At 46.8% G+C, this 71,756-nt stretch overlaps 2 protein-coding genes, 2 long non-coding RNA genes and 1 pseudogene across 10 annotated transcripts; 2 read left to right on the plus strand and 3 right to left on the minus strand.

Moving 5' to 3' along the window:
• Nucleotides 1-20,394: 20,394 nt before the first annotated feature.
• LOC123110374 (uncharacterized) lies at nucleotides 20,395-25,120 on the minus strand. 7 transcript variants are annotated; one of them, XR_006453341.1, is made up of 9 exons: nucleotides 24,879-25,120; nucleotides 24,510-24,764; nucleotides 23,848-24,249; nucleotides 22,381-23,739; nucleotides 21,971-22,257; nucleotides 21,712-21,851; nucleotides 21,010-21,069; nucleotides 20,755-20,856; nucleotides 20,395-20,675 (listed from the first exon to the last, which is right to left on the minus strand). It is a non-coding gene; the product is annotated as an uncharacterized lncRNA (long non-coding RNA). The 7 variants fall into 7 exon arrangements; XR_006453336.1 differs by lacking the exon at nucleotides 21,712-21,851 and having other exon boundaries at nucleotides 21,010-21,711; XR_006453337.1 differs by having other exon boundaries at nucleotides 21,010-21,851.
• A 4,491-nt stretch (nucleotides 25,121-29,611) lies between these two features.
• Nucleotides 29,612-31,668, plus strand: LOC123110377 (ribosomal protein S19, mitochondrial). The gene is made up of 4 exons (XM_044530871.1): nucleotides 29,612-29,855; nucleotides 29,981-30,039; nucleotides 30,130-30,430; nucleotides 31,329-31,668. Exons 1-3 carry the CDS (start codon nucleotides 29,775-29,777, stop codon nucleotides 30,416-30,418), a joined length of 429 nt encoding a protein of 142 aa, XP_044386806.1. The 5' UTR covers nucleotides 29,612-29,774; the 3' UTR covers nucleotides 30,419-30,430; nucleotides 31,329-31,668.
• Nucleotides 31,669-32,502: 834 nt separating this feature from the next.
• LOC123110376 (uncharacterized) lies at nucleotides 32,503-34,969 on the minus strand. The gene is made up of 2 exons (XM_044530869.1): nucleotides 34,811-34,969; nucleotides 32,503-33,301 (listed from the first exon to the last, which is right to left on the minus strand). The coding sequence occupies exon 2, from the start codon at nucleotides 33,285-33,287 to the stop codon at nucleotides 32,739-32,741; it is 549 nt and encodes a 182-aa protein (XP_044386804.1). The 5' UTR covers nucleotides 33,288-33,301; nucleotides 34,811-34,969; the 3' UTR covers nucleotides 32,503-32,738.
• A 2,000-nt stretch (nucleotides 34,970-36,969) lies between these two features.
• Nucleotides 36,970-37,805, minus strand: LOC123115664 (uncharacterized). Its single transcript, XR_006456689.1, has 2 exons — nucleotides 37,573-37,805; nucleotides 36,970-37,359 (listed from the first exon to the last, which is right to left on the minus strand). It is a non-coding gene; the product is annotated as an uncharacterized lncRNA (long non-coding RNA).
• A 9,479-nt stretch (nucleotides 37,806-47,284) lies between these two features.
• Nucleotides 47,285-47,374, plus strand: LOC123118042 (uncharacterized; annotated as a pseudogene).
• Nucleotides 47,375-71,756: the final 24,382 nt, after the last annotated feature.

Below are 71,756 nucleotides of genomic sequence, written 5' to 3' on the forward strand. Positions count from 1 at the left end.
GACTAAACCTCTCTCGCGTGCAAAACATGATCAACACCAGAACTCTATGGGTGTTCGATTCATCACAATGTAACTAGATTAGTGACTCTAGTGCAAGTGGGAGACTGTTGGAAATATGCCCTAGAGGCAATAATAAAAGTATTATTATATTTCATTGTTCATGATAATTGTCTTTTATTCATGCTATAAATGTATTATCCGGAAATCGTAATACACGTGTGAATACTTAGACCACACAATGTCCCTGGTAAGCCTCTAGTTGACCAGCTCGTTGTGATCAACAGATAGTCATGGTTTCCTGACTATGGACATTGGATGTCGTTGATAACGGGATCACATCATTAGGAGAATGATGTGATGGACAAGACCCAATCCTAAGCATAGCATAAAAGATCGTGTAGTTCGTTTTGCTAGAGCTTTGCAAGTGTCAAGTATCTCTTCCTTCGACCATGAGATCGTGTAACTCCCGGATACCGTAAGAGTGCCTTGGGTATACCAAACGTCACAACGTAACTGGGTGACTATAAAGGTGCATTACAGGTATCTCCGAAAGTAGCTGTTGGGTTGACACGGATCGAGACTGGGATTTGTCACTCCGTATGACGGAGAGGTATCTCTGGGCCCACTCGGTAATGCATCATCATATTGAGCTCAATGTGACCAAGGTGTTGGACACGGGATCATGCATTACGGTACGAGTAAAGTGACTTGCCGGAAACGAGACTGAACAAGGTATTGGGATACCGACGATCGAGTCTCGGGCAAGTAACGTACCGATTGACAAAGGGAATTGCATACAGGGTTTGATCGAATCCTCGACATAGTGGTTCATCCGATGACAACATCGAGGAGCATGTGGGAGCCATCATGGGTATCCAGATCCCGCTGATGGTTATTGACTAAGAGAGTCTCGGTCATGTCTGCATGTCTCCCGAACCCGTAGGGTCTACACACTTAAGGTTCAGTTACGCTAGGGTTATAGGGATATGTATATGCAGTAACCCGAATGTTGTTCGGAGTCCCGGATGAGATCCCGGACGTCACGAGGAGTTCCGGAATGGTCTGGAGGTAAAGATTTATATATGGGAAGTCCTGTTTCGGGCATCGGGACAAGTTTCGGGGTTATCGGTATTGTACCGGGACCACCGGAAGGGTCCCGGGGGTCCACCGGGTGGGTCCACCTGTCCCGGGGGGCCACATGGGCTGTAAGGGGGTGCGCCTTGGCCTAATGGGCCAAGGGCACCAGCCCCACATAGGCCCATGCGCCTAGGGTTCAAGGGGGCAAGAGTCCTAGGAGGGTAAGGCACCTCCTAGGTGCCTTGGGGGGAGGGAAAACCCCCCTTGGCCGCCGCACCCCCTAGGAGATTTGATCTCCTAGGGCCGGCCACCCCCCCTTGGCACCCCTATATATAGTGGGGGAGAGGAGGGACTTCATACCTGAACGCCCTGGCCTTTGGTTGCCTCCTTCTCCCTCCCCAACACCTCCTCCACCTCCATAGTGCTTAGCGAAGCTCTGCCGGAGTACTGCAGCTCCACCAACACCACGCCGTCGTGCTGCTGCTGGTGCCATCTCCCTCAACCTCTCCTCCCTTCCTTGCTGGATCAAGAAGGAGGAGACGTGGCTGTTCCGTACGTGTGTTGAACGCGGAGGTGCCGTCCGTTCGGCGCAGGTCATCGGTGATTTGGATCACGTCGAGTACGACTACGTCATCACCTTGCAAGCTTCCGCACGCGATCTACAAGTGGTATGTAGATGCAAACTCTCTCCCTAGACTCGTTGCTTAGATGAACTCATAGATGGATCTTGGTGAAACCGTAGGAAAAATTTTAATTTTCTGCAACGTTCCCCAACAAAAGTGACGTTCATTCGCATTAAGATTTTGTGCATCCAACCCTAAAAGAGGATGACAACCTCTGCTTCCCTCTGCGAAGGGCCTATCTTTTACTTTATGTCTTTTACTTTACGCAAGAGTCAAGGTGATCTTCACCTTTCCCTTTTTCATTTTATCCTTTGGCAAGCACTTTGTGTTGGGGTGATCCTGATATATATATATCCAATTGGATGTAAGTTAGCATGAACTATTATTGTTGACATCACCAAAAGGTGAATACGTTGGGAGGCAACACTATAAGCCCCTATCTTTCTCAGTGTTCGATTGAAACTCCATAACCATTAGTATTGCGTGAGTGTTAGCAATTATAGAAGACTATATGATAGTTGAGTATGTGGAGTTTGTTATTCCTGAAAATAAGATGAATTGCAATTGTTTGATGACTGAGAATGAAGTTTGCTAGTTTTCAAGAAAGTTTATGGTCTATGCTTTGACATGTGAATTGCTTGTTACTTTATCGTGAGAAGTTTTATGAGATGAACTACTATTATGACATATTATCATGCTAGAAAAGGTGATTGAAATTATCATTGATCAAACTTGTGCACCTTCTAGCATTCACACTTCATAAATTCTTTCTTTTATCATTTACCTACTCGAGGACGAATAGGAATTAAGCTTGGGGATGCTGATACGTCTCCAACGTATCTATAATTTATGAAGCATTCATGCTATTTTATTATCTGTTTTGAATGATTACGGGATTTATTATACACTTTTATATTACTTTTGGGACTAACCTATTAATAGGAGGTCCAGCCCATATTGCTGTTTTATTGCCTGTTTCAGTATTTTGAAGAAAAGGAATATCAAACGGACTCCAAACGGAATGAAACCTTCGGCAGCGTGATTTTTTGGAAGAATATGGTCCTGGAGACTTGGAGTTCATGTCAGAAGATCCTCGAGGAGGCCAGGAGATAGGCCCCCCCTACTGGGCGCGCCCCCTGTCTCGTGGGCCCCTCGAGCACCCCCCGACCGACTTCTTTTGCCTATATAGTCCCACGTACCCTAAAAACATCCACGAAGAAGATAGATCGGGAGTTTCGCCGCCGGAAGCCTCTATAGCCACCAAAAACCTCTTGGGAGTCTGTTCCGGCACCCTGCCAGAGGGGGAACCCATCACCAGTGGCCATCTTCATCATCCCGGCACTATCCATGACGAGGAGGGAGTAGTTCACCCTCAGGGCTGAGGGTATGCACCAGTAGCTATGTGTTTGATCTCCCTCTCTCTCGTGTTCTCTCTATGGCACGATCTTGATGTATCGTGAGCTTTGCTATTATAGTTGGATCTTATGATGTTTCTCCCTCTCTACTCTCTTGTGATGAATTGAGTTTCCCTCTTGAAGTTATCTTATCGGATTGAGTCTTTAATTTGAGAACACTTGATGTATGTCTTGTCGTGTTTATCTGTGGTGACAATGGGATATCACATGCCACTTGATGTATGTTTTGGTGACCAACTTGCGGGTTCCACCCATGAACCTATGCATAGGGGTTGGCACACGTTTTCTTGACTCTCCGGTAGAACTTTGGGGCACACTTTGAAGTACTTTGTGTTGGTTGGATGAATCTGAGATTGTGTGATGCATATCGTATAATCATGCCCACGGATACTTGAGGTGACAATGGAGTATCTAGGTGACATTAGGGTTTTGGTTGTCTTAAGGTGTTATTCTAGTATGAACTCTATGATGGATTGAGCGGAAAGAATAGCTTTATGTTATTTTACTACGAACTCTTGAATAGATAGAACAGAAAGGATAACTTTGAGGTGGTTTCGTACCCTACCATAATCTCTACGTTTGTTCTCCGCTATTAGTGGCTTTGGAGTGACTCTTTGTTGCATGTTGAGGGATTGTTATATGATCTATCTATGTTATTATTGTTGAGAGAACTTGCACTAGTGAAAGTATGAACCCTATGCCTTGTTTCCTATCATTGCAATACCGTTTACGCTCACTTTTATCATTAGTTACCTTGCTGTTTTTATAATTTCAGATTACAAATATCCATATATACTATCCATATTGCACTTGTATCACAATCTCTTCGCCGAACTAGTGCACCTATAGAATTTACCATTGTATTGGGTGTGTTGGGGACACAAGAGACTTTTTGTTATTTGGTTGCAGGGTTGCTTGAGAGGGACCATCTTCATCCTACGCCTCCCATGGATTGATAAACCTTAGGTCATTCACTTGAGGGAAATTTGCTACTGTCCTACAAACATGTGCACTTGCAGGCCCAACAACGTCTACAAGAAGAAGGTTGTGTAGTAGACATAAGGGTCTGACGACACAGACCTCCTTGAAAGTGAGATCTGTGTTCGGCTCCATAGCCGCTGAGTGTGCAGCCTTCGTGGCGGGGTCCATCCACCCGTCCTCGGATGGCACGATCTACTCCGGATTTAAAGCCTGGGCAGCTGTAGGTGTGATCTCCTGAACAGTGTCTGATGGCAGATCTAAGTCATGCTCATCGCGACTGTTGGGCGCACCTGTCATGGGCTCGAATCCGTCGAAGATCAAGTCTCCGCGGATGTCGGCAGTGTAGTTCACCAAATCTGACCTGATGGCCAGGGGCGTAGCTATCGATCTGCTCCAGATGGCAAGTGAGTTGGCCCGCAGTGCGAAGCCGCCGAATACGAAGATCTGTCCGGGGAGTAAAACCTCACCCTGGACCGCATCGCTATAGGCGATTGAAGGAGCCATCGACACAGTGGAACTCTCAGTGAAAGCACCAATGTCGGTGTCAGAACCGGCGGATCTTGGGTAGGGGGTCCCGAATTGTGCGTCTAAGGCTAATGGTAACAGGAGGGGGGGACACAATGTTTACGCAGGTTCGGGCCCTCTCTATGGAGGTAAACCCTACTTCCTGCTTGATTGATCTTGATGATATGAGTATTACAAGAGTTGATCTACCACGAGATCGTAGAGGCTAAACCCTAGAAGCTAGCCTATGATTCTGATTGTTGTTGTCCTACGGACTAAACCCTCCGGTTTATATAGACATCGGAGGGGGCTAGGGTTACACGGAGTCTATTACAGAGAAGGGAATCAACATATCTGAATTGCCAAGCTTTCCTTCCACGCAAAGGAGAGTCCCACCTGGACACGGGACAAAGTCTTCAATCTTGTATCTTCATAGTCCAATAGTTCGGCATAAGTATATAGTCCAGCTGTCCGTGGACCCCCTAATCGAGGACTCCCTCAGTAGCCCCTGAACCAGTCTTCAATGACGATAATCATGCATCAACCCTTCATGCTCCTTTTTTATTTCTACCTCCGCGGCCTTTAGCATTGTGAAGAGCTCGGGAATAGTCTTTTCCATCCCTTGCATATTATAGTTCATCACGAAGCCTTTGTAGCTTGGTGGCAGTGATTGAAGAACTCTGTCAATGACACAATCATCTAAAAGATTAACTCCCAGCTGAGTCAAGTGATTATAGTACCCAGACATTCTGAGTATGTGCTCACTAACAGAACTGTTCTCCTTCATCTTGTAGCTATAGAACTTGTTGGAGACTTCATATCTCTCAACTCGGGCATTTTCTTGAAATATTAACTTCAACTCCTGGAACATCTCATATGGTCCATGACGTTCAAAGCGTCTTTGAAGTTCCGATTCTAAGCCGTAAAGCATGGCATACTAAACTAACGAGTAGTCATCAACACGCGACTGCCAGGCATTCACAATGTCTGCAGTTGCTGGGGTAGGTGGTACACCTAGCGGTGCATTAAGGACATAATTATTCTATGCAGCAATGAGGATAATCCTCAAGTTATGGACCCAGTCCATGTAGTTGCTACCATCATCTTTCAACTTAGCTTTCTCTAGGAACGCATTAAAATTCAAGGGAACGGTAGCACAACACATTGATCTACAACATAGATATGAAAAAACTATCAGGACTAAGTTCATGATAAATTAGGTTAAATTAATCATATTACTTAAGAACTCCCACTTAGATAGACATCCCTCTATTCATCTAAATGATATGTGATCCAAATCAACTAAACCATGTCCGACCATCACGTGAGATGGAGTAGTCATCAATGGTGAACATCTCTATGTTGATCATATCTACTATATGATTCACGTTCGACCTTTCGGTCTCTAGTGTTCCGAGGCCATATCTGTATATGCTAGGCTCGTCAAGTTTAACCCGAGTATTCCGCATGTGCAAAACTGGCTTGCACCCGTTGTATTTGAACGTAGAGATTGTCACACCCGATCATCACGTGGTGTCTCAGCATGAAGAACTTTCGCAACGGTGCATACTCGAGGAGAACACTTATACCTTGAAATTTTAGTAAGGGTTTATCTTATAATGCTACCGCCATACTAAGAAAAATAAGATGCATAAAAGATAAACATCACATGCAATCAAAATATGTGACATGATATGGCCATCATCATCTTGTGCTTTTGATCTCCATCACCAAAGTAACGTCATGATCTCCATCGGCACCGGCTTGACACCTTGATCTCTATCGTAGCGTCATGGTCGTCTCGCCAACTATTGATTCTACAACTATTGCTACCGCTTAGTGATAAAGTAAAGAAATTACATAACGTTTGTATTTCATACAATAAAGCGACAACCATATGGCTCCTGCCAGTTGCCGATAACTTCTACAAAACATGATCATCTCATAACAACAACTTATATCTCATCATGTCTTGACCATATCATATCACAACATGCCCTGCAAAAACAAGTTAGATGTCCTCTACTTTGTTTGTTGCACGTGGCTGCTACGGGCTTCTAGCATTCACTGTACATACCTACGGCACAAAAACCACAACGGTGATTTATCAAGTTTGTTGTTTTAACCTTCACAAGGACCGGCCGCAGTCAAATTCGATTCAACTAAAGTTGGAGAAACAGACACCCGCCAGCCACCTTTATGCAAACTAGTTGCATGTCTGTTGGTGGAACCGGTCTCATGAACACGGTCATGTAAGGTTGGTCCGGGCCGCTTCATCCAACAATACCGACGGATCAAAATAAGACATTGGTGGTAAGCAGTATGACGATCACCACCCACAACTCTTTGTGTTCTACTCATGCATATCATCTACGCATAGACTTTGCTCTGATACCACTATTGTAAAACATAGCATGCAATTTCAAAAAAAATCCTACGCTCACGTAAGATCTATCTAGGAGATGCATAGCAACGAGAGGGGGAGAGTGTGTCCACGTACCCTCATAGACCGAAAGCGGAAGCGTTAGCTTAACGCGGTTAATGTAGTCGAACCTCTTCTGAATTCAATCGATCAAGCACTGAATGTATTGGTTGCTTGATTCATATGGTTACAATCCATAAGCATTTCTCCTTTGGATTCATCTGTACCAGTTTTCTTAGGGATTTTTTCATCCAATCCAACTTCTTGTGAAGAAGGCTACATTTTTTCTATATTTTAATCAAATGCCCATGTTAGGTCGGGGGATCACCTCCTTTTCAAACAAATGCCCATGTTTATCATGTCAGATCGAAGATGTGGCATGTTGGTGCATTTGGCAAATCCTGCAAACCAAATAGGCATGTAGTAGTGTTCAAAACTGCATGTAGGCACTAACACATTCTCTTCTTTTGCAGATAATAATAGGCCCAGAGGTGGATAATGTTTATAACGACAATGACATTGAATGCTTGGATCTGCATCTCTCAAATATTACTTCGAACTCCTACCGAGGGACCTTACCGGAGATTACACTCGCCAGGTTCTTTCTTGCTAGAGCAAGGGTGCTGAGGGTACTAAGGTTGAACACGCATTTAATTAGGAAATATGAATGGTATGTTGATCAGAGCCGGCAGGTACTGCAGAATGGAAGAGGCTCCAAAATAGCTAAACTTCGTATTGGAAGAGCATATGACAGAGTAATTGGAAGTCATTGTGTCAAACCCATACATGACATACATGACTTGTCAGCGGCTGATCCCTTTGCAGAAATGACGAGGTTTGCAATATTTGAATTTGGTCATTGTAATCTTTGAATTTTAACCTTGCAATATTTATGGTATTTATTATATAATGTAATTGGATGTTTAATTTGGTATTGCAATCATGTCATGTTACAAGTATATATATGTTGCTCTTATGTACACGGAGCATAGATGTTCTGCAGACAGAGCATATCACATCACACACGGACCGTGCTAGGTAACCCGTCAGTGGTGAATCAAGACACATGGCTTATTCCATCACAAACAGCTAGGATGGATCAACTGTATGCCACGTATCGCACGCGCAACTCTAATCTGATTCATGCATGTAATATATAGTTTACTTTTGTGTGTGGAAATGTCATGTGTGTAGTAGCCATCTATGTAATTATGCATGTAATAGTTTACTTTGGTGTGTGCAAATGCCATGGTATATATATATATATATATATATATATATATATATATATATATATATATATATATATATATATATATATATATATATTGTTGTTATGTATGCAATCCCATCGCACAACACACACGTCTTATTAGCAGTAATCGTCTATGTTATTAACGGTCTTCGCACACATTTCTGATTATAGACATGTTTGTCGCGTATCACACACATCTTGTTATATTTAACCGTTTGTGTTCTCTTGTCTCAACACAACCAGTTCATCCGAGTGAACCGCATGCCGTATATCGCACACCTTGATCTGTTTGACCGTTTCTTTTGTGTTGCCTAATCACAAACAGTTCATCCTAGTGAGCCGTATGTTGTATATCGCACACATCTTCATCTGGCTGCCCGTTTCTTTTGTTGCTCCTCATTGCAAACAGTTAATTGTACTGAACCATATGCCCTGGATCACACACAGAACTAAAATCTGAACCGTGTTTGATCCTTCCATCATCGTAAATGTTTTGCACCTTTTTTGATGGTTTTTACACCACCGTTTGCGATTAATGCATCGCACACAGTTTCGTCAAAGGGTCTCTGATCGTAGTGTCCCGTCAGCAGCATCCTGCAGTAGTGATATACCAGAAGCTTCAAGAGTAAATATCACCAGCTCAAAAGCAGAGCATGGTTGGTCAAATCAGAGAATAGGATTTAACAATGGCATTATGTATCAGGGAAAGAACTACTCGAGGTTTTGTATTCAAAGGACACTGTCGGATGATAATTAAACAAAGGATCTATCGGTCCATAACGGAGCTGATGTGTGCATCGGCACACAATTAGAGGAAGAAACAATGCAAAGGCATCGGATTATAAAAGCAACTGACTAATTCAAAGCTCAAATGCAAAGGAATTATGATTTCCAAATCAAGGGATCAAAAGCAAACACTCTGATTAAGGATGGATAATTTGAGTAGGCTTAGGGATACAATCGATGGCAATTTGATTGGTCGAGGTCAGCTCATGTTTAAAATGACATCTGGGCTGGAAGGATGATAGGATCTGATTGAGGATTGTGAGCATTCGCAACATATTGAGTCAACAGACTCAAAATGATAATGACAGAGGATGCCAATAATATTACCAGACTTATGGGATTAATCATAATGTAAGCAAGCAAGAATTTCAAGAGCAATAGGTGGTTAAGGATTTTCGGCAGATCGAATGGTATTTTGAAGACTTCTGTGAAATACTAGAATCAACTTGGGATGAGCGGATACTCAGCAAGTGCGAGGAATTATCCGTAGGGGTATTCATGTGGCAAGGAACTGCAAGGCAGTAGGCACAAAGTATTCTCTGAACAATAGAGAGAATTTCAAGGTATCTTGTAATAACAAGATCAACAGGGTATGATTATATCAATGGCAAGTGCACGTGGTTATCCATAGGGGTTTATCAATGGAAGGGAATTGCAATAGCAATGGCAGAAAGTCTTGAGAGAACACTGGAGAGTATCTTCGGAATCCTTCGAGGCACCAAGCAATCATTTGGAGTGAGGGTCTCTCCAGGAGGAAGTAATTACGAGAACCTAGAGTTAGAGTTAGCAAAATCATTTAACCCGAATAGAAGAGAGATCAGAGTCCCAAAGTATAGACGAGGAATAAAAGATCCTAATACCACCCAATGGCGACGTGGGCCCGTAAGCCACACAACCATGTTAGTAAAAGTTTTTTTATAACTAGACTCAACTTCGGCCAAGGATTTTGGAAGGGGGATTCCTACATGCAGTCGGCTCTGATACCAACTTGTGACGCCCCCGATTCAAACATACACTAATCATGCACACAAACGTGTACGATCAAGATCAGGGACTCACGGGAAGATATCACAACACAAATCTAAAAGTAAAATAAGTCATGCAAGCATCATATTATAAGCCAGGGGCCTCGAGGGCTCGAATACAAGTGCTCGAACATAAACGAGTCAGCAGAAGCAACAATCTCTAAGTACAGACATAAAGTTAAACAAGGTGCCATAAGATGGCTAGCACAAACTGGGATACAGATAGAAAGAGGTGCAGGCCTCCTCCTAGGATCCTCCTAAACTACTCCTGATCGTCGGCGGCTTGAACGTAGTAGTATGCACCCTCGGTGTAGTAGGGGTCATCGTCCACGGTGGCGTCTGGCTCCAGGGCTCCAGCATATGGTTGTGCCATCCGAGAAGAAAGGAAAAGGGAGAGAAGGTGGAGCAAAGCAATCATGAGTACTCATCCAAAGTACCCGCAAGCAAGGATCTATAGTACATATGCAATGGTATCAATGAAGTGGGTAGTATCTATGGAATGAACTGCAGAATGCCAGAATAACAGGGGATAGCTAGTCCTATCAAAGACTACGCTTCTGGCAGCCTCCATCTTGCAGTAGTAGAAGAGAGTAGCTGGTAAGTTCACCAAGTATCATCGCATAGCATAATCCTACCTTGCGATCCTCTCCTCGTCGCTCTGTGAGAGAGCGACATCGGGTTGTATCTGGCACTTGAATGGGTGTGTTTTACTAAGTATCGGTTCTAGTTGTCATAAGGTCAAAGTACAACTCCGGGTCATCCTGTTACGGTGGACACGACTATTCGAATAGATCAACTTCCTTACAGGGGTGCACCACATTACCTGACACGCTTGATCCCTCTGGTCGGGCACACTTTCCTGGGTCATGTACGGCCTCGGGAGATCAACACGTCGTAGCCCTACCTAGGCCTAACAGAGAGGTCAGCACGCCAGTCTAAATCCTATGCGCGCAGGGGTCTAGGCCCATCGCCCATTGCACGCCTACATGTTGCGAACGCGGCCGGTGAGCAAACCTAGCAACCTCCATTACAAAGGAAGTTGTGTTAAGCGGTCCAACCCGGCGCCCGCCACTCAGTCGCTGACGTCTAGGAGGCTTCAGCTGATACTACGACGCCGGTTGCACATATCTTGTCCCACGTGGCGGTTAGTGCGTATAAGGTCAACGACCCAACTTAGATCAAATACCAAGATCTCGTTAAGCGTGTTAATTGATGTAACCGCGGACGCCGACCAGGACCAGGCCCACCTGTTGCCTAGGTGGTCACAACCTGCCCTATCACTGTTCCTCAAAGTAACACTCGGGAGTCGTCGGGAACCCAGGTCCACCACTACCTGGATGGCATCACCTGTCCTTTTAGCCCTCATATCCGAATCACTTGCGGGTACTCTACGAGCCGACCCGACTTTAGTCACCACCTGTATAGTATGTATGTATGTACGTATGTATGTATGTATATACCCATGATCACCTCCCGAGTGATCACGGCCCGATAGTATAGCAAGGTAGATGGATAAGAATGTAGGGCCACTGATGATAAACTAGCAACCTATACTAAGCATTTAGGGTTGTAGTTAAGGTATGAACAATTGTAGCAACAATGACATGCTATGCAACAGAATAGGATTAACCGAAAGCAGTAACATGCTACACTACTCTAATGCAAGCAGTAGAGAGAAGGAATAGGCGATATCGGGTGATCAAGGGGGGGGGGCTTTCCTGGTTGCTCTGGCAAGAAGGAGGGGTCGTCAACACCGTAGTTGATTGAGGCAGCAGCGGCGTCAGTCCCGTAGTCTACCGGAGAGAAGAGGGGGAAGAAATAATAAATATAATGTAAACATAAGCATGATGATGCATGACATGACAATGAACGGTGTTAGGTGTGCCCTAACGCGGTAGTAGGTGATACCAGCGAAGGGGGTAAACATCCAGGAAAGTATTCCTGGTGTTTCGCGTTTTTGGACAGATGAACCGAAGGTGGATTGTTACAGGTTCGCGGGATGTATGGCTGACAAACAGACCGTGTATTTGGATTCGTCTCGTCGCTCTGAGCAACTTTCATGTACAAAATATTTTTATCCGAGCTACGAATTATTTTATATTAATTTTCAAAGTTTTAATCAATTTCTAAATTATTATTATTAAATTAATTTGAAAATAGCATTATTGCGTCAGCATGATGTCAGCAGTCAACAGAGGTGTTGAGTGGGTCAAGCTGGCGTGTGGGTCCCACATGTCATTGACTGACTAACTAACTAACCATTAATTAGGTTAATTAATCACAATTAATTAAGTTAACTAATTTAGTTAACTAATTAATTAATTAATTAATTTTTTAAACGTTCCAGGGGTTGGGCCCGATATGTCAATGGCCCTAGGAGCCTATCGGGCACGGGTGTTGCGGGTGCTGCCCGAACAGGCCCATCGGGTGCGGGCGATGGGCGCCCGACTGGGGCGAGCCCGGGCGCTGGCTCGGGCGAGGCCATCGGCGCCGGCCGAGGAGTGGACTGGGCGGCTGCGGCGGCCGCGGAGCAGCTGGACGAGGGAGTCGGCGCGGCGACGGCGCGTGCAGGAGGCAGCGCAATGACAGCAGGGACGGGGCTGGCGAGCGAGGTCGTGCGGGGCCGTGGAGGCGAAGCAGGGGCGGCCACGACGGCTCGGTGGTGGAAGCGAGGTGGCGAGCAGAAGCAGCCGGCGGCAGAGGAGGTCGGGGCGGGCTGCGGTGTGGCAGGCAAGGCCGGCGAGGCCAGGCGGGTGGCGCACAGAAGCAGCGGGCGGCGGAGGAGGCTGGGGCGGGCGGCGGCGTGGCAGGCGAGGCCAGGCGGGCGGCGCACGCGGTGGCTTGGTAGGGCGCGGCCAAGGCATGCGCGGGTCGGCGCAGGGAGCAGCAGGGTGAGGGCGAGGCGCGCATGTGCGGGGGCACGTCGAGCGCGAGGTGCGGGCGGAGGCCGCGGCGCGGGTTGCAGCTAGGGGTGGCGAGGCGCGGGCGTGACGGTGCGAGCGAGCGCGTGCGCGGGATGAGGCCACGGCCGTGAGCGCGTGCACGAGGGAGACAGGAGGAGGAGAGGGAGGGGGTGGCGGAGGCTCACGGGAGCCATATGGAAAGGGCAGTGGGGCGCCGGGAGGAGGTCGGAGACGAGGCGACAACGGAGAGGACGCCGAGGCAGCTCCGGCAAGATCCAGACGGCGAGGGGCGTTCCGGGCGGCGGCGACGGCGTCGGTTCGTTGCCCCCGATCCAGATCGGGGGGTAGAGGAGGCGAACGTGGGGGGAGTGGGAGCTAGTGGGGATTTGATCTAGGGATTGACCGGGGTGAGGGGATAAGGAAGTGAGGGGGAGGGGTCGGCCGGCTGGGCCAGGTGGGCCAGCCTGGCCTGTGAGTTGGGCCGATTGGCCCAGTGGGGGGAGGTTTCTCTTTCTTTTTTGTTAGTTTTCTATTTTTGTTTTGTACTTCTCTTTTATTTATTTGTTTTCTTTTCTATTTTAGTTTTTATAAAATATAAAACAAACTCCTAAAGTATTATTATAATATAGACCACTACCTCAAAAAGTGTGGTGCAGTAATAAATACTTGATACACTTTTATTATTTAAAAGGTATTTAAATGTTTGTTTTTAGCCATAGTTTTATTTATTTTAGTGCATTTAATTACTTTATAAAGGTGTGGTTTCTCCACCAATATTGTCTATGGATTATTTCACACTCGTTGAACATTTTAGTTTTAACTTTTGAAAAAATTTATTGTTTGACTTTATTTTAAAATTTGATCGAATGGAATTTGAATCAAAGTGAGATTAACAACGGTAACAGTGGTGTCATGGCATCATTAGCAGGGGATTCCTGTAGCTTAATTATCCGAACGTCACATACTTTCTCTGTAAACTAATATAAAAGCGTTTAGATCATTAAAATACTATTCTAAATGTTCTTATATTAGTTTATATATAGAGGAAGTATATTTTATATGCATGAAAGTCTAAAAAATTGAGTAAATTTGGCCACCTACCGGTCAGGCAGACCAATTGAGTCGGCCAGTTGGACGCACTGGCTAGCAATATGCGGGTAGGGCTGGACACCGTCCCTATGGCCGACCCATACAGACAAAAAGAGGACCAAATCCGCGTCCATTCGTGTTTGCAGTTGACCTTATAATGTGGAGATAAGGCCAACTCCAACACACACACACCCATTTCATTCGCTTGCATCCATTTAGGTCCACGTGAAGAAAAAACACAACCCAATGCATGGAGCAATTTTGTTTCTTCGTCTGTTTTATGTCTGTCTGGACCCATTTCTGTCCTAAAGTTGGTTCAGATTTGGGTCCAAAGTGGACACAAAACCGAGTGTTATCTGGGTCCACCTTGTCCGTCTGTGTCTGGGCCCACCTGTCATCGGCCCACTCACCGCCTATCTCTCTCTCTCTCCTCCTTTTCTCTCTCTTTCCCATCGACCCACCCACGCATGGCTGCATCTAGAGTATGCCCGACGCTATGTCAGGCACACGCCCTTTGCCGCCATCGTCACCCCTGCTTGGCCCATTTCTTGTCCCCTTCTTTCCCCCGCCACCACAGCATGGCCAATGCCACACTCGCCGCGACCGCTTCTGCCCTCGACATCGCCCAGGCAGGACCAGCAGCAGCTGTAAGTCACCGGCGTTGTCGTCCTCCCCACTTGCGGTGCTCGCGCGCCTGGTATAGGAGCAGCAGCAGCTGCTGTCCCCGCTCGCAGCAGCTGCAGATGTTGTGCCTACACTCGCAACAACTGCAGTCGCCAGCGTTGTTGTCGCAACGGGAGTGTCACCGCATCGCACGGCTCCACCCACCCCGCGCTCGGCCTCACCTCTTCCACACCGGCTCAAGCAGCATGAGCGGGTCGTCGCGGCCACCAGGCGCCCCTTGTACGGGCCCAAGGAGGGGAAGGACGTCGTTGCGGCGCACCTGGAGCGCGTGGAGCTCACGGACATGCTCGCTGCTAGCTCCCAAGGCGCTGCTACTACGCTCGCCGCGCTCTCCCTTTGGCATGCCGCGCCCACTACGTGTTCGACGAAATGCCAGGGCGGGCATGTCACCAATTCGAGCAGGACCGTTGGGTTCAGAGCTCTATCCGGACGCGTCCGTTTATCCGTTGTCCCGAGATCACTAGTTAAGGAGTACTTCTTGCGGAGAACACTCCAACTTCCCCAGGTTGCGACAAGTGGCGTGCTGCATGTGCGCCACTTGTCGCAACTTGGGAGTTTTCCCTTTTTTTCGTAGATCCGTTCATTCAAAACGTTTTATCTCTTAAATCGTGGGTCCAAATCTCGAACCGTTTTCGCCATTGGATTCCTTGTGTCGAGCTCTTCAAAACTAGATCCCATGTTGATAGGTTTTGACGTACTTTTTTCACGAAAAAACCGGATGAAAAAACCGAACCGGGAACACGAGTTTTTTTCCCTTTCCGAAAGAGGCACGCCCGTGCCTCTGAAGAAATCACAACCATGCCTCTCGCGGAAGCAAAACCGTGCCTCTCGCGGAAGCAAAAAAAATAGAAAATGTGTTTCCTTTCCGAAAGAGGCACGCCTGTGCCTCTCGCGAAAGCACAATAGTGCCTCTCGCCGAAGCAAAACCGTGCCTCTCGCGAAAGAAAAAAAAACAGAAAACGTGTTTTTTCCTTTCCGAAAGAGGCACACCCGTGCCTCTCGCGAAAGCACAACCGTGCCTCTCGCGAAAGCACAACAGTGCCTCTCACGAAAGCAAAACCGTGCCTCTCGCGAAAAAAAAACTGAAAACATATTTTTTTTTGTTTCCGAGGAGGCACGGCCGTGCCTCTCGTGAAAGCACAACCGTGCCTCTGGCAGAAGCAAAACCGTGCCTCTCGCCAAAAGAAAAAAAAGAAAACACATTTTTTTTCGTTTCCAAGAGGCACGGCCGTGCATCTCGCGAAAACAAAACCGTGACTCTCGTGAAAAAAATGCATTTTTTGTGCAAAAAAATATTTTTTTCGAATTTTTTTGTCGAAAAGCTAGGGAAGACCGGTGGAAAACCAAAACGTCAAAAAACAAAAAAAACGTTTAAAAAGCTGAAAAACGCATGCGGAAAAATAAAAAAATAAAATCCGGTCATCCGGTCTCATTTCTAAGGCCGAAGTTGTGTTCGAAGTATTCAGATTTTGTATTCAGAACACTATTCGGCTGGTTACGCCCCAAGATGGCCTCATATGAGAAAATTTTTTACACGGATGTCTTGGTCTCGTCGAAACGATTGATTTTGATATAAAAACGTCTAAATCGAAGTTCGTATGCAAAAGTTAGAGCCAAAACAGTGTGCTGCATAAGTCTGCCCCGGAAGTTTCGGACAAAACTTCCGGGGAGGTTCGGGCTAAACCGAAAGTTTGCACGCGGTGCACCCCGAAAACTGGAATTTTAACATTATTTGCAGATTTGCGGGGCCAGTTTCAACATCAAGATGACCTCGGATGAAAAAGTGATCAACTAAGGAATTTTTTTACATTGCAAGATCTACAACTTTGCTTTTGGGACCATTGCAATCTGAAGCCATATGCGATCTGCAGGAGCTGTGCAAGAGGGCAACTTGATGTAATTTTAGCCCGGAAGTTCCGGGCTAACTGGAAATTCCGGCCCTCGTAGTCCGAGTTAGGTTATCTTTTGATGTTTTGGACGGGATTTGAGTCCTTTTCTTGTACAGAAAGTCCAGCCGCCTCATATATATGTAAGGGTGACGGCCGATTGAATAACAACACACAATCGACAAATCAATATACTAATTTACCCTAGTTTTTACATCTCTCCCTTGTTCTTTCTCTCTCGTTCTTCGTTCGTTCTTCGTGTTGAAGGGCAGCGATCCTTGAGGTCCTAGGGGCGAGCGAATCGACCTAGGGCAGCCCATAGCCGCCACGCGTCCAGACGGGGTCCCTCCCGGGCGCGTGGGGTTTCGGGTCCTGAAAAGCACCCGCCGGATTGCTTGTGTACCGCGATTCCAGACGGGTCTCCTTCGGCGTGAGCTGCGGTGCATCACCCTCGGCGTTGGAGGTACACGGTGACGTGTTCGTGTGCGAACACGACTCCATCTCCTTGTCCGTGGTCGGGCCTCGGGGACGCATCCACCGCCAGTACCACGACGACGGCCAGCAGCAGCTCTATGTCATAAGCAAAGGAAATGGCGACGATGGCTTGTTCGAGGTGTTGAACTACAGGAGGACCTGCTTCTTCCCTGGGTATGGTCCATCTCATGTTGGGCCCCGGTGGTGGAGCTGGAAGCCTCTGCCTTCCCCGCCGCTCTATGGACCGGCGGTGTACCCGCCGGACATCGGCAGGAAACTGTTCTCCCCCTCCGCGGCGGCGGTGGTGGACGACACGATGATATGCGTGTCGTCCGTGGGCGCTGGCGCTGGCGCCTGTGCTGCCTTCGACACGGCCAAGGGCGAGTGGAGGCAGGCTGGGGCCTAGGTCCCGGTTCGTGATTGAACCGGGATTAATTGGTTTATCTGGCCTGGATCGAAGCCTTGTTTTCTACTAGTGACATACTAATATTTTGATTATTCTGCATCATTTGGCAGGTTATTGGAACGGGCCAAATTCCAAACGACGTGGCCACTATTCTGCTGAAGGAATTTTGTCTAGGCCTATACAACCAGCGTCCAAACGAGGACCCACCATGTGAGGAGTGGGGTGTTAGCATACTAAGGCCGCGATCACCGAATATTCGTTTCTGAGCACGCGCTCAGATGCTCCTGAAATCAACCCCGTACGTTCACATGTGGATATGTGAACTGATGTATTCTCTTCTTGTATATATCACTAGATCATCTATGGCGCGCGTTGCTGCACCCGTACATTTTTAAATTAGAATGGTTGGTATTTATAAAAATAAATAGGGATGCAAACATCTTTTAGATAACATGCTATTGCCCGGCAGAAAGAGGACAAAACTTGAAGATAAATTTGGTTCCTTTCATGAACAATGAAACATCAAGGTGATATAAATAGCATAATGTAATAATTGGTACGCTTCAGGAGCAATGCAAGTGACCGTTGGCCAAAATTGTTGATAGCGTCAAAGGCGTCGTTGGACTGAAATTCTATCTAGCACATGAATTTGTTCATAAAGCTGAATAATATCAAAAGCCTGAAATCTAACCTATAAGATAATTGTCCTATAAGAAAATTATTCTATAAGAACAGAAAACTTCCATATATCCATGAAATTGGATAATGTTGACAGCCTGAGATCCAGCTTTTGTACAGAAAAAGTAACTCACCTAAAAACCTTGAACCTTTTTGGGGTCTGAAATTGTGGATATATAATGCTTATCTATAAAATTCAAATGTTCTGCACTTAAACCACTTTGTTTATATATGTTTTAAGATGATAACATGATTTGTTGGCATCTGAGCAAGAGAACAATCTTTGATGCAGAGATAGCTTGTAGCGATAAAGTTACCCATAGGGGAACACCACACAAGCTAATATTCGAGGAGATTGTACTACTACAGGCAAAAAAATGCACAACTTGATAGTAGCAGCCCAAAACTTAACATGACAATTCCAATATACAATAGCATTGATCAAATCCCTAGATAGGATCGCAGTAGCAAATACCATTTTTCTCATATGATGAAGAAGTAGTTATAATCAACTAAAACTTTTTTAGCCCAACAATTAAACATGTTCACATATTAACCCATACAAGTAGGGAGGAAGAGGCTAAATTACATGAGTGCAGCGTCACATTTTTCAGAAGTCACCCGACTGCGGACTTCAGTAATATATATAGCAGTATTTATCTTAAGGGCTGCTACACATGATGATTGGCTAGCTCCCAAATTAACCGGCCATCTTGATGGGTTGAGTATACCAATTGGATCCTCCGGCGTAAAATGAGCTACTGCAGATGGACATCGTTGAATGCCGTGCGTTCCTTGCGCAAACATAGGGTAAGAGTCGGCTCAAAAGCATGATACATCCGTAGACCAATTGTTCTCACTCACTCTTTGCACTTCATGGAGATTATCACATACATGATTAAAATCAACAACGGAGTGGCGACTTAGAATAGTTAGTTCCACCTAGAGCAATTACTCTAGAATACATATGAAATCACGTTGCAAGATAATTAACATGAGGCAGAACAGTGCACAGATAATAACTTGTCCATTAGCCATTGGAGTTCCACAGATACTATCCGGTAGAAGCAGCAAAAGAAGCAGTACCGAGCTCGAAATCATCCTCCAATAGCATATGCATTCAGTTGGAATTATGTTTGCATAAAACACACACGTTCATAGCAGTCATGAAAATACACTATGTATATATCAAAATTGTTGTGGAAGCAGAATCAAAATTACAAGTTTGAGTACATCTGCTTTATCTACAATAGAGAAGCAGAAAAGAATAGAACAAATTTTTTTTGCGAGAGAAAAAGAATCAAACAATTTAACCATTAGCTCCTTGTGCTATTGCAAAGATAGTGGCATTCATGAATAATATACTCTCAGGGAAGAAATGATTGAAGGTGAAAGCAGTGCCTCATGTTGCAATTCACGTAGCAGAATGAGCCAATCCAGTGAACCCATCGATCGCAATGAAACATGCATTCATTTGAGAGCACGAAGAAGAACGCCAATTGAAAAAAAAAAATCCCTGCAGAATTTGAGGGAGAGTGGAGGTACGAACTGAGGGAACACTTGTGGAAGGCCAGAGGCGGGGAGACTAATTATCGATCTGAGTGTCAGCCATGCCTGCCCACGAAGGATATTTATAAGGAGAAGCTGGAATGAAGATTATGTAGATGTGATAAATCAATATTGTAACTGACCACCAATTACTGGCCGCCGGTAAGTGCGCCCCATTGATTTTGCCACTAATGGTCCGTTGCAACTACTGCCCTAATGGAGTATAAATTAATTCCTGAATCGCCAACAGTTGGAGGCGAATCGACAGGGGACGATTGCCCAGCGAGGCCCCCCGGCTGGTCGCGTCGATCACCATGCGAGCAACCACCAAGGGCTGCGCCCCCTTTTTTGGAACAGGAACGACGGCTGCGTCTGTGCGAAGGAGACCGGCAGCGGGATCTTATTTTTTCAGGGGTGTCACAGCGGGATTTTTTTTTTTGAGGGGGGCGGACGAAGCAGACTGTTATCAAGCCCATTAGGCCCAGTTTAATAGGAAAGGACCAAAATTGTTACGGGAGCAGCGGCCCGGTACATTTAGCGCTCTCGATCAGCGAACGAAGCACACGCGAGACTGTAAGAAATCGGATGCCCAGAAACGCACAAAACTAAAAATCGAGTGGTGGAAAAAGCAAGTGGCGTGAGAGAGTAGGAAAACTGCGCAGTTATAATGTCTTTAAATGTATATCGTACTAAAATAAGGCCAGCCCAGGCCCGCGTACTGTAGGTGCGGACCAGCAAGGTCTCGGACGGCTCAGTTATTTTCCTGTGCGGGCCCGAGCCGTCTCCTCGCTCGGTCTTCGTAACGGCCGTCCACCTATAGTTGACACTTCACCTCGTCGACGACCTGGCCGCCTACCTCCGCTTGCTTGTTCCTGCTCCACGCGCTCGCCGCCGACTCCATACACGAAGCCACAACTGTCTGCAAACGAAGTCAGATTTGAATGCCAACCCAAGCAACAAAACTTTCATAAGGAAACAATTACCACAAGCAGTCGTACCTGAAACTATAATCCGCCGCCGGAGCGACCGCCTTCAGACCTCCGATGGTGCAATTTCTTAAAGGTGCCCTCGTGGCTTCTTGATTTGAATCTACAACAATGCTGAAGCCAGGAAGGTATATCATCAACCGGCAGTTCAGTTTTTGAAATAACATGGTGCCACCCCAACTACCTGTCTTACTCACGTTACATTTACTCAACCAGTAGTTCAAATTTCGAAATAACACGGTGCGCGCAGGACACTGAAGAACTTACGCATGCAATGATAACCGGCACGATGGAGAAGTATCGCCAGCAATACAAGCAAGGATAGCACTGTAAGGATCAACCCATGAAGATTCAGTCATTTTTAAGATGCAGATAACCACAACATTGTATGGCCGGAACATAACCATTATTGAGCAATGCTCACTGAAACACACTAGAAAATCCAAGCCGAACAAGAACACAGAACACAAACTTAAATATCACAACTCAATTTCCAACAAGGCCCAGCACCCTTGTGCATGTGTTGCGTCGTTGGCCTTCCATACCACAGTTTATTTCCCCGGCGTTCGTGGTTTCTTGGGGGAATGCCTCCTGTCCGGGCAAGTGGTTCACTTGTGGCCTTCTACAGAACCTAGCCCTCGTTCTCAGACACTCGCAAGGCGTTTTCCCTTGCTGTTCGTCGGCCTCCCGGCCCCTCTCTGCTTGCCCGGAGGTGCTAGTCCTTGGCCACCACTATCCCTATGGTCAGCATCATTGCCACCAACAAAGGCAACCTCTCCATTTCCATGCAATCTCCCAGCGGGCAAGTTTGCCAAGCTGTCCTCGGAACCCAAACCGTTCCTCTTCTCTGCTAATGGTGCGCCACTCACTAAAAAAGCATCCAGACCAGCAAACACATCCTTGAATGATTCTGCACTTGCATGGCCCATCCGCACGACATCCATAGCTTTCAAATAAAGTGTTGAGTACCTGCAGGTGAAAGACATGTTGACTGAATGATCCTTCTGGTAATGAATCAGGTGCTTGGGAAGTATGTCCCTCGCATCCTTGGTCCACCGTTTCACAATATGCTTCACATGAATCTCCTCTAGATGAAGTATATCCATGATCTATGCCAGGAGAACAAGGTTTTAAAACGGTATCTTCTCCGACCTCAATTTCAAACTAACCGCTAAATCTCTTAACAACAAAGCTTTGGACACCACATGACGAAGAATTGGGAATTTACCTTTAGCACATGGCAGCATATCATCATAGTGTGCTCGAATTGTCCATACTCGCACGTAAACTCTGACTGGTCCTCACTTACGGTCACCTAGTACACAACTCTGCTCCATTTCTCGCTTTTTGCTGCATTATTGTTTGTTGTCACATACCTCCTCATCTTCTCTACCTCGGTGACATTGTAGCCATTCCTTCAATTAGTAGACGACCGAACTCCTCAAACATAGCCCTAGTGCAAATTTTGCTTGCATGCCGTTTTGTTACCAAATTAGTTCTCCTAACAGCTCCACCCTGTGTCACAGAGTTCTGATGTTTTAGTACGTAAAATAATACAAAAGTAGGTACTTGGTAGTGGTGTGAAGGAGAGCTAGTGTCTGATTCTAAAAGTACTCGAAGCAACTGCAGTGTACTTACAATCATGGTCCTCTTCTCCTCATAGCTTTCCTCACGCTCATGGTCAATCTGCAACCTCATGTACTGCCTAACGAAAATGTGCATCGGGCTAGCAGGAGATGTCTTCAACATGTGATCCGCGCTCTCGTTGTCTTGTGTGTTTGTCATCTTGGCGCAAAGAACACCTTTCAAGTATGGTTTTGCCCACTTCATTCTGATTTCGTAGGTCTAAGTCATGTATGGGTGCTTCCTCATGTTGTACTTATCCAGCAGCATATCCCATGCCCTCCCAAACTCGTCTTCTTAACATGTGGTTGACAACCTTGTGGAATTCAGCTTGGAAGTCACTCTTCTTCGTGTACAGGGGAACCAAGCTCTCCTTAGCCTTCTTCAGCACATGCACAAGGCCTTCTCCACAACACTCATCCATGAGGGACATGGTGTCCGGTCTGGTGGTGCACTGCCGAGGCGTAACCTGAATTTTCCAAAAATACATATTCAGTCCAGTAGTTTTAGTTCAACACTACGAATCGTCTAATGCCTGTTCTTTCTGCCAGTTGTAATCAGTTTGCTTACACAGATCAGAGGCCATGGTTCTGCTAACTAATTCATACTGTCACAGAATTGCACTAAGTTGAGTCACACATTTACAGCAGACATGAACAAACTGACAGTTGGAACAAATTATATTCAACAACGAGATGATTTTGGTTCAGGCCTTTTTTTCCTAACTAGGGGCCTCCGGGTTGACTCTGTCAGTTGACTGCGCCGACCTTGTTTGGTGATCCTTGTGGCCTCTTGTGCATCCCGCCCTGTGCTTTATCTGGGACACCACTGCCAACCTGTTGCCCACAACCAGACTCGGCATTTGGCTCCGCCAGGATGGCACGGTTGGATTCACTTTCCGGCAACAAAGCGGGGGGGGGGGGGGGGGGGGGGGGGGGGGGGGGGCACCGGATCTGGGTGCTCAAGGCTATCGGCAAACTCCTCCCGTAGAGGAAACCTGGGAAAAGGACGGCTATGGCCGACGGTGAGGCCCATACTAAGCATTTCTTCTAGCGATCTACCAGCTCAAAAAAAAATCTCAAAAACTTGCAGATCTTCGGAAACCATCCCGTCCACCGCATCAAGCAGGAACTCAAGCCCAACATCCTTCATTCCTCTGCTGCCAGTTCAGATCGAGCAGCATACCCCAAGCCGTCTCGAATTCATCTGTAGTCGGTATGTGGGTGACAACTTTATAGAACTCTGCTTGGAACTCACTCATTTTCAGCGGGCCTAGGCTCTCCTTAGCGTTCTTCAGAATGTGCCACTTGCACCAACAGTGTACACTGTCTGGGTAAACCTTGTTGATCGCCACGTCCATAGCTCTGTTCTGGTCTGTCAAGCATAACATCAGTTATGCACTAAACATCTCTCACACATATTTTTTTAATTCAATCTCTAAATAACAATGTACTCATGCTCAACAAGAATGAGACCAATTACCTGTCAGGATTGTCTTAGGTGTCGGTCCACCCATCTTACGTATAAATTCAGAAAAAACCCACTCGAAGCTCTCCACCTGCTCATCTCGCATTACTACGCCAGCCAGGATGATGCTTTCAAAATGGTTCTTAACCCCTACGAAAAGCCCAAACAGCATGTCGCACAGTCTTGTAGGTTGTGTCGATTGTGACCACATCACCAAAGAAACGGTACTGCATTCGGCTGCTCCCGTTTGTCCACATCAAGTTTTTAACCTGGCTCTTTCCGTACCTTATCCCGAAACCAATTTCCAGCACACTCTGCGTTGGTTCCTCCGCGTACTTGTGAATTGACTGCTCCAACGCACTCATCCTGGATGGACATGGCGTTCTGTCTTGCGGTGCACCCCCGACGACGCGTAATCTGAATTTACAGTAAAGAACCATAGATGGTAAGCCTCCAGATGATAAAGCAGACATCACATGGCAAACTAACTATCTCTGTATGACCCAGTCCTTTCACACATAACCACGTGATCCATCTATGAATGTTCCAAAAATCGTAAATACAACTAGTTACCACAGCATAGAGTACATAGCTGCGCACGAAACCATAGCAGCATTTTGCTAGACAGCGGTATCATTTGCAATAAAATTCAGCACGACACAACCTTAATGGCATACCTCTATGTCCAACCCAGCGCTTCGGGGTTGATCCTGTCTGTGGACTGCGCATACCGCGTCGGAGAAGGCAGCCGTGGCTGGCAAGCGTCGCCATGCGGCCTCCCTGGGATATCAACCCCTTCATGTCGCCCGCACCCGGAGCCACCATTGAATCCGCCGGCGTAACAGGGGATGCATCACGCCGCGGCAGCACCACCAGAGGAACCAGATCTGGATGTTCCAAGCTGTCCGCGAACTCCTCCCGAGAGCGGGAACCTGCAAGTCACAACTACGGAGTTGAGCGGGGCTCATCGATAGCCATCTGCTGTGCCAATAAGAAACGCAAATCTGCGAAAGTTATAGATCTGCCGACGGGCAGGGTTCACTTACTAGTCGACGGCATCAAGCAGGAACTCCATCCCGGCATCTTCCACCACCAGCTGGACGGAACAACCAGAGCCCTCCGCAGACCTGGGGAATGAGGGGAATCCGTCCATGGCTGCCGAAGCTTTCTAGAACGTCCTAGGCGAGGGTTTGGGTTTGAGTGTTGCCCGTCCGACGGGTCCAACATTTGGCTCGCCTCACGTGAGGTCCAGTTGGTGGTTCGGACGGCGCAACATCGACCCACCGGCCTGTACTAACGTACTGTTCCACGGCTCAGCCCAAATAGTTGCCGACCTGATCCACGGACTAGTCAGAGCCCCGCGCGGGCGTCCATCAACCATTACTTTCTGGGCCCACAAACTAGCACTGTTTTCTACCAAATACGCGTCGTGGCCCATTTTTCTGCAGCCCCGTGCATGCGTGTCAGGCCGAATTCTGTGAATCCCGAGTAAGGATCGAACGACAGCGGGTGCGGGAGCAGATGAGCTCGAGCACTGAATCGTTGCGTCCCGCGATCACTCGTTTTTGGGTAAGTTTTCTTGAGAAGTACACAAGTCCATATTGTGTCGAGTTTCATTTGTAGTTCATTAGTCAATCACTTAACTCATGACATTTCTTGTGCTCTAGCTAGGCATCCCCACGCATGTGCCTCCGCAACATCAGAATTCACGAGAATAGATATGTTCTGACATTACTTGTGATATGTACGGACTTTAAACCCTTAAAACCAAAGACATCGAAAGAAATACCAAGACTAGTCCGTGAACGGAGGCAGTCCAGCCACAATTGAAGGTTATTAAGCTTTTATTCCATAGAAAAGCTCAAGAGGGTAAGAAGCTCCTGCAGTTCCCAATAGGAAAATAGCACAAATCTACCCAATTTCATGCAAAAATGCATGATTGAGCACCTTATATTCAACTTGAAAATTATTTGGTTGATCACTTGTTGACTCACCTTGGCGACCAGTAGATGTATCGGCTATTTTCTTTCAATATATCTGTGACATTTTAAATTCCATTTGGTTGTACACTATGAGATCTTCATTTGGTTGTAATAAACTATTTATTATTGTAATGTAAAACTATTATTATAATGTGGAGATAAGGCCTCCGCATAAATAAAAAATTGCAGCCCAACGCATGGAGTCATTTTGTTTTTCGTCTATGTTGTGTTCGTTCGGATCCATTTCTGTCTCAAAGTTGCTTTGGATTTGGATCCGAAACGGGCACAAACCGGGCGTTCTCTAGGTCCACCTTGTCTTGTCCGTCTGTGTCCGCTCCCGGCCCACCAGTCACCGACCCACTCACCTCCCATCTCTTTCTCCTCCTTTTCTCTCTCTTCCCCATCGACCCACCTATGCATGGCTGCATCTGGGACGCTGCGGCGGGCACACGCCCTTTGGCCGCCGCTGTCGCCCCTGCTTGGCCCGTCTCTTGTCCCCTTCTGCCCCATCGCTTCTGCCCCGCCGCCATAGCGTGGACCATGCCACACTGCTACGTCTGCTTCTGCTCCCGACACCGCCCAAGCAAGACCAGCAGCTGCTGCAGCCGTCGGCGCTGTCGTCCTCCCCACTCGGGGCGCTCGCACGCTTGGTATAGGAGCAGCAGCAGCTGCCGTCCCCGCTCGTAGCAGTTGCAGATGTCGTGCCCGTACTCGCAACAACTACAGTCGCCAGCGCTGCTGCCGCAACGGGAGTGTCACCGCATCGCGCGGCTCCACCCACCTCGCGCTCGGCCTCACCTCTTCCACGCCGGCTCAAGCAGCATGAGCGGGTCGTAGCGGCCACCAGGCGCCCCTCGTAGGGGCCCAAGGAGGGGAAGGACGTCGTTGCGGCGCACCTGGAGCGCGTGGAGCTCCCGGACGCGCTCGTCGCTAGCTCCAAAGGCGCTGCTACTCCGCTCGCCGCGCTCACCCTTTGGCATGCCGCGCCCACTACGTGTTCGACGAAACGCCAGGGCGGGCATGTCACCAATTCGAGAAGGACAGTTGGGTTTAGGGGCTCTGTCCGGACGCGTCTGTTTGTCCATTGTCCCCTCAAAATAATAAGAGTTAATACCGCTTCTAGTACATAAACTTGTTCCGGTGGGAACAATTTCATACAAAAACTAAAAAACCTCATAAAAGTAGTACAACAACTTTGCTAACAAAACATTTTAGTCCATTTCCGTCTATTCTGCCGGTGCGTCATCTCCTGCCGTTATAACGTGCTTCTACAGTTGCTGACGTGAAACTGGGCCCGCATGTCAGTGTCACAAAGAAAAAATAAACCAAAACAACAAAATAGCGAGCTAAGGGGGGGTGGTTTCGAACCGGAGACCTCGCGCACAAGTTTTCTTGGAGGTAGCAGCGCGCTAACCAACCCAACATAAGGCAACCATCGATCTAAATTGAGCTGCACATCTTATAGTCTTTGGTCGCGCACGGAACGAGAACACTTCAACCGATCACTAATCGGTATACCTAAAAGAAATACGTACTCCTACTTAATACAAATACTTTTTGTGGGCTTAAGAGCAATTCCAACGGGGCAATCCATTTCGTCCTCCCACGTCCGTTTGGGTCGCTGCGGACAAAACCACCGGCCCAACGCATCGCCCATTTTGAAAAACCGTCTGATTCGCGTTCGCGCGGATCCATTTCCGACCCAAAATTGTGCCTGAAATGCGTCGGCAGGGACGCGAAGCAGACGCGGCGCGCGTCCCCTCAGTGTCCGCTGCGGTCCCACTTGGCGGCCACGCAACTACCGCCCGTCATCTAATTTATGACGACCTCCGTCACCGGGCCCACTAGTCAGCCAGTGGAAGCGTTGTTTTTTAACCCACGCGTGCGGGGGAGGGGGCGGCCTCATCCACTTCCGTCCACATCTGGCCCCCACCACCCTCTTCGTGCTTCCTCGCCGGCGACAACCCAAACCCTAGCAATGGGCCTCTTCGGCAACAGCTCCGGCAATGACAAGGGCAAGGGCACCCCCGGCGCCTCATCCTCCCGTGCTCCTCCTCCCCCTCCTCCCCCACCACCGGCGCGTTCCCACTCAGGTCGGCAGCATCTGCACATCCCGGTGCACCAAACGTGGTGACACTAGGATTACAAGCAGCCGATGCCTTACCCTGACGTGACGTTGTCGCACCACTGGCACCTCGATCCGTAGCAGATCCCGGTGCCGGCGGTTCCGCGATCACAGCGGGAGCACGACGAGGAAGTGTGCAGGCGCTGGGCGCAGCTCACGTCGGCGCAGCAGCGAATGCCCGAGTATGCTGCCGACTCTCCCAACTGGGAGGCCTGGTTTGCCCTCGAACACGACGAGCAACGGCGACGAGGCGTCCACATCAACCCCCAGTTTCCACTGCCGCCCCTTAGGGTAGAGCCGGAGGAAGAGAAGGCGGAGGCGGAGTACCAAGCCACCCTCGAGGAGGCCCTGCAGCACGCGCTGGAGGCGAGCCGACTCGAGGAGGCGCCCACTGGGATGGGCTGGAGCAAGCCCTTTTGTCCGCGGCGGGGGACTCCGTCCAGGCGCCCTTGTCCGTGTCGCCGCCGCCCGTCGTCGAGCTCAAGGCCGAGCCGGAGCCGGAGCGTGATCCAACTCCCACCGCCCCCTGTTGGGGAACACAGTAATTCAAAAAAAAAATTCTACGCACACGCAAGATCTATCATGGTGATGCATAGCAACAAGAGGGGAGAGTGTTGTCGACGTACCCTCGTAGACCGAAAGCGGAAGTGTTATGACAACGCGGTTGATGTAGTCGTACGTCTTCACGATCCGACCGATCCTAGACTGAAAGTACGGCGCCTCCGCAATCCGGTGACGTCCCATGAACTATGTTGCTAGCACACGTACATGCACCTCTGCGGGATGACGGGTCTTCTCAATGTTGCCAACACATAAATATAGCTATGTTAGCTGGCCCGGTTATTTGGTCTCGGTCGGTGAAGATATGCCAGTGGTTCATATACCGAAGCTAGTGAACAGCGGCATCGTGGTCCGGCTCATGTACAAGAAACCCTGGCTCAAACGTGAAGCATACTCCCTCCGGCCCTTTTTAGTTGGCATATAAGATTTGTCTGAAGTCAAGCCTCATAATGTTTGACCAACTTTATAGAAAAAGATATCAACATTCATAATGTGAAATTGACATCATTAGATGCGTCATGACTTTATTTTTCATATCGTATAACTTTAGTATTGTAGATGTTGATATTTTTTCATACAAATATGGTCAAATTGTAAAGTTTGACTTCGAACAATTCTTATATGCAGAGTAAAAAGGACCGGAGGGAGTACATACTCAAATGGATCACTGAACGTATCTTTAGCGGGGAATACAGCTCTCGGTATTTAAGAAAAAATTATGAGTGTAAACTGTGCGTGAATAAACGATTATAAAGGTTGCAACTCCAATTTGTACAACAAGTGTCTTTTGTCAGGGTGGTTAGCACGTTGCAGTTTTGGCAAGCAGACTGAGTGCGGGAGGTCTTCGTTCGAAACCGGCTGCGTACTATTTTATGGTTTGGTTTATTCTTTTACGTGCGACACTGACAAATGGGGCCGGTTCCATGTCAGCGAACGTTATAACGGCAAGGATGACACACCGTCAGAATAGACGGAAATGGACTAAAATGTTCTGTTAGCAAAGTTGTTGTACTATTTTTGTGGGGTTTTTTAGTTCTTGTATGAACTTGTTCCCACCAGGACAAGTTTATGTATTTGAAGTGGTATTAACTCAAATAATAAAGTTTCCTAATAGCGTTGGGCCGGAATTCTAGTTTTGCCCTCCAGAACCGAGCGTGCATTTGGGCCGAACCAAACCAAACCAGACCCGAGTGGAAGTGGCGCCGCCCACCAGGGTTTCCTCCTCCTCCGTCTCTCCGCGCCGCCGCCACCCGCTCCTGCGCCTGAGCGCAGCCATGTCGTCCATTGCTTCTCTCATCGCCTCCAGGTCCAGCTTCGCCAGGTGCGGCCACGCTCTCCCCGCCGCCATCTCTCAGGTGCAAATCCAAATCTTGATCCTCGCTCAAATGCAAATCTTCCTTTCCTTACTGCCGGTTGTTCTTGTGCCGATGTTGATCTTGTTTGTTCAAATGCAAATCTTTCTACCGCGCGACCTCACCAGACCCAGCACGCCGCGTCTCCGCTGCTCTCGGGGTTCGGATCAGCGGCTCGCGCTTTCAGGTAACCACCATTACAGTCATCACAGGCAGTCTCGCTATGCTGCTCAACATTGACTCCAATGTATGCCCCCAAGCTGCTGTCTGCGTGCAGCTCAAGGCCTCTATGGAAGGGAGCGTTCGTCGACGCGTTCCTGCAGAGAATAAAGAATAGCGGGGGGAGCCTGAACGGCAGGAAGATCTGGTCTCGCCGGTCTTCGATCCTGCCGGAGTTCGTCGGCTCCTCCGCGCTCATCTACAACGGCAAGACCCACGTCCGCTGCAGGGTCACCGAAGGGAAGGTCGGCCATAAGTTCGGGGAGTTTGCTTTTACGCGGAAACGGAGGCCCCATCGCGCGATTACGGCGAAGAAGGCCGGTGGTCAAGGAAAGGGGAGGAAGTAGGAAGCGTGAAAGGTGAGCGGAAGCCATTACTATGTTGTGCGGGCAATTTCCAATCTACATTTTGAAAAATGGATGTCTTGGTAGATTGTGCTAGTACATTCCAAACTGTATTCTTATTAGATTGCGTGTAATTTCATTATTACCATACCAAAAAAGATGAAGTATGCCAAGATTGGTTGGGTACATCACAAGTTATGGCAATCTGAATTCTTACTCTGTTTTTCTTCACTGTAGCCCATTTACCTTGTAGCACAATTTCAAACTCTGGGCATGATCGAATTAAATTTTCGTGATAACACTAAAGTTGTAGAGTTGCTTGTATAGAATAACAGATACAAAATTGTGAAGTGAACTTATATTATAAGAGAGGTGATGTGTCAAATCGTAGGAGCGTGTCTTTTATTTTTTAGTTTGGTAAGTGTTTTAAGGAGCTGTACCTTATAACTGTAAATCTGAGGTTCTAGCGCCGCACGTCAGGTTTCATCTTAGCCAGCAAATCTTTGTCACATGGTTAAGGCAGGTGACTGTGACGTTCAATATAATATCCTGTATTTTACTTCTCTTATTGGGGTTGGGTTAAAGTGAATTCTCCTTCCTGTGCGATTGAGTTGTGAATAGTGAGCTACATCTCTTTGTAAACGTGATATGTCAGTGTAGACACAATCTGAGCCAAGCCTGTTAAGCTTCCGTGCCATGACATCTTATCTTGGTTAGAATGAGAATGCAATTGAGATGTATGGCCATAAATTAGTGAGATTGTTGTTGATGCTTATGAAATAAATGCAAAAGCTTGGCTTGTTAAATTTGTTTTCACCATGGTTGCAAAGATCATACATGGGGCTTTCTGGGTGATACTTACTTTTTGTCACTTGCCCAGCTGTTTATCTCACTCTGTCGATAAACTTTTCAGGTGGGTTTAAGGATGGTGGGATGAGGGCGTGGTTGAAGCACAAGCACTTGAATCACCTTAATTTTCTGGTCTGCATTTTCTTAGAAGAATAATTATAGCAGATCTTACTTTGGACTCTGTTTACTCTGCTAGTGGTTCCAGCATAACTTTCGAGTACATCTTCTATTCACTGAAGCCATTGCTCTTATATTTTTTTGGCCTTACTGAGGTCTGATGCCAAGTGTCTTTACACCTGGTTCTGTGAGTGATGATTGTAAGTTTTGCTTCAAAGGTTGTTTTCAGCCAAATAGTGATGTGTATCTTGCTACAGTTCCCTTGCAATAGGAGTATCTTGCTGATTGCTGCTTTGCATTCAGGATGTTTTTTTTTGCATATAATTAGCCCCTTTCGAGTCTTTATTAACAGGCTTAGCCCCCTTAAGAATGTATCACAAAATTTAGTCGCTTGCGCTAACGGCGACATGTGTCCTCTGTTGGCAGCTGACAGATTTAGCCTCTGTTTTTGATTTGTTTGGTTAACTGATGAGAAGACACTGGCCTTTTAACTTGTTCAAGATACTTTTTCAACTGTGGCTTTATCTGCTGGGATACTGTGGCAGTGCTGGCTATAACTTGTCTGAGAAACTTTCCAGCACTCTGCAGCTTGGGTGTTGTGGATTTTCTTGGATGATAGGCCTGGTCCTTGATTGTTGCTCTGCTAGTGGAATGGCTGTTATTGCTTCTACAACTTAACTGTGCCGCAGTCGCTCTGTTCTTGGTCGAGAAGTGTCGGGGCCTGCGGTGTAGGGTGTCGAGTCGGGCATCTCTGAATCGACATCCTAGGCCGCGATGGTCTGATCTTGATCTGGTTTGCTGCTGCCTGCTGGCCCTGGGGGTGTGTTGTGTACAACATTCCTGTCATGTACCCCAGTGTTGTTGCATCTCAACAGAAATATTTATGCCTATAAAATAACACCTATATAAGGTTCTACATTTTCTTTATGAACGACTCAGACATGGATTTTGCCAATAACCAGCAAAGCAGCAGCAGCATCATGTGCATATGAAGCTAAATCAACCTATAATGGTTATTCAAACTCATCCCAAACAAAACGAGCACAGTTATTTTACCTAAACATGCCACGACTTTGCAAGGAAAAGCAGCCATTTTACCTAAATATACTCGTCGGGAAACATTAATTCGAACCATGCAAATTCATGTTTCATTTTCTAGTATGCAAGTAAACATGGAATCAGGCCCTAAATTCATCAAGGACACTCATGGCATCTTGCCAGCACCGGTGCAATCCCTTGACAGAATTTTAATCTACAACTGATGGTGTTTCAGGTCTCACCGAAAATCCATTCAGGCTATTCAATCATCCCGACAAACCAAAATCATGTGTACGACACCTCGCTCACTTGCTCCGACTCACTGAGCAGCCCCCATGGTGCCGCTCCGCCTCGCCATGCTGACGCATGCCTCGAATCTCTTGACCGCCTCGGCGCACTTGAGCGGGTCCTGGATGTTGCTCTGGTAACACTCGGCGCAGCCCGCCCTCTCGTCAGTGCACGGTGAGGGGTTCTGGTAGGGCAGCTTGAACTCCTTCTCGTGCAGCTCCTTGGCCCTCTTGGTAAGCTCCTCATGCATCGTCGCCTCCTGCTTCTGCAGCTTCTCCAGCACCTTCTCGCTCTCCGCCACCACGGCGTGTATGGTTTCCACTTCCTGGATTGCCGGCGGGGGTGGTGGAGGAGCAGGGGTCACTGGTAGGTACATGGGGGGCGGCAACGCCCACCCAGGAGCGGGAGCAGGGCTGCTCTTGGGCTCGCTTGGAAGTTCCCTGCCATTGTCCCGAGGCTCCTCTTGTTGCTCCACGACCTTCTTCGGCTTGGGTTTCCTGGTCCTCCTTTTCACCTTCTCGTCATCGCGCGAAAGCTGGTCGATCAAGCTGGTGCTTATCCGGATTGTGTAGTCACCCATGGCAGACAACAATCCTGAAACAGCACGGCAATCAAAAATCAGGGATTAAAAAGCAAGTGTTATGGATGTTCAAAGAAACAAAAGTCTCATGCATGTCAAAGTAGAATGAATATCTGGGATCTATCGTGAATGCTTTCAGTACAGTGTTATCCACATGTTAAATAGAATGAATTACGGGGCAATAACAGTATGAGCAAACAAATTCAGAATACACACAATGCTTTCCAGTTAGAATTTTGGAAGTTTCGTGCATTCCTGTTAAAGTGTTGCGTAACAGAATGAATGAATAAGTAGGCTCTGCACAGAATTCTACATTAAGAAGATGAGGACACCCACAAATGTGGTATGCTTCCCAGTTAAAATGTCAGCAATTAGCACGATCAACATTTTATTCTCAAGCTTTCAGATGTTACAGACATAGATAAGCATGTGCAAAGTACGGTAGTAAATAAAAGCTCATTAGTTTGCATGTTTCAAGAAACAGCAGTTCACCTGGTGGCCGCTATTACAGAAGCAAATGATGGTGGAACCCGCTTGTTTCAGAGGCTGATGGATCTAAAAATCGGAAAGCAAGCTGACTGCTTTATGTATAATAATTATACTGTACTTCACAACACAAGGATAAGAAGGCAGCAAACAGATCTCTCAGCGACAAATTGGACAGATGAATTGGTTGTAGAAGAAAGATCTGGATGAGTTTTCACGCGTGGAGATGTTAATGGCAGCTCAATGTCATTGATGGAGGAGGTAGAGAGATCTGCCGTGGAAACAAACAAGGGACTGAAGGAGAAGGGACACCAGATCTGGCAAGCAGTGGAGAAGAGGGACACAATGCACTGACATTGATTGGGGGTGGGGGGTCTAAAAACAGGGGAGGGACGGAGGAGAACTCATAACACGCACCAGCCTGAGGAGAAGAGATAGCAGATCTGGCCAACAGAGGACAAGAGATGCACAACGTTTCGATCTACGTCCTAACATTATTTTGGGGAGGGTTCTCTAAGGATTAAAGAGAACCTACATAGCTGACCAGAGGCGAGAGCACAAACTGTCGAGGTGCATCTGATTAGGTCATATTTTAGTTAAGCATTTTCCAAATAATTCCACTCAAAATATGGAGTACCGCTTTAATGAAACAGACCAACACATCTTCCTACAATTCTTCCACCTGCCACTTGTTTGCGCAAGAGTTCTTAACACTACATATGTAGACGAATTATTTGCCCTCGCAACCCTACTGAGATATACGCAACAGATAAACAAGTATCAAGCCATATCTAATAACTCTACATAGACTACAGATGAACAAGCATCAGCAGCCGCACCCCCGGGTCTCCAGGGGCGTCGTCGGAATTAATCACCAATTTGGTTCCCGAATCCCGTCAGAGATCGATCCCCAAATTCCCGTGGCAGAGCACGCGGGCGGATGCGCCGCCGGATCGGTTCTCCACGGCGGAAGAAGTCAGGGTGGTATGTGAGCGAGAAAACGAAGCGCCGTCCAAGCAAAGCTAGGGATTCCTTACCGGGAGACTTGCTCGCCTTCGATGGGGTGGTCCGGCGGGAGGAGGAGAGGGCGGCGAGGGTTTCCGGCGGCGAGACGCTTCGGGACGGGCGGGCGGGCGGGCGGACAGGAGGAGGAGCGGCAGACGGTTGACGCGGCCTCTCCGGGCTGAATCCCACCGACCAAGAAAACCCACGGTGGTTAATCTATTCTTGTCTACCTAAAAGTCATATATACTTTGTCAAAAAAGAGAGTCATATATACTCCTAAGAAAAATTAAAATTATAATTATAAGAACGACCCCGGTAAAACTAGAAATTACAAATAGGTTCAAATCCGTTGGCGCCGCTTCCACCTGGCTCCACACTTGTTCATATCGCCGGAGCAACAGAGACGTGTAACTGTGGCTGCAAAGTCACCAGAAGTTATTAGAGGACGGCAACGATGACATAAACTTGGACAAGAAGGCAAAGGTCAGACGAGGAGACCCAGTCTCACATCAACGCCTACCGCAGCGCCAAATGATCACCCCCAACCCCGACACACATGCCAAATGACCCCCCCAACACACGCGCATAGCTCGATGGAACGTATTCGGGGGAACCAGCCATGTGCCTCATGGGGCGTTGAGACTAGTATAGCATTGCTAAAGAGGATAGGGTTGGAGGTACTAATCCTTTTGCGTTGTCGCCTCTACAGTCCAGATGAACGACACGAGGACCCCAAAAACCTCAAAAACTAGGACAAAACTCTCTACGAGTGTCAAAGATTCCCTTGATGTTGAAACACTTGACACCAGAAAGACCGACGAACTCAAGTCGCCAGGATGACGTGATGGATGGCGGCTAAGGGTTTGGTTTTGGTAGAAATCTACCGAGAAATAAAATTCACTTGGTGAACTAAGACATAGACATGCCCTAAAAATTATTGAGCAATAATTCAACATTGCTCATTAATTAATTAGGTACGTTAAATCAAAAAAGGACATGAAACGCACATGAATAACAAGAAATGGTTCTCCCTCTCCGGCGGCCAGTGGCGGGGAGGAGAATCTATACGCCCATTTTGCATCATGTTTTTCTACTGTTATTTATATCGTTTTAAAGCTTTATTTCACTTTATGATGCAATTGTAATGCTTTATTTCACTTCAGTAGAGCCCTCGCCATGGCAGCGTTGGAAGTCTTGCCTTCAGATCCTGCAATAACATCAGAAAAAGAATAGTAGAAACTGTTATATTCTTCAGATATTTATTTCAAGCAACGTTTTGGTGAGTGGTGTCAAACTATCAGAGGTGCACGCTCTACGGGCATGGACAGACTGAGTCGACCCAAGAGTGCCTAGGGATCCCCTATATATGGCACTATCTCTGACAATGGCAGAAATGTTTCTTATATCAGAGGTGCTTAGTTTTGAATGAGAACAGTACTTCACACAACCAAATGATCTCTAACAATGGCAAAAATGTTTTCTTATATCCCCAGGTGAAACTCGGTAATAATGCATCGTGTTCCATCTCTTGACAAACGTTTTATTAACAATGACGTTGATCAATAGTAATGGGGAGTGTTTGATTTTAGGTTAAAACAATCCGTTTAGCTATCTTTCTGCTAGGGAGTGATGTCGCTACTTTGTGTATCGCACCACGGTCAATTTCCACTAAGCTTCTGAGTCCGGAATTTCCAATAGGATGGCATCGTTCTCGTTCCAAGATAGAGATTGCACGGTATGAAACTCAACCATCAACAATTTGTGTGACTGTCCACTATGTCAAATTGCGCAGAATGTAACCGCAACTATAAACATTCTCTATTTTTGGTCCGCCATTCCCTGTGTTTGGTGGTTTATGCCTAAATACTATGGAATCTTTGTGTGGAGACGTTCGGATTGATCAACAAATTAAAGCTTGTGGTTCCCCTCATGAATTAATCTCTGTATATTACCAGAATTATTAAAAATGTGTGGTAATATGTCGGCTACTACTTTTGCAGCTTACAGAAACAACTTTTGCATCCCCTAAAAAATTTATATCCCCTAAAAAGCAACATTTGCAGCATCTGTGTGAGACATTGACTCATTTTGAAGCCAACCTGTGGATATGGCAGATGGTTTAATTTTCCATTTGTGTCGCTACACATAAATTTTTCATATCATCTGACAGTTTTGTTGCAAGAACAATTAATTAATATTTAGATGCCTCAGATTTATATAGCTTGCAACTGGGAGTTGACAAATATTAGAGAAGGAAGTTTGTGGCGGTTACAACTTGCGCATCACCACTTATTTTTCTTTTGCGAAAATGCACATCAACACTTTGATGCATCTTACTTATTTACTAGTTGCATCACTGGCAACATCCTGAAGCAGCATCGTCACATTCAGCAAGGCCTCTTGCAGAGGCAGCGCAGCCAGTTGCAAAACCCTCCCTCGGCGAAGCCCTCGATGCGGCAGTTGACGACGCATGCGTGGTGCTCGCAGTAGAGGAGGGGGCTCCTCTTGCTCAGCTCCGTGCAGGTCCTCTTGTTGCCCTCATATGGCCCTTGGGTGGGATCAGGACGAGTGGCAACACATCCTACAAAGAGAATGTGATTAACTGGTGTTAGTTCGGTGAACCTTTCAACTATTTGGGCATGCAGCTTATTACAATCCTTTCACTGACAGACCAGACCAGCAATAAACTGGTCTAGTGAGAAATAATATTAGAACACCGAGGAAGGAAGGAAGCAGAGTGTCATATTCTTCAGAAAGAAATAATACAGGACTGAGGAAGGAGGCAAATGCTTACCAGGAGGAAGTAGGAATGGTGGCATGAGCAGCAGCAGCAAGCACAGGCCTGCCTGTGGCACCATGAGCTTGAGCTTCAGTGCCGCCATGTCTCTCTCTCTCTCTCTCGCTCGCTCAACAAAGAAAGGGAGTAAGGAAGATCAGATTCAGAGGAGAGGATGCAGATGCAGATAGTTGGTAGTGCCATCATCCATCAACCCCTCCCTTATAGGCAGCCATGGATGGATGAGAAGAAAAAAAGAGAGAGAGAAATGTAAGTGGGATTATAATGCAACTATTATATCTTCAAGACGTGATAATGTGCTCTCATTTGGAAACACTCTGAAAGAAGATGTGGTGGGAGGCTGCACGTCTTCCAAAACTGGCGACTGGCCAAAATTGTGGCGGCAGCTATGGTTACGATGCTCAGCTATCTTCTGGCTCTTGTGCAGTCCCACCATGTTCTCAGTGTGCGTTTTGAGCCGGACCGTTGGACTTTGCACCCATAGATAGCAAGACATAGACGTTATTCCTCTAATCCTGAACAATGACACACATATAGATAGATAGATAGATGCATGTGATGTGTGTTTAGCTAAAGAGAAAGAAAACAACGCGATCCATTTCCACAGGCTGGATGATCCTTATCATGGTCTCTAAATGCTAATGGTGAATGGTGTCGTACTATTACGCACATCATTCTTCATGGACATCTTCTCTAGAGACTTCCCTGGCTAAAGCAGTGTACAACACAACAGATTATTGTAAACCAAGCATTGTTGCTGCAATCCCAAAATTTGTTCGACGCCACAACCAGCGACTGTCTTTTTTTTTCCTTTTGAGAAGGAACCAATGACTGTCTTGGCAAGCCTTGTTCGTATTTATGAACTTTCTTTCAAATTAGCAAAAAAAAGTCAAATTCATGAACTTTTTAAAATCTGTGAACCTTGTTAAAATTTGCAAACTTTTCTCAAACCCATGAACCTTGTTCAAATTTTGAACTTATTTCTATTCCTTTAATTTTTTAAAGAGTCCATGAACTTTTTGTCAAACTTGTGAACATTGTTTTTAATACATGAACATTTTTTAAAAATCATTTTTTAAAATTTTCCAAAAAAAATCAAATCCACAAATATTTTTAAGTTGTCATGAACGTCTTCAGAAGAGTTGTCGGTGAACTGGTCAACATGTAAAAGGTGAACCGGTCAACTAATCAGCTGTTTTTTAGCAACAATTGACATAGGCCGTGCTATTTTTACCATCGTACACGTGCATGAGCCATTGATCCTTTTTTCGCGCCGGGGGGGGGGGGGGGGGGGGGGGGAGGTCCGGCAAACATGCACGTTGTCAAGCAATCATGTATGAGAGGAGCAAGACCAAGGAGCTAGCGAATGTTTAGGCCATGGCCCACTAGGTTTGTGCGCGAGCACTAGCACACTGCGGGCATCCACAATGTTGAGTTTGTCTACCTCTAAGGTCGCCTCTAAGGCTCTTTGAGGCTGCCTCCATACATTGTGAAGTTTACTTTAATTGCCTCTTAGCTTAGAGACTGCCTCTAGTGATTAAGCTTTTAAACAGCCCAACTTAAGAGGGAGAGACGAACAAGGAGAGAGAGAGAATTCTAATATTCTTTTACTCTTAATAGGTCCACCTTAGAGGCTGGTTTGGAGTCACAAACATTGCAGATTGTTTTGCTCATATCAGAGGCAAGGATATGGGATCCACGTAGAGGCGGTGTCTAAGCTAAAAGGCAGTTAATCCTAGTGGGCCTTGGCCTAAACATTCACTAGAACCACTAAGAGGTTTTTCGGTGTATGCTTTATTGTTTTGGTTTCTACTTCTCAATTTTTTTCTTTTTCTCTTTTCAGACATATTTTTCTTTTTTTCACGTTTCCATAGTGTTTCAATATATGGCAAATATTTTCTAATATACACTGTTTTTTTAAAACACTCAACTTTTCTAATATATTGTGAACTTTTTAATAAAGAGAGATATGATGCAGCTTCTAAGATATATTTATATTTTTCGTAGGGATTTAAGTATCTAGCTCCTTAAAAGCAATAACCAAATTTTTTGTGAAATGTCGACAAAAAAGCTAAAAGAAAAAATCTGCGCGCATGGAGAGTGGGCCGGCCCATTTGCCGTAGCTTCAGGCGGAGCCTCCTCTATTTGCCGCTTTTGAGCGTCTAATAAGCCAGAATGTTTGTTAGGGTAGGGCGGCAGACGAAATCTCGTGCGCCGCCGCCTTTCTGCCCCCGTTCACCTAGTTCGGATCCCAAGATCTCCGCGCGTGATTCACATCTTCGACGGCGAGGTTCGAGGGAGGGATGACAATGATGAATCGCCAGTTTGCCAACATGATAGTGCACGGTGGCGGCAGGGAAGTCTACTCGCTGTGCCGTCTCGACCTCGCGCGGCATCTCTTCCACCCTTCAACTGCAGCCGCGAAAGCGAACAAGAAGGGATTGGTACTACCAACGACCTCGAGCTGCGGCGACCGTCTGCCCGGTCCCAGCATCAAGTTCTCGATGACTCCGGCCATGGCCGGCTCGCCGTACATGCATTTCTTCACGCTGCTGAGAGGGCAGTCAGAGGGCTCTGTCATGACTCATGTTCGTCCCCTGTTACGACAACCCCGTCATGTACGACGTCGACAAGGAGTCGGTCGCCGGCGTGCCCCTGCCCAGCTTCCCCAAGCAGAGCGACTCCATCTCCCTGTCCATGGCCGGGCCCCCGGGACGCGTCCACCGCCAGTACCACGACAACGAGGACGGCCAGCAGCAGCTCTATGTCATAAGCAGAGGAAATGACGACGATGGCTTGTTCGAGGTGTTGAACTACACAAGGACCGGCTTCTTCCCTGGGTATGGTCCATCTTATGCTAGGCCCCTGTAGTGGAGCTGGAAGCCTCTGCCATCCCCGCCTGGCACTGGCAGGAAAGTGTTCTCCCCCTCCGCGGCGGCGGTGGTGGACGACACAACGATCTGCGTGTCATCCGTGGACGCTGGCGCCTCTGCTGCCTTCGACACGGTGAAGGGCGAGTGGACGCAGGCCCGCGGCTGGGTGCTGCCAGGCGACGGCGCAGCGGAATACGTCCCGGAGCTCGGCCTCTGGTTCGGCGTCGAGCACGCCAACTGCAACCCCGACCACTGCAGGTACACATGAACTTCCGGCTTCTTTTCGATTCTCGATGAAGAAAATCACAGCCTTACTACTACTGCACATCTCATTTCTTTTGATAGTCAGGACTCGGGATAGCGGGTTAACTGGGCAAGGGATGACGATGATGAACCGCCAGTTTGCCAACATGATAGTGCGCGATGGCGACAGGGGAATTTACTCCCTGTGAAGAGGGCTATTTCTCGCCCCGACAGTACGGCCCCTCCCGAGCCGCCCCCCGCGTGGGCGACCGGGAGGCCCCCAGATCCCGTGGCCGGACGCCACGGCTGGTGGTGGCGGCGCCTCGGCGACTTCGCTTTCCCGCGGCAGGAGGCCTCGCGATCTGGTGCGTCGCGGCCGCCAGGGACGGCGGCGGCGTGACCGGATCGGTTCACGGCGGCGCGGCCGGATCTATGCCCAAGCGTGGGCCTTGATCGCTGGTCTGCCGTCGGCACGGGGTGGGTGTGACTCGTCGTCAGCTGAGCAGATCCGCGAGATTCTACCCTTGTCTGGTCCTTGTCAGCGCGGCAACTCCGGGGGAAACCCTAGATCTCCTTGGGATCGAGCGACGGCGACGCTTTTGCGTCGTAGTCCCTCTTTAGGGCATTGTTTTGGAGTTTGCTTCGTTGAAGGACCAGCGACGTCGGCGGCGCACGTCTGGTGGAGCAACTGCCGATGAAAATCGCGCCGACTACGGTCATGGCGGACGATGGCGGCGTCTTTGATGTCGTTCCCTTGTCGAGGCATCGTCGTTGCAGTCTGCGTCATCAGGCTCGGGATGCTCCGGGGAAAACCCTAGATCTGGTTCTTCAGGATCGGACGATGATGGCGTTTTATCGCTTTCCCTCCTGGGGGCATCGTTTTGGAGTACGTGATGGCTGGGGGATGGTGGAGCGGTGCTTCATCTCACACATTGATGGCGGCGGATATCGGCGGCATGGCGTTGTGGAGGCTCGGCGTCCGATGCACGGAGATGGACTCGCGGAGGAGGAGGTTGCTGTCTGGCGTCATGGTGACGTCGATGGCAGAGTGGCCAGACAAGGTAGAAGCCTCAATATGATCTGAAGACGGACCTGTGGAAGATGGGGCGACGACACACGAGTGCGTCTGACCGAATTGTGAACCAAACCCGGTATGTGGCTCGGCTGGGGCTTCCGAATGAGTGTTTCGGCTTCTGGCTTTTGATGTTAGGCTTAGGTGAGTGATCTGGGTAGTGGCCCAGCTAGCACCCCTTCATCATTTTGGATAAGAGTAGCGGCATATGTTGCCAAGATGGTGGATTCAGGCACATTGTTGTAATACTTTGTAAGGTCCTCGAAAATAATCAATAAAGTGGCCGTATGCATCTCCCAGATGCGAGGCCGGGGTCATCCTCCTTTTTTAAAAAAAATGTCGTCTCGACCTCGCGCGCCATCTCTTCCACCCTTCAACTGCAGCCGCACAACCAGCAGCCGCCGCGAAAGCGAATGAGAAGAAGGGTTTGGTACTACCAACGACCTCGAGCTGCGGCGACCGTCTGCCCAGTCCCAGCATCAAGTTCTCGACGACTCCGGCCATGGTCGGCTCGCCGTACATGCACTTCTTCTCGCTGCTGAGAGGGTTGGCAGAGGGCTCCGTCATGTTCGTCCCCTGTTACGACAACCCCGTCATGTACGACATCGACAAGGGGTCCATCGCCGGCGTGCCCCTGCCCAGCTTCCCCAAGCAGAGCGACTCCATCTCCCTGTCCATGGCCGGGCCTCGGGGACACGACCACCGCCAGTACGATGACGACGGCGGCCAGCAGCAGCTCTATGTCATAAGCAGAGGAAATGGCGACGATGACTCGTTCGAGGTGTTGAACTACAGGAGGACCGACTTCTTCCCTGGGTATGGCCAATCGCATGTTGGGTCCCTGTGGTGGAGCTGGAAGCTTCTGCCATCCCCGTCGCTCTATGGACCGGCGTGCCCGACTGACATCGTCAGGAAAGTGTTCTCCCCCTCCGCCGCGGCGGTGGTGGACGACACGACGGTCTGTGTGTCGTCCGTGGACGCCGACAGCTCCTGCTCATTCGACACGGCCAAGGGCGAGTGGGGGCAGGCTGGCGGCTGGGTGCTGCCCTGCGACGGCGCCGCGGAATACGTCCCCGAGCTCCGCCTCTGGTTCGCCGTCGAGCACGCCAAAGGCAACCCCGACCACTGCCTGCGCGCCTTTGACCTCTCCTCCTCCTCGCCGCCGGTGGTGCGGCAAACCTGGAGCTACCTCGACCGCCTGCCCGGCGAGTGGCTGACGTCGCAAAGGCACCTGGTGAACCTGGGCGCGAGCAAGTTCTGCATCGCCACCAGCTTTCAGAGCATCGAGAGGCACCCAAGCTCATGGTGGGGTTACCATTCTGACGACGGGCTGGATGATGACATAGTGCTCCATGACCTCACCGTCTTGACGGGAGTGGAGGTGGTGTGCCGTGGCGATGAGCTCCACATGACGTACTTGGTAGAATCCCCATTCTCCTCTTGGGCCATAGCATCGAATTGCAAGTCGAGTTGATGCAGGAATGATTGAATCAAAACAGGCGAGATCGGTGATCCTTGTGGAAGGCCGACTTCACTGTTTGAGTAGTCATTCCCTTTCTTATAAAGTCTCGGTGTCTTGAGAAAGCAATTGATGAGGTCAATGAGAGGAGCGTTATCTGTACCTAAGAGCTTAGACAAATGTTCAAGTAGTAACCGATGGTCTATGCTATCGAAACACTTGACCACGTCCACCTGAACCATAGAATCCATAGACGGCCATTGAGTTAATGCACGGAAGAAGGGCCGAGAACCTTGTGGAAGCCCTGCGCAGATGGGGAAATTCATGGATTTAATGAGTCATTGAGTAGCTCTGCCAACGCGGTTAGTATAAGTCGATCGGCTGCCGCCGGTTGAGTGATAGGCCTACCTAAATGCTCCCGGCCTTTTCTTTGGTCTAAAGGACTTAAACTACTCACTTGCCAAACTGCCTATTCATATGCCCTGAGACAGGGACTCATTGGACCGATCTAAACAAAAACTTTGCATGACGATGTGCATCTATAATTCTATATAAGTACATCCTTGGAGATCATTATTGATGTTCTTTTTTGTTGGAGTTCAGAGATTGTTGTAGACGCTGGCAATTCTCGCGCTTAAAATTGTTGGTTACGGTCCTTGTTGTTTTCTGGGTTTCGTGCAGGTTCGGCATGCTCCTCAGCTCGATTTTGCACCCGCAGATAGATAGATAGATCATACAGTAGATAGATAGAAAATCTTTTTCAACCGGGATGAAATGAAAACAACAGGAACACGCGATCCATTTCCACAAGCTGGCTGACCCACCTCGAACCGGGAGACAGTTGAAATTTTTTGGTACAGACGAAACTTGTGGTTGATCATGTGGAAATGGATCTTGTTGCTCAGCAGTTTTTGTTGCAGAAGCAGAGTATCTTGTAAGGGTCGAAGTAGTTCCCCTCGCACACCCCGTTGCGGAAGCCCTCCACTTGGCAGTGCTCCACGCATCGGTCCGTCGTGCAGTTGGGAGCAGTATAGGTCTTGCTCAGCTCCCTGCAAGTCGCCCCTTGACATCCTGCAGGTAAAGGACAGCATAACATCATCACATCTCCTTTTTCTTCTTCTTCTCTCCACCGTAGGCGTAGCCGTACCATACGTAGAATACGTCGTCTTCCTCCGGCTCGCGACGGCGGGCGCTGAGAAAGCAAACTCACCAATTTCTCTTCCGTGAAAGCCCAACGTCCTCCTCTCGCGTGGAGCCTCTTGGATGCCCCGACGAGCTCCACCTCCTCCTCCTCATGCTACACCTACACGACCGATCGACACTGAGAGCCAGCGCGCGATCGAGCTCCCTCCGATTCAAAACCCGAGTTTTTTCTTCTTTGTACAACAACAAGAAGACGACAAGCTTTACTTTGGCCATGCTTTAATTTGAATTTGCACGACAGACTCCCCATGCATGCATATGCATGCTCATTGCTGCTGCTGCACTCACCCGACGAGCTCACTCAAGTTTCAATCAGAGCTCACTTTTTTCTTGTTTGCAGACTACAAGACCGGCCAAGATACGTACACCACCCACTCCGGCCGGCGAACCTTTGCCGTGGCTCGCACCCATCATCTCAAAGCTAAACTTGCTGTTAAGTCTCAGTCGATGCTATATTACATTGAGATCCGTATAATTTCTTTTTTCTCTCTAGCATGTTATGTTACTTGACTGGGACTTGGTTAAATCTCAGTCGTCTGAGACCTAGCCACACCAATTATCCATCCATCCATCACGCCGGCCGAAACCACGTCATGACCTATGCGCGCCCGCGTCGATCCACTGAATAGCCAAAATTAATTCCGTGCGTCTCGTCGTCGCCGCTCTAATTGTGATTGGGTTGTGTTAGAATAAATCCGAAGCCACCGTTGATCAGCCGAGAACCAAGCAATCATCCGAGATTTGCTACCGAGGTTCACCAATATGGTTACATCCCGGGGCTGACTACGGACGCTCCTTTCCACGACACCCCTACAACACCGCACCCCGGCCGCCGCCTCCCCCTGCGTGTATGTTGCTCTCATGATATATAAGAGACCTAGTATACAAGTGTTCTGCTCGGACACGACTCTATTTCCTATCTACATACCGTGCGACTCCGAGTCCAACTACAACCTTTCTTGTACAATCTCATAGTATTCCACTGGATTCCAACAGATTGGGTGATCGGATCCAAAGAAAACAAGAAACAGCAAACACAACACTAGGTAGCTAGGCATCAGTCAACCAGTCAACGTACGCCCGTACGTGCACTTTGCATGCTACGTACCTACATATGCTTTGCTTTCCCATGCATCGAATCGATCTCATCAAAGATTAATTAATACACAAAAACAAACAAAACTGCTAGCTTGCTCCATGCGTACGTGACTTAGCTACACACGTATCTGCATGCGCCATCTTCCTACTACACTCTCCTAACTACATGCACGCACGCATGCATATCAACCTTGCTAAACCTTGCTAGCTACTCCCTCCGTCTCATAATATAAAAGCATTTTTGACACTACACTAATGTAAAACTGGTCTTATATTATGGGACGGAGGGAGTAGCTAGCTAGCTATCTATACGCATGGATAACAACCTATCTACATGTATCATCCACCACATCCCTCCCTTCTCTCCTGTCGGCGATGACGAGGGAACCCTAGCAGCCACCGTCACCGGTAGCCCCACTTCCACTCCCTCCTCCTCCTCATCCTCCCTTGCCGCACCCAGAGGCCGGGCACGCCTTGTCCTCCCGTGGGGTGCCGGTGCAGGACGATGCCGCTGGGCCGACCCGGGTCGCGGTAGCCCATCTACGGACGGTGCTTGGGGTCTTCGGCAACGTGGCAAGCTTCAAGGTGGTGGGGCCCGGCAAAGAAACTGGGGACACAATGACGACTTCCCCGTCTCGAATATGTTGGTGCGAACGTAATAGCACATGAAACCACAATGAGTAATCATACTATTGTTGCGAAGCTACAAGAGTAAAAAACACCAAAAGAATATATAGCACGTGAACTGGTAATTACTAAAAAATTGCAAGCATAAAGTGAAAATACATGTGTAACCAATAAAAGGAAATGTTATAAATCCATGACCAATTAAAGGAGCAAGGGCGTCTGTGAGAGAAGTGGCAGTTTCCTCTAAGTGTTTCTCCCTTCCGCCTTGCTGGCTAAGGCAAACTCTCTCCCCTCCAAACTTCGACGGTTAGCTCATTGATCGGCCTCCACTCTGCCCGCCGCTCCGACGGACGGTGGTGGGGAGGGGAATCCCGGCGCCTTCGCTCTGGTTACTAGTTCAGGTTAGTTTTTTATTGTATTCCTCGCAGGTTCGGCGCTCGAGTGGATGGCCATGCTTCTTCTTCAAGTTTGTCTTCCCGATTTCAGTCCTCCTCGAGTTTGTCTATCTAGATGCAGTCGGTGAAGCTCCGGCGTAGATTCCTGCCATCTTCTTGGGGCGATGAGGTTAGGGTTTCTCATCGTGCATATACGTAGACGATATATGGTGTCAATTGCTTCAGGCTATTTAAGGGTTCAACGAAAATGACTAAATCTCATGGGCGGGTACGTGCACGAAGACTTTCTGGCTGTCATTGACAAGATCAAGCCGACTTCAGCAGGGGAGCGGCGACCATGCCAGGTCGACGGCTCGTTCTGATGGCGCTAGTGGTCGTCCGATGGTCTAGAGACCTCAATGTAATTTTCTATGCTGGAGATGCTTTGTACTTTTGATGAAATTTATAATATATTTGGATGTTTTTCGTTTTTTCGAAGCGAGTGTAAATAGTAACTTCTGGATCAAAAACAATGTTGTCATTGTCACCAGGTTTCGGGACTATTTGAATTAGTGCCTCTGTTGCATTAAATTTGTTACACTTTCCTTGCACTATAACGGGCGGGGATCGTTCTGTGGGAAGTCGAGACCGACCAATCGGTAACCAATGATCCATGGACCCCGTACCCAACAGACATCACAAAGCCAAAATATACCCGTTTGAGCCCATGCCTGCACCCAAATCTTCCCGATGATGTGCTGAGCAGATGATGTGATGGAACATATAGACCACTGAGATCTTTTTGGTCTTTGACGTCTCTAAAATTGAGCCTTTTAAAACTGATGGCTAGCAATACCATCACTGTATTGTCTTGTTCTTCTTTCTAGAGATGCTTGACCTTGCTTTTCAGTGTGGTTTAAAGTTACATGAGAATGTCATATATGTTACAAGCAGTTGCGTGCATGTGGGCGGTAACTTTTTCCCTGGCCACTTACACGATAGTAGGACTGAATTGTTCCGTGATGTTGGTGTGCTAATGATGTGGAACATTTAGACCCCTGTACCCTTTCTGGTCTTTGATGTCTCCAAAATCGATCTTTTTGAAACTGATTGATGTCTCTCTCTGGCCAGGATGATGCCGGCAGCCAAAGTAAGCTCGAGGTGTGCTTCTTCTCCACAGTCGCACAATGGGTCGTGTGCTTCTTCTCGGGTTCTGTGTCTGCTCCGACCCTAGCACTGACGCCGTGGAAGGTCCCGTCCCCCCTCTCCTGTCTGTTCGTTTCCAATGTTAATCCTTTTGCAAGTATTTGCCATGGGTCGTCATTCTGTTCCTGGTTGATATTTTAGGCGGATCCGCAGGTCACTTACATGTTATTAGCTTTACCACATAAACACAGTGTCATTTTGCCAAGGTGTCGATGTTTCATCATATGGTACACCATCTTAGAAAAGCACTTCAACTGATGTGCAATTTGTCACCCTTTTAACTTAGATTGGCAGTAGGTTCTTCACACACTAAACGCTCCATGATGTGCAAATGTATTTTCAATTAGCTATCTGCCATAGTGATAACTCTCAAAATCCTCCCGAGTGTCTTACAGTCTGGGTTGAGGATAAAGACAAGCATTTGCAATATGTAGGATGGCCAGTTGGTGCAGGAAATGTATATATCCTGAAGCCTAAGCTGGAAAACTTGGCGGCAGAATACTATCCGAGTTTAGAGCTTTGGTCACGATGTTGACAAAGTACTGCACCTCTGGAATTGTTATGGATTAAGTACTGATAATCTCTGTCATGATTTGCTCCAGATAATCCGGTTTTACTGTGTTTATGTCAATGTTGTTCCACGGAAGCTCGTGAATCGTGTGTTTTCCATGTATTGAGTTGGTCCTGCAATGCTTGTTGCTCGTTAACAAACAATGATATGAGGACCCTTTGTTGACACTCAAGTGTCCTTTCTTCATGTCTTGTTCCAGAAAAAAAGTGTCCTTTCTTGTTGGCAAACAGTCCAAACCCATTTTCATTTTTGTATCTTTTGTTGGAACTTCTGGACCTTCTATCTTGGTCATTGTTCCCTATTTTGGAGGAAACAACTCCCTCTGTTTGCCCCTGGAAACTTTGCTTTTGGTTGCCAGCTTCCTGCAAGTTGTACCTACTGCCCAAGCGTTTCTTTCTTAGCCTTATGCCTCAGCCTGTGCAAAACCGAACCAAAAACCAAAAACAAAACCGAACTACAATTTGGTTTTTTCAGGTTTTGGTTTCAGTTTCAGTTTTCACTTTTGAAAACCATATAACCTTCAGTTTTTTCCGTTATAAACCGACGGTTTTCGGTTAAACTGATAGAACCTTCATAGTGTGAAGATATTTAGTTAAAGCCAGAGCCACACCTCCTTTTATAGCCTTGTGCTCACGGCGCTTCAGCTCCATACGTGAGGTGGTACTAAACTTTGCAGAGACAAGCCAACGACCTGAGCACCTGGCGCTTCGTTTTGCTTTCTTGGGCCTCAATTATGCAGCCCGTATGGCCAGTTCTGGGCTTCTGGTGCACGTTGGAGATCGCTTGCCTAAAAGAAAGGAAGAAAGGCCAGCCGGCCGCTGGAGGGTCGTGGCTCGTGGCTCGTGGGTCAAACTCTTTTCTTTTTTTTCTTTGCTCCCTCACGTAATTAAAAACTTGCCTAATCCTCAGACCTGCTGTAATGCCTAGGACCAAATCATGTGTGCCACACTGCCACTGCCATCTAATAATGATCTAATCTACGTAAGCATTTCTTACAAGAAAAATCTTGCGTACATGGGTACATGCACAGACCAAATCATGTGACCAAAAATATTTGTTGTCCATTCAAAAATTCGCGTCAACTTTGGTTAATTTGGTTATTACCGAAACCAAACTGAAAGCAAACCGTTACAACCGAAACCAAACCGTATCTCCGTCTAAAACCGTATAAACCAAAGTATAAAAACCGTATAAACCGAACCGAATCAAACCGAATGCGCAGGCTGACTTATGCCCATGTCCTTTAGCTATGGTAACTACCATTCGTCGGTGATATGTGCTTGTTATTTTCGACATGCATGATAACTGAAACTGAAACTGAATGAACTTCAAAGCTAACGTGCCAAGTCAGCTCACCAGTGTCTTTCATCAATCTGGCACTGACGGGGCTTACTACTACAACTTTGTTTATTTGTCTCCTTATGTTAGATTGTGTAATGTTCTCCTGCTTTTCTGAATCGTGATCTCCCGATTCTGCAACACTGTGTGCATTCAATTAATACCTCACTTGTATAGATTTGAATCACTTGTAGTTGCTACCATTAGTTCTGCTGCAACACTTTATTTTCAGTTGAGGACAAAGCTGGATGAAATTATGGATTCCTGTTGCATAGTATGGGTTATGACTTATGACACCCGTGAACAGTCTTGATGGTGATGCCTTGTCATGCATGCTTAAGGGATGCTAGTTAAAAGATCGTGCTCCTGCTAAACCAACCACCACCGCCGATTTCTACAGTTTCATTAGACCGTTAGATTTGTATGCCTCCTTGTTGGATCTGTATGAATCCCAAAAGGTTCTCTTTTATAGACTTGACAATGTGAAGTTCGCATAGGATGCAGCCTAAACCGAGAAACTAAAAAATAAAATGCTAAAGACGCGCTTTATGAGTAGATGGTGATGCTAGCATGCACATTGAGGAGACGTGTTGACGTGTATTTCCTGTGAGTTGGATCACTGGTCAGCCTGCAAATTTGCTTGTGGGTTATCTTTGTTGGGGCGGACTTGCAGTTAATTGGATCGTGCTTCTTTTGGTTTCATTGGTCAGCTTATCAATTTTTTTGCGGTCATCGCCATCTAGTAAAACTGGCTGATTAGGTCTCTGTTTGGCCTCGCTATGCTTTTAGTTCTGTTTCGACAGGCTGATATGGACAGTGCTATATTTAGTTTATATAATGGTTACCCAGGAAGTTGGTCTCCTTTACAAATATTAGATGAATGGACAATACTGTTTATTCAATGGGACAGCTATCTTTAAGTTCCTTTTTCTCATGTTAAGTTGAACATGTTTATGTAGGTAATGTGACTTTAAATTAGGAACACTTGCTTTGAGGGAATATTAAATTAAACAGGGCTTTGGTTGTTGTCCAGTAAACCCAAGTGATTTAATACACATGGGTAAACTGTTACCTGGGTACCTCTTAATGCGGATGCCTAGAGCGAATATTGATTATTCTTTTGCTGAATGACTACAAGTTTCTATATATGAATTCAAAAGTTGACTAGGTTACATTTGTAATCTTCAGCGAGGAAATGGGCACTGTGTTCAAGACCAATGATGAAGCCGACATTTAAAGTTCCACAAGCATCTGCCAAATCATGCATGAATTCAAATAAATCTGTAAGTATCAGCTAAAAAAAGAGTCTTATCTTAACGAAAAATGGAAAATACATCATCGTCTCCATGGCGAGGGACAATCTGTGCAGCTTTATGACTAAGTGGCCATTGAATTTGACCTGGCCGATTTTTCTCTCTGCTAGGTTATACAAAATGGATACCTCCCTGCCCTCAGGTACCTTCTTGACCGTGGGGAAAGAGCGGAGGCGCAGGTTACCTGTGCGTGTTCCCATGCGTGATGGTGCTGGCGGCAGCAATGGGATCGATTGGAAGCTAGGGTTCCAGTGGTTGGAGGGCTTATGCTGGCCACTTGGGCCCGAATGGGCCAGCTAGGGGGTGCTGCGTGGCGCTGGTCTGGGCCTGGCGAGCGTCGCCTAGCACTGATGGTTTTATTGCATACTATACTGTTATTATATTGTATATACTACACTACTATTAGATATTAATAGTTGAGTGCTACAATACTAGGTTGACTAGTCACGATTAGTCGACGAGTGTCAACCTCGGAACAACTCGTTGACTCATCAACCTTGTTTGCTTCTCATTCATCAGCATCTGCATATTGATCAGTCTTTTGGCATAAATCTAAACATAGTTGTCACATCAATTTGGGTTTCTGCACTCTCCACGGCGAAGGTTTCTGGGAGCCAGCCATAGCCTCCCGTGTGTGCATGGTTGAAGGCTCTTTTCAACGCCTGTGGCCTCGTCTGTGGGCCTCCCGCTGTGCATGGGTGGCGGTGATGGTGCTGTACGGACTCGGCTACATTTGTTCTGGTAAGTTACTGATTTTCCTTGGTCCTCCCCTCTGTCCCTCTTGCTCTGAGACCTAGCCTTCGGGCTATAGCTGCTCTGTGCGCCGTCGTTGTCAATATTATGTTTATTTTAGAGCCTTTAAGGTATGTTTGAGGGCTTTGAGATATTCTCATAGATCTGGTGGGATTTTGAGGTATTCTCATTGGATATCGTGCGTACGTTTTGAGGGCGATAGCCCGTCCCTGAATTCTACTTTATGCCTTTGTTTTCTGCTTGAGTTCTGCCAAGCAAAGTTACAACCTTCACAATGAGATATAGAATCTAACAGCTTTAAGTGTGGCATGATGTAGCATGTACGAACTAGCTTTGGGCTGCTTGCTACCAAGCAAAGCCTTGCATGTGTCCAGAACTAGTTCTACTCGTTATTCACTAGGATCTAGGGGCAAGGGGTGGATGGAAGACTGTAAGTCATTAACCGCGCGCTTACCGCAAATAGGATACCTTTTCTTACTGTTGACGCCGGTGAAAAATTCTACTCCCTCCGTCCCATAATATAAGAATGTTTTTCAAGCCAACATAGCTTGTTAGCTTGAAAAACATTCTTATATTATGGGACGGAGGGAGTAGCCTCTTAGAGCCGAACTGCTCACAACTTGAATTAGTAACAAAGCGATGTAGCCTTGACACGCAGAGAATTATCCGTTGCAGTTAATATCATAAGTCTTGAGAAATAATCCTTGCAGTCATGTTGCCTGCGAGTGCATCATATTCTTGTCTGCCAATTTGTGGTTCCAAGAAAATTCATTTTGCTGTGATTTTGCTCATGTCATGTATGGATCAGTCAGTTTTTACAACGATTGCACTTGGTAGATAAATGATCTTCTTATCTTTCATGTTGTAATCTTAAGCTTTCAGCACTACAAGTATCTTTGAAGCACTGCTGTTTCCTTTAGTGATTGATTTGACTTGTTTGAACCACTCACATCTTTCTCCTGATGCAATTATTATCCCTGCTGCTTCTGGAAACAAAGTAAATGTAGTTTATGTGCTTCTTTCTTAATCATGTCAATTGCATTTTCTGGCATTCCTTTTTTGACATGCTCAGTGCTCATAGGTCCATCCTTGTTAGACAATTGTGTGATCTGAAAAACCATGAACCTTTTGTCACTTATGTTGCCATCATTTTTCCTTTGAATAAACAGGGCGAGGCGTCTTGATTGATATGCTCAAGGGCCTCGAGGAGACGGTTGTGAAGCTGAAGTGTTGCATCTCATACCTGGCACTAGTGCTTTGTTTCTTTGCTGGAGGTGTCACCGAACTGTGATATTGAACTCATGAGCCTTTTGGTGCCGGCGAGTCCTTCGTCACCTCGCTCTCTTTAATTGAGATGGTCTGGCCATCATGCCGTAGGTGATTTCGGTGTGTAGTGGGCCATTGTGATTGTGCTCAGCTTTCTTCTTAGTGAAATTGGTCTTGTAAATCTATGCTGGTTAGGCCTTTTTTCTGCTTACATGCCCCTGTTGCTACATGGTTTGGTAATGGTCCAAGTTTTTTTGGTAGGATCCCTGTACTAGGATTTGAACACAATGCTCGCGTGTTGTGTAATGCTGCTGTATATCGTAGGGTTAAGGATGATACTATTTTTTTTGTTGCATTATGGTAGAAAAGGTGTTACATTTTCTTGGCAGATGAATTATTTGTAAATGCCAAAAAATTTGGGCAGCATAGAGGTAAAGTTGGATTCAAGCATGTGAGAACTAAGCCCGCAAGTAATCGAATGTTGCCTTTGTCAACTATGACACAAAATTCTATGATCTGGTTTGTGTTTCTTATCTTTGCTGACAAAATGGTTTATAGGTCCTCTTCGCAGTGTGTTCTACATTTCGTAGAAGTTTTGGTCTATTTGCAACTCACTCACAGGTCCTCTTCTGACTTGCCTTTTCATCTTGTTTTTAGTCTTGTCATCATCTTGTGCTGTGTTCGGTGGTGAGAGAGCATCTCCAAAGCCAAAGAAAAGAAAAACATGGTAGTCATTACCGGCAAATGTTTCTGTAGTAATGTGAAGGTGACACAGCGCAAGTAAGATGCCTTGTTGGATCAACTTAATGCATGCTGAGACTAATTTGTATTATATTTAGTTTGTGAATTGGTGAGGAACGGGATGGATGAATCGATGGTTATGCTTCTGAGGGTCATCATATTCAGTAATCCGTGGCGCTGTTTTTGGTTTGTAGGCCTCGTATACTTGAGAGCATTTTGTTATTTGCAACTCCCTGGGTACGTCCTTGTTGATTGGATTGTTGTACAATGTGAAAAGCCTTTCACTACTTATGTTGTCATCTTTCTTTTCCTTGTTTGTGTTGTGCTGATTGGAAAGACCTGACTCGGTTATTTGAATTGTATTTCACAGGAAGTCGTGGTTTTGCAGGAGGCGAGGGATGATGCTTGATCAGTGCTTCCTTCCTCCAGATGGGAGATATCTCTCGAGACTTCAAATGTTCATCTTGTGTTTGGTCGTTTCCTTTCTGTGTGGTGTCACGAGACACGGGCTTTGCAATGTAATGAAATACTCATGGTTTAGTTTGCTGCCTTTAAGATGCCTGGTGATAGGATCTTGTTGGGTAGAAAGAATTGGAATTGTTGTGATGAGATGCATGTTGATAAAACTGAGGAATGGTTAATGTGCCCTGTATGCTTTGTTTGTCGGCTGGCTGGCTGGTTGTAGTCGACTCATGAGCCATAAAATAGAAGTTGAAACTGATGTCAATGAGATCTTTCTTTTGACACTCATGGTTTTGTCTTGTTTGCCTCGGCTCCTTAATTGTTTTATTTATTGGCTGAAACAACAAGTCAAGTATTTGCGATAGAAGATGAATGTTGGTAGTTCTTTTAATTCAAAATAACACCTCAATAGTCACTCACACACAAAAATGAGACTATCAACCTTCATGGATTTGGTTATGGATTTGACATTGTGCAATCTGACCCGAACCCGACTTAATAGCAACACTTAGAAGGTGATTGTGGCTGCGTGGCAAGCAATCTTGACATCATCGGAACTAGATTGAAAAAAAGGCAACACAAGTAGATCCTTGCTAGAAATAAATTTGTTCCCCAAATCAAATAACAAAAGAATATAATAATTTTACCAAAAACAAATGTCCAACATTTTTTTGTCACCCCATGATGGACTCTAGAATAAGGATTTTTGTTTATTGCCCCCTGCATATGTGTATTCTATTCTAGAAAAAATACCGACGTACGATTAAGTGTTGATCAAAAAGTGTGTTGGGATAGGCAAGCCAAAGCCAACAATAAGACGGTGGTGAACCCGTAATCCTAAAAACCCAATGTGATGGGCAGCGTGGATGAGGACGGACGCGCAACTAGGCAAAGTATAATTAATCTCACGCATGCATTGGAACTACCTAGCACACATTTATTTGAACTACCTAGCACACATTTATTTGAGGTATGGCTGCTTATTAAAAAACTTATATTTAACATAGAAACCGAAAGGCAACTGGCCGGAATTACTACGTCATGGTGGATACTCCCAAGCGGTTTCACATATAATTATTCTTCCTTGAAATCAGACTCATCTCTCCCCAACCAAGGCAGTTTTTCATCTGCATGCAGTACAGTTTTTCGGAATCATCATCATGTCATCATTAAATGCCTGATCTGTGGCATCACGGCCTCCTCGTTCACTGAACCATGGCTTCTTTTCTTTTTTTTGTGATCAGACCTTGTCTATATCTCTATATATGATAGAAGTAGTCTCCATCCGCGTGCGGGGTGCGCGTGTGTCTTGGACTTGGGATCTCGGGCGACGGCGAAGACCGGTTCCTCGGGCGCCTAGTCGCAGCTCGTGCCGTTGATCTCGCCGGGTTCTTCGATCGCGAGCGGGGTAAGGGTTCGCCGTACAACTGCCCGTCGAGATACACTGCAGTCTGCAGTTGAGTTTACAAGCAGTTTCTGTTACTCCCGTGCTGTGTTGGTGATGATCCTATTCTTAGGATCCATTTGATTTGATCGGTTGCAGCAGCTCAATGTGGAGCTGCAACTGGAGGAGCCCATCTCTGCGGTCACCCTCCCCAACGCCCACGCCACTCCGTCCAGTCCGCCCATCCACAAGGAGGAAGACCGCCGCTTGCCAGGTGAGTCCGCAATTTTCTTCTCCATCTCTGCGGTCCATTTCCACAGGCTGGATGATCCTTATCATGGTCTCTAAATGCTAATGGTGAATGGTGTCGTACTATTACGCACATCATTCTTCATGGACATCTTCTCTAGAGACTTCCCTGGCTAAAGCAGTGTACAACACAACAGATTATGTAAACCAAGCATTGTTGCTGCAATTCCGAAAATTTGTTCGACGCCACAACCAGTGACTGTCTTTTTCTTTCTTTTGAAAAGGAACCAGTGACTGTCTTGGCGAGCCTTGTTCGTATTTATGAACTTCCTTTCAAATTTGTGGGTGCACACCCCCAAGACTGAGCAGGCTGGCCCACTTAGGACTGCCCAGGTAGCGCTGTTTTCTGCAGGTTTTCACTAGGGCCGGTTTTATGTGTTTTTCTTTTTTTTGGACCGTTTTTTGTCTAGTTTTTGTTCGGGTTTTCCTTTTCTCCTCCCCTTTTTATTTTTAATTTCATTTTTTGGTTTTAATTTTCATGAAAATTACTTTCTAAATTCCTCATTTTTTCAAATTCGTGACCATTTTCGTATGTATGAAATTTCTTTCAAATTTGTAAACTTTTTTAAAATCATGAACTTTTTAAAATCTGTGAACCTTGTTAAAATTTGCAAACTTTCTCAAACCCGAGAACCTTGTTCAAAGTTTGAACTTATTTCCAATCCTTTAATTTTTTAAAGAGTCCATGAACTTTTTGTCAAACTTGTGAACAATTTTTCATAATCAATTTTTTTAATTTGCAAAAAAATAAATCCATGAACATTTTCAGAAGAGTCGTCGTGTGAACTGGTCAAAGGTGAACCGGTGAACTAATCAACTATTTTTTTAGCAACAATTGGCATAGAGTGTGCCCTTTTTACCATCGTACACGTGCATGAGCCTTTGATCCTTTCATTTTTTGGTGGGGGGGGGGGGGGTGCTCCTCGTCTGCGCTTGGTGCGCGGTGCGTCTAGGAGTAAACATGCACGTCGTCAAGCAATCATGTATGAGAGGAGCAAGACGAGGGACCTAGCGAATGTTTAGGCCATGGCCCACTAGGATTGCGTGCGAGCACTAACACACAACGGGCATCCATAGTGTTGAGTTTGTCTGCCTCTAAGGCTTTTGAGGCCGCCTCAGTACATTGTAAAGTTTACTTTAACTGCCCCTTAGCTTAGAGACTGCCTCTAGTGATTAAGCTTTCAAACGGCCCCACTTAAGATGGAGAGAGGAACACACACACAGAAAGAGAGAGAGAGAGAGATAGAGAGAGAGAGAATCTAGTATTCTTTTACTCTTAATAGGTCCACCTTAGAGGCTAGTTTAGAGTCACAAACATTGCAGATTGTTTTGCTCATATTAGAGGCAAGGATATGGGATCCACATAGAGGCAGTGTTGCCTCTATACACTAGTGGTGCTCTAATAGGCGCCAAGGGCGCTGATTAGGAGCACTCCGACGAGCAACGACTGGCTCGCGTGTGGTTGGCCAGAGCCTGTGACAAAGCACACATGAATTTAGGACCAAACCCATAAGACTGAGGCGAGCGTCTAGGTTTCGAGCAAAGGAGCCTCGGTAGTTGTATCTCGTCTAGGCCAATCCTATTTTTTTTCCTTTCACCTAGCCCAAGCCTAGAGAAGCCCTCGCTGAGAGCAGGTTAGGTGGATGGGCACAGCCAGCAACATGTGCGATGTGTTCCTTGCTTTGGTTTTCTTCTTTCGTTCACTGCGAGTTGGTTTTTCCAGGTTTTTTTGGTGTATGGTTTATTGTTTTGGTTTTTCACTTTTCTTTTTTCTCTTATCAGATATATTTTCCTTTTTTTTCATTTTATATGGTGTTTCAATATATGATAAACATTTTCTAATATACATTGATTTTGTTAAACACACTCTAGCAAATTTTAGTATACGGTGAACAATTTTTGAAATACACAATCAACAGGTTTTTAATGTACGATGAATTTCTAAAATTATATGATCAGCATTTTCTAAATAAACACTCAACTTTTTTTAATATGCGGTGAAATTTTTAATAAAGAGAGATAGGGTGCAGCTTCTAATATATATTTATATTTTTCGTAGGCATTTACATATCTAGCTCCTTAAAAAATAACCATTTTTTTTATGAAAAGTCGACAAAAAAACCGCGCGGGGAGAGTGGGCCGGCCCATTTGCCCTAGCTCCAGGCGGAGCCTCCTCTATTTACCGCTTGCGAGCGTCTAATAAGCCAGAATGTTTCTTAGGGCGGCAGACGAAATCTGGTGCGCCGCCGCCTTTTTGCCCCCGTTCATCCAGCCTCAGATGTTCTTCCGCATTAACCTGCCGGCCGGCCCTCATCTTTCGGATCCCAAGATCTCCACGCGGGCGATTCACATCTTCGACGGCACCGCAGCAGCCAGCATGGGGTTGCAGAACCAAAATCCGTATACGTACGTCCGGACGGCCCTAGATGTAAAAATCTGGAACTGGAGCCATACGGGATTTGATCTTGCTGCTGCACTGCAGGTGCACATGAACTTCCGATCTCTTCTCGTCTCTCGGCGAAGAAACTCACAGCCTTATTACCACTGCACAACTCATTTCTTTTGATTGTAGTCAGGGTACTGGGTTAGCTTAACTGGGCGAGGGCCGAGGGAGGGAGGGATGACGATTGTACTCAGGGTACTGGGTTAGCTTAACTGCACTCCTCGTCTGCGCTTGGTGCGCGGTGCGTCTAGGAGTAAACATGCACGTCGTCAAGCAATCATGTATGAGAGGAGCAAGACGAGGGACCTAGCGAATGTTTAGGCCATGGCCCACTAGGATTGCGTGCGAGCACTAACACACAACGGGCATCCACAATGTTGAGTTTGTCTGCCTCTAAGGCTTTTGAGGCCGCCTCAGTACATTGTAAAGTTTACTTTAACTGGCCCTTAGCTTAGAGACTGCCTCTAGTGATTAAGCTTTCAAACGGCCCCACTTAAGATGGAGAGAGGAACACACACACAGAAAGAGAGAGAGAGAGAGAGAGAGAGAGAGAGAATCTAGTATTCTTTTACTCTTAATAGGTCCACCTTAGAGGCTGGTTTGGAGTCAATAGGCGCCAAGGGCGCTGATTAGGAGCACTCCGACGAGCAACGACTGGCTCGCGTGTGGTTGGCCAGAGCCTGTGACAAAGCACACATGAATTTAGGACCAAACCCATAAGACTGAGGCGAGCGTCTAGGTTTCGAGCAAAGGAGCCTCGGTAGTTGTATCTCGTCTAGGCCAATCCTATTTTTTTTCCTTTCACCTAGCCCAAGCCTAGAGAAGCCCTCGCTGAGAGCAGGTTAGGTGGATGGGCACAGCCAGCAACATGCGCGATGTGTTCCTTGCTTTGGTTTTCTTCTTTCGTTCACTGCGAGTTGGTTTTTCCAGGTTTTTTTGGTGTATGGTTTATTGTTTTGGTTTTTCACTTTTCTTTTTTCTCTTATCAGATATATTTTCCTTTTTTTTCATTTTATATGGTGTTTCAATATATGATAAACATTTTCTAATATACATTGATTTTGTTAAACACACTCTAACAAATTTTAGTATACGGTGAACAATTTTTGAAATACACAATCAACAGGTTTTTAATGTACGATGAATTTCTAAAATTATATGATCAGCATTTTTTAAATAAACACTCAACTTTTTTTAATATGCGGTGAAATTTTTAATAAAGAGAGATAGGGTGCAGCTTCTAATATATATTTATATTTTTCGTAGGCATTTACATATCTAGCTCCTTAAAAAAATAACCATTTTTTTTATGAAAAGTCGACAAAAAAACCGCGCGGGGAGAGTGGGCCGGCCCATTTGCCCTAGCTCCAGGCGGAGCCTCCTCTATTTACCGCTTGCGAGCGTCTAATAAGCCAGAATGTTTCTTAGGGCGGCAGACGAAATCTGGTGCGCCGCCGCCTTTCTGCCCCCGTTCATCCAGCCTCAGGTGTTCTTCCGCATTAACCTGCCGGCCGGCCCTCATCTTTCGGATCCCAAGATCTCCACGCGGGCGATTCACATCTTCGACGGCACCGCAGCAGCCAGCATGGGGTTGCAGAACCAAAATCCGTATACGTACGTCCGGACGGCCCTAGATGTAAAAATCTGGAACTGGAGCCATACGGGATTTGATCTTGCTGCTGCGCTGCAGGTGCACATGAACTTCCGATCTCTTCTCGTCTCTCGGCGAAGAAACTCACAGCCTTATTACCACTGCACAACTCATTTCTTTTGATTGTAGTCAGGGTACTGGGTTAGCTTAACTGCCTGCGCGCCTTTGACCTCTCTTTCACCCTTCAACTGCAGCCGCACAATCAGCAGCAGCCGCGAAAGCGAATGAGAAGAAGGGCTTGGTACTACCAACGACCTCGAGCTGCGGCGACCGTCTACCCGGTCCCAGCATCAAGTTCTCGATGACTCCGGCCATGGCCGGCTTGCCGTACATGCACTTCTTCTCGCTGCTGACAGGGCAGGCAGAAGGCTCCGTCATGTTCGTCCCCTGCTACGACAACCCCGTCATGTACGACATCGACGTGGAGTCCGTCGCCGGCGTGCCCCTGCCCAGCTTCCCCAAGCAGAGCGACTCCATCTCCCTGTCCATGGCCGGGCCTCGGAGACGCGTCCACCGCCGGTACCACAACGACGACGACGGCCAGCAGCAGCTCTATGTCATAAGCAGAGGAAATGGCGACGATGACTCGTTCGAGGTGTTGAACTACAGGAGGACCGGCTTCTTCCCTGGGTATGGCCAATCGCATGCTGGGCCCCCGTGGTGGAGCTGGAAGCCTCTGCCTTCCCCGCCGCTCTACGGACCGGCGGTGTACCCACCGGACATCGGCAGGAAAGTGTTCTCCCCCTCCGCGGCGGCGGTGGTGCACGACACGATGATCTGCGTGTCGTCCATGGACGCCGGCACCGCCTGCGCCTTCAACACGGCCAAGGGCGAGTGGAGGCAGGCTGGCGGCTGGGTGCTGCCTTGCGACGGCGTCGCGGAATACGCCCCCGAGCTCGGCCTCTGGTTCGGCGTCGAGCACGCTAACCGCAACCCCGACCACTGCCTGCGCGCCTTTGACCTCTCCTCCTCGCCGCCGGTGGTGCGGAAAACCTGGAGCTACCTCGAACGCCTTGCTGACGTCGCAGAGGCACCTGCTTAACCTGGGCGCGGGCAAGTTCTGCATCGCCACCAGCTTTCAGAGCATCGAGAGGCACCCAAGCTCATGGTGGGGTTACCATTCTGACGACGGGCTGGATGATGACATAGTGCTCCATGACCTCACCGTCTTGACGGGAGTGGAGGTGGTGCGCCGTGGCGATGAGCTCCACATGACGTACTTGGTAGAATCCCCATTCTCCTCTTGGGCCATAGCATCGAATTGCAAGTTGAGTTGATGCAGGAATGATTGAATCAAAACTGGCGAGATCGGTGATCCTTGTGGAAGGCCGACTTCACTGTTTGAGTAGTCATTCCCTTTCTTAGAAAGTCTCGGTGTCTTGAGAAAGCAATTGATGAGGTCAATGAGAGGAGCGTTATCTGTACCTAAGAGCTTAGACAAATGTTCAAGTAGTAACCGATGGTCTATGCTATCGAAACACTTGACCACGTCCACCTGAACCATAGAATCCATAGACGGCCATTGAGTTAATGCACGGAAGAAGGGCCGAGAACCTTGCGGAAGCCCTGCGCAGATGAGGAAATTCGTGGATCTAATGAGTCATTGAGTAGCTCTGCCAACGCGGTTAGTATAAGTCGATCGGCTGCCGCCGGTTGAGTGATAGGCCTACCTAAATGCTCCCGGCCTTTTCTTTGGTCTAAAGGACCTAAACTACTCACTTGCCAAACTGCCTATTCATATGCCCTGAGACAGGGACTCATTGGACCGATCTAAACAAAAACTTTGCATAACGATGTGCATCTATAATTCTATATAAGTACATCCTTGGAGATCATTATTGATGTTCTTTTTTGTTGGAGTTCAGAGATTGTTGTATACGCTGGTAATTCTTGCGCTTAAAATTGTTGGTTATGATCCTTGTTGTTTTCTGGGTTTCGTGCAGGTTCGGCATGCTCCTCAGCTCGATTTTGCACCCGCAGATAGATAGATAGATCATACAGTAGATAGATAGAAAATCTTTTTCAACCAGGATGAAATGAAAACAACAGGAACACGCGATCCATTTCCACAAGCTGACCCACCTCGAACCGGGAGACAGTTGAATTTTTTTGGGACAGACGAAACTTGTGGCTGATCATGTGGAAATGGATCTTGTTGCTCAGCAGTTTTTGTTGCAGAAGCAGAGTATCTTGTAAGGGTCGAAGTAGTTCCCCTCGCACACCCCGTTGCGGAAGCCCTCCACTTGGCAGTGCTCCACGCATCGGTCCGTCGTGCAGTTGGGAGCAGTATAGGTCTTGCTCAGCTCCCTGCAAGTCGCCCCTTGACATCCTGCAGGTAAAGGACAGCATAACATCATCAGATTTCCCTTTTCTTCTTTGCACAATGAATTGGGGTATGGATGGATGACAGCATAACATCTGCTCAGGAAAAGAAGACCGGAACGCCGAGGAAGTGCCATGTTTCTCCAGATGGATGAATTTCTTTCAGGAAGGCTTACCAGGGAGCAAGAGGAGTGGCATGATCAGCAGCAGCAGGCACAGGCCTGGCACCATGAGCTTGGGCACCCCCATCGCCATGTCTCCAGGGAATGAAGGAATGAAGGGAGGAGGGAAGGAAGGAAGGGGCTAGGAGAAGGCGCAGATCCAAACAGGTGAGTGCCGCCTCTTCTTATAGCCAGCCATGGAGGATGAGACCTTACGATGCATTTACTGCTGCATAATCCAAAATGTTGTGCTGTGCATTGGAAAGCAATCTGCTGGAAATATATGGACCATTTAAAGCCCACATGCAGAAAAGATACGGGGACAGCTTATACTCCTCTCACAGTCACACACTCCTCATTTGAGCAGAATAAGAGAGATTTTAAGATGGTCCCTCTTGATTACCTTCTAAGAGAGTATTGACCAGAATAAGAGAGAATTTAAGATGGTCCCTCTTAATCACCTTCTAAGAGAGAATATTACTCCTCTCACACACTCCTCATTCCTGTATTTTTTGGTATTGCAAATGTTGATAATTTAAACCTAATACTATGCCGAGTAAAAAGAAACAGAGGGGGTATAAGTGATCTCCTGTCGTGGCCATGGATTGTCTGAAAATGAAGAAGATGACGTAGTTACGTCTGGGTTATGCAATTAATTATGTGTTGTACTCAAATGTATTCATAATATTAATAATTCAATTATTATTATTATTCAGAGCGGCTAGAACTTGTGCAGTTTTGTGTTTTTCTTCTTTTTAGAACAATTTAATTAGAACACTTTTTTGCTTTCATTTTGTTTCTATGTTTTTTTCTTTCTCTTGTCTACTTCATGGATACATTTTTTTCCTGATTTTCCCTTTACTGCTGCATGCCTCCAACAAAGATTAGGGGGTGAAGTGCTACTAATATATCTGGAACACACGTTTAGTATCACCGTCTTTTATTTCTTTGATTTGCGCAACTTCTGGGGGGCAGCTCCTCTCACAGACTCTTCATTTGACCAGTGGATGGATGGATGGACTTGAGGAAGCATAAGCACTTTGAAGACCCCCACATCTCCCAGAAGAAACACCGCATAGTAAGCGCAGAGAAAACCAGATGATGTTTCTTTTCTACCTTGCATCTTACATTTGCCTTGAGTCAAATTTTATGAAATTTGATAAAGATTATAGAAAAATGGACTGTGATATTTGGCACACGTGTGCCATATAAACAAAACTGCCACACCTCTACTTTTTTCATTTTAAAGTACCACACGATTCCTTGTCCTTTGACCTCGCCAACTCTGAAACGACCCTGTAGGCTCGCCCGAGAAACCTGCTTCTCCCGCACATCTCAGACGCCCACCCCTGAGAAAATTGTCACTTCTTCACGTCTACCACATGATTTCTCCTCAGGACAAAGTTATCATGGTATTTGTATGCAAATTATCAGGCCTGTGTTGCATAACTTACCATGCTATTTACATAGAATATACCAGGTATCTATGCTTCAACAACTACATCCCTTCAAAGTTACCACTGTGTTTTGTACACAAGTTATAAGGTCTTCGATGTGTAAAATACTGTGGTACTTACACATAAGTTATCAGGGTATATGTACATCAACCTCCCCCCGGTCAAAGTTATCATGAAGGATTGTACATGAGTTACCGGGTCTACAGTTCGTATATTATCATGGTACTTGCACCTAAAAACCTGGGTGTGTCTCGGTAGCTTTTTCCATAGGTCAAAAATTACCACGAAGTTTTTGCGTAACTTATCACGCCTATAGCACGTGTGCCCCTCATGACACTAAACATTATGTGACTTTCTCGTGGCACACCATGCGTTTTGTTCATCCAAGAGGCCCACGCGCGGGGCGAGTGTATGTTTTTAACAACTTAGTTTCCTTTGATAAAAAAGTTACCATCATGTTTATATTGCAAGTTATCGGTTATCGGTGCTTATATTATCATGTTATTTACACAAAAAATATTGAGGATGTTTTGAACAACTTTTTCCCGGGACAAAAAGTTATCATGGTGATTCTAGGTAACCTATCAAGCCTGTAGTGCTTAAAATATCATGCTATTTACACAAAATTTATCAGGGGTATGTTTTAGCAAATCCCCCTCCCCCCACGGGTCAAAAACTTATCATGATGTTTAGTTATCGCAGTGCATATGTTTTCATGCTATTTACACATAAAAATGCCAGGGGAGGGAGGTATCCTACCGTGCTATTTACACAGTAGATGCCGGAGTATCATTTCAAAAAAAAATCCATACGGTCAAAGTTACCATGGTGTTTCTACCTTAGTTATCAGATGTGCGCTGCATATATTATCATCTATTTACACATAAATTATCGGGTATCTTTTCACATTTGTCTTCCCCAATGGTTAAAGTTACCATGATGTTTGTATCTAAATTATCAGGTCTATGGCGTGAATGTTATCGTGCTATTTACAGAAATTACCGGGGGGCGGGTTCAACAAATTTATTCCCAATGATCAAAGTTACCACGAACATGTCAAAAACAGTATTTCCCTTAGCTTGCTCAACAATGAGTGTCATAGGTGAGGTGGTTAGCTCCATCTGTTGATTACCTGCAGAACGGAGATCAAATCCTAGTCCAAGCATTATTTTTGCTGAAAATCGGGAAGGCGCGTGGGCCATAATTGACGATTACAAAAATTAGGAAGGCACGAGCGGGTGTGCCCGATAAAATCGGGGAGGGCGTGCGGGAAAGGAAAGAAATCGGGGGAGGTCGTGCGGGGAAGGAAGGAGATCGGGAGGCGTGCGAGAAAGGAAAGAAATCAAGAGGACATGCGGGAAAGGAAGGAGATCGGGAGGAAACTGACGGCGCTGGATGCGTGTGGCAGTTTCGCAATCTGCCACACGGTTGCCAAATACATTTTTCGTAGAAAAATACCATTCATGATACCAAATCAATATAATTAGATCTATTATGGAATATATTTTCATAATATATTTATTTGGTATTGTAAATGTTGATAAATTTAAACCTAATATGCGGAGTAAAGATTAGCAAAAAGAAATGCGGAGTAAAGTGTAAGTGATCTCTTGTCATAGGCATGGATGGTCTGTAAACGAAGAACAAGACGATGTAATTAAGTCTGGGTTAAGAAATTAATGCTGTGGTGTACTCGAATGTGTTCATAATATTAATAAATTCAAGTATTATTATTATTGTTGTTGTTATCAATATTATTATTCAGAGCGGCCAGAACTTGTACAGTTTTCTGTTTTTCTTATTTATACAACAATTTAGTTAGAACACTATTGTGCTATTATTTTGTTACTGTGCTTTTTTTTTCTGTTGTCCACTTCATGGATACATATCCTCCTGATTTTCCCTTTACTGCTCCATGCCTCACACAAAGATTAGGGGATGAAGTGCTAATCGCTGCACCGGGTGGAGTAAAACAGCGTGGCATGATCTCACTGTATAATACTCCCTACGTCCCAAAATAACTGTCTTAACTTTGTACTAGCTCTAATACAAAGTTGTACTAAGCTTGAGACACTTATTTTGAGATGGAGGGAGTAGATAATTATAACCAGATCGAAATACTTTTAATGTTTATGACTGGAGATTGGTCTTTGAATGTTCAAGTACTAGAGATGGATTCACATGCAAACACTCCAGTAGACGTAATCATGTCACAGCAGCTGTCTCTCCTTATTCAGACCAAGAACAGATTTCATCAGCAGAGAGGACCATCAAGAGCTTAATATGATTCCTGCTCATCAGGATGAACCCAAAAGGGAGGCACACTACTGCAACTTCACCTTTATTACATTGTCTTAGGTGAATTCTATGCTGATCTGCTCGTCACGGCAAATTCGACATACAAGTTTGACATATACACTTCCTTATAAACACACAACAGTGTTATTACTTGACAAGCATCATCAGCAGGGTTTCCTGCAGAAGCAGACTAACGCGAGAGGTTCTAAGGCGACGAACTCACACTCCCCACGAGGGAACCCCTCCTTGTGGCAGTGCTCGAGGCATGGATTGTCCGCGCAGTGGAAAGTAGTGTATGTCTTGCTCAACACCCTGCATGTATCGCCTGCTTCAGATCCTGCAGTCAAAATAAGGACACCATTTTGCTTAGCAGCATCAAACAAAGAATAGAACACTGAGAAACCTTTATATTCTTCAGATAATTATTTCAGGGAAGGCTCACCAGGAAGTAATAGGAGTGGCATGTGTTAAGCAACGCATTGTGTGCCCGATCGTGACAGGTTGGTAACGTAGACTCCAAGGGGATCCGGCTAGGTTAGTCCAGGTTGTTAGCATGTTTATCTTTGTAACAACTCTATCTCTATCCTCTTATCCCTTGTATCCCAAGTTGTAATCTCAACCATGTACGCGATCTGGGAGTTGCGCCCCAGCATATAAACACGCAGCCGTCGGTCAGACGAAGACACGACGTTAACCTAAAGAGTTTTACATGGTATCAGCCTAACTCTTCCACATCGCATCTCCTATCCCCATCCACCACCTCCGCCTCCACCATGGCCGCCTCCTCCAGCGCCGCACCAACCAACCTCTCTGGTCAGGTCACCGAGAAGCTGACACGCACCAACTACATCCTCTGGCGGACTCAAGTCATGCCGCAGCTTCGTGGTGCTGGCTTCTACGGGTATGTCGACGGCTCCATGCCGGAGCCGGCCCGACTCGTCGTCACCAAGGACAAAGAAGGGAAGGAGGAGACTTCCCTGAACCCCCTTCATCCGATCTGGATGCGCGAAGAGCAGCAGGTACTTGGCTACCTTCTGAATAATCTCTCCAAGGAGGTACTTGTGCAGGTCACCACGATCGATCATGCGCAAGATCTCTGGACAGCACTGGCGAACATGTTCTCGTCCCAGTCTCTGTCACGCGTCAACAACATCCATGTCGCCCTCGCCAATGCGCAGAAGGGGACGCAGCCCGTCGCCAGCTTCTTCGGGCACATGTGCTCACTCTCAGATGAGCTCGCGGCGGCTGGCAAGCCACTCGGGGACGGTGAACTCGTCTCCTACATCATCGCCGCCCTCGACATGGAGTACCAGCCACTCGTCTCCGCGCTCGATGCCCGCACCACGCCCGTCTCGCTTGACGATCTGTTTGCTATGATCAGCAACTTTGATCAGCGGGTTGCCCTCTATCAAGGGGGCCACTCTGGCGGCGGCTTCAAGTCCTCCGCTAACGCGGCCATGCGCGGCCATGGCGGCGGCTCCCGTCCTTGAGGGCGCGGCAGGGGCAGGCACAACAGCGGCCCCAACAACAGCAGCAGCAACTCCCATGGCCACAACGGCGGCGGTGGCCGGCCCTCCTCCAACAACAGCCAGGGCCGCCGCAACAACTCCAACAACAGATCGCGCCCCGATGCCGTCCGGTGTCAAATCTGTGGTAAACCTGGCCACTCGGCCAAGGATTGCTGGTACAGGTTTGACGATGATGATGACTCCTCTCAGGACGAGAAGGTAGCTGCTGCGGCCGATGGATCGTATGGCGTGGACACCAACTGGTACATGGACAGTGGTGCCACGAACCACATCACCGGCGAACTCGAGAAGGTGACCATGCGGGAGAAGTACCGCGGCCAAGATCACATCCACACCGCGAGTGGAGAAGGTATGAAGATCCGTCATGTTGGTCACTCAATTATTAAAACCCCTCATCGTCCAATTCATCTTCGAAATTTTTTGCATGTCCCTAGTGCATCTAAAAATCTTCTCTCCGTTCACCGCATTGCTATTGATAATCACGTCTTCCTCGAGTTTCACCCTTTCTTCTTTTTGATCAAGGATCAGGTAACGAGGAAGGTACTGTATCGAGGTAGATGTGTTCGCGGGCTCTACCCCTTGATTCCGGAGCTTCGAAGAAGATTCAATAAACAAGCCTTTAGTGCCACCAAGCTATCCTCTACACGGTGGCATGATCGTTTAAGACATGCAGCTTTTTCTTTAGTTGAACGAGTGCTTAGGAAAAATAAAATCCCGTTTGTTGGAGAGCATGATGTTGAAACTATTTGTGATTCGTGCCAAAGAGCAAAAAGTCATCAGTTACCATATCCAATTTCCACTAGTGTTTCAACCAAACCATTGCAGCTTATCTTTTCTGATGTGTGGGGGCCTATCCCATCCTCTGTTGGTAGACACACATATTATGTGAGCTTCATAGATGATTATAGCAAATATTCGTGGATTTATCTCCTCAAGAAACGTTCCGACGTGTTCCAAGTTTTTCGTAACTTTCAAGCACTCGTTGAACGTAAGTTTGACAGCAAAATACTTGCCCTCCAATCTGATTGGGGCGGTGAGTATGAGAAGCTCAACTCGTTCTTTCAAGAACTTGGTATCTCTCATCATGTGTCTTGCCCACACGCTCATCAGCAAAATGGGTCGGCAGAACGCAAACACCGTCACATTATAGAAGTTGGCTTAGCACTTCTTGCTGGCGCCTCCATGCCACTAAAGTTTTGGGATGAGGCGTTCCTCACTGCCGTTCACATCATCAATATGCTTCCAAGCCATGTCATCAATAATGAAACACCCACAGAAAAACTTCTCCATACCAAACCAGACTACACTTCCCTTCGTGTGTTCGGCTGCGCTTGTTGGCCCAACCTTAGACCATATAACAAACGCAAACTAATGTTTCGATCTAAGCAGTGTGTCTTCATTGGCTACAGTGCCATGCACAAAGGGGTAAAATGCCTAGATGTCTCTACTGGCCGTGTCTACATTTCCCGTGATGTAGTCTTTGATGAAACAAAGTTTCCCTTTGCTGATCTCCACCCCAACGCCGGTGCCTTACTTCGTCAAGAAATTCTGCTCCTGCCCTCTCATCTCACCAACTTTGATCAAAGGGGGAATAATAATTGTGTTGATTCATCATTGACTAATCCTCATAACCATGTGCATGAGCTCTGTGTTGATGCAGCCGAAGGAAGCATGAGCAAAAATGGTGAAGAAATCAGCCAAAATGATCAAGAAATCAGTTCAAATGGGCAATATTTGATGTGTCCAGATTTGGGAGGCAGCAAATCTGCCTCGGGATCGCTGCTGCAGCACCTGCCCAGGCCATCCGCCTCGGGATCTGCATCGCTGCATGGCGCCAGCGCGTCAGAAACCGCGTCGCCCACCAGGAGAAGCGGCGCCGTCTCTCTAGGCGCCACGCGGGCGGCAGCGACTCGTCAACCCGACGCCACCGAGCCGCACCAATCCGAGGCGGCCACGTGTTCCCCTGGGAGGCGTTGGCCAGCAGACGGGCCCCGCTGCTATGCACGTCGCCAGCCGACAGCGGGCGCGCCCACCTGCGCAGATCTGACGGGCTCTGCGGGCGCGGGATCCGGTGCTGATCCTCTGCAATCACTGCCTAATGATGGGGCAGCAGCACACACGGGATTCTCTGTGCCGCCCGTGGCTGGCTCCTCACGCGCTGAAGCCGCAGAAGATCCCGACGCGGGAGCAGCCACTGGAACAGCACCAGGTGCATCCTCCTCGGGATCAGATGCGGGATCTCCTGCGCCACGGGCTGGTGCAGTCTCGCCTGTGCAACCGCGCACTCGTCTCCAAAAAGGGGTAATTCAACATGTTAATTATAAAACAAAGTTTGGCTTGGCTTGTTCCTCCACAGGTGAACCTAGTACGGTTGAAGAGGCACTGAATGACCCACGTTGGAGGAAGGCAATGGAAGAAGAATATTCGGCATTGAAGAAAAATAAAACGTGGCATCTAGTATCTCCACGACGAGGTAAAAATCTCATTGACTGCAAATGGGTGTTTCGCAATAAAAGAAAATCTGACGGATCTATAGATCGTTACAAAGCAAGACTTGTTACCAAGGGCTTCAAACAACGGTACGGCATAGACTATGAGGACACATTTAGTCCCGTTGTTAAAGCTGCCACCATTCGTCTTGTGTTGTCTGTTGCTGTTTCCAGGGGATGGAGTCTCAGACAATTAGATGTGCAGAATGCGTTCCTTCATGGCATTCTGGAAGAGGAAGTATATATGAAGCAACCTCCTGGGTTTGTGAACAAAAACTCACCACTGCATGTGTGCAAACTTGATAAAGCTTTATATGGCTTGAAGCAAGCTCCCAGGGCGTGGTACTCACGTCTAAATCAGAAACTGCAAGCGCTTGGATTTATCCCTTCAAAGTCTGACACATCACTATTTATTTACAATAGGTCAAATACCTCCATATTTGTTCTTATTTATGTTGATGATATAATTGTCACAAGTTCCTCTGATGAAGCAATAACAGGCCTCTTGAAGGATCTAAGTGTTGAGTTTGCTCTGAAGGATCTAGGAGACTTACATTTCTTCCTAGGGATTGAGGTAAAGAAACATGAAGATGGCCTTCATCTCTCTCAGGAAAAATATGCTACTGATCTGGTAAGAAGAGTTGGTCTTCAAGGATGCAAACCTTCACCAACACCCTTGTCTAGTTCAGAGAAACTCTCACTTACAGAAGGAGAACCCTTGAATCAAGAGGACAGTACAAACTACAGAAGTCTGGTAGGAGCACTTCAGTACTTGACTCTGACAAGACCTGATATTTCATTTGTTGTTAACAAAGTATGCCAATTTCTTCATGCACCCACTACAGTTCATTGGACTGCTGCTAAACGTATAGTAAGATATGTGAAAAATACTATGAATCTTGGTCTTACTTTCAGAAAATCTTCATCTACCCTAGTCAGTGCTTTCTCAGATTCTGATTGGGCAGGATGCATAGATGACAGACGCTCTACTGGTGGGTTTGCAGTATTTTTTGGACCAAACCTAATATCATGGTGTGCAAAGAAACAGGCTACTGTATCAAGGTCAAGCACAGAAGCTGAGTACAAGGCACTTGCAAATGCCACAACAGAAATTATTTGGGTACAGTCTATGTTAAAGGAACTTGGTATAAAGAGTACCAAAGCTCCGTGTTTATGGTGTGATAATCTTGGTGCCACCTACCTATCTGCAAATCCAGTGTTTCATGCAAGAACGAAACATATTGAAATTGATTTCCACTTTGTCAGAGAAAGAGTTGCAAATCAGCAGTTAGACATTCGGTTTGTGCATTCTAGAGATCAAGTTGCAGATGGTTTCACAAAACCGTTGCCTACAAGAAGTTTTGAAGAATTCAAGCGTAATCTTAACTTGACAAAGTTGTGATTAAGGGAGGATGTTAAGCAACGCATTGTGTGCCCGATCGTGACAGGTTGGTAACGTAGACTCCAAGGGGATCCGGCTAGGTTAGTCCAGGTTGTTAGCATGTTTATCTTTGTAACAACTCTATCTCTATCCTCTTA

The sequence above is a fragment of the Triticum aestivum genome, chromosome 5B (assembly GCF_018294505.1).
Source record: "Triticum aestivum cultivar Chinese Spring chromosome 5B, IWGSC CS RefSeq v2.1, whole genome shotgun sequence".
NCBI classification, from domain to species: domain Eukaryota; kingdom Viridiplantae; phylum Streptophyta; class Magnoliopsida; order Poales; family Poaceae; genus Triticum; species Triticum aestivum.

Excerpts from the sequence above, each read along its gene's own strand:
- LOC123110377 (XM_044530871.1), top strand. The coding sequence starts at position 29,775 with ATGTCGTCCATTGCTTCTCTCATCGCCTCCAGGTCCAGCTTCGCCAGG. Across the intron at positions 29,856-29,980 it reads TCCCCGCCGCCATCTCTCAG|ACCCAGCACGCCGCGTCTCC; the intron begins GTGCAAATCCAA and ends CGACCTCACCAG. Across the intron at positions 30,040-30,129 it reads TCAGCGGCTCGCGCTTTCAG|CTCAAGGCCTCTATGGAAGG; the intron begins GTAACCACCATT and ends GTCTGCGTGCAG.
- LOC123110376 (XM_044530869.1), bottom strand. The coding sequence starts at position 33,287 with ATGGGTGACTACACAATCCGGATAAGCACCAGCTTGATCGACCAGCTT.